Below are 72,089 nucleotides of genomic sequence, written 5' to 3'. Positions count from 1 at the left end.
GGAGAGCTTTACTTACTGAGTTTGCCAATGAACACACTGCCTCTAACTTGGCAGCAGGGCAGGGGGCACCCAGGCTGCCTGGGTTAGAGATATGCTGCTGGGTCAGGGATGCTTTGCCAATGCTCAGACAGGGTATCCAGGACAGGTTTACCAGCAGATTAATTAAGTGGCAACAACGGCATGGAAATCCTTACCTAATATGGGAGAAGTGAGTGGAAACCTCATGAAGATCCTTCAAGGACTTATGGAGCCATTCTCTGACTTTGTAGTCCGATTAGTGGAAGCAGTGGGGAGAGAATTTGGCAACCCTGATACAGCTATGCCCTTGATTAAACAGATGGCATATGAGCAGTGCACAAAGGAATGTCGAGCTGCTATCATTCCTTACAAGAATAAGGGACTTGAAGCTTGGATGAAGGTCTGTAGAGAAATAGGGGGACCTTTGTCTAATGCTGGAATTGTGGATGCTGTTATGTAGATAACGCAGAGAAAAGGAGGAAGTTCAGGATTGTGTGTTAAGTGTGATGAACATGGGCACCTAAAAAGGCAATGTTGAGAAAGAAGAAGTCTATTCAGTACAGGAAATGGCCAACGCCCAAGGCAACAAGGTCTGTGCTCCAAGTCCAAAAAGGGGAACCATTGGGCTCATGAGTGCCACTCGGTAAAAGACATCAATGGGCAGCCTCTTAGCTCGGGTTTTGGTGGAGCAGGTCCAAAAAATGGACAGCCGTGTCCACGACACCAGGGCCTACAAATATATGGGCCAGCCCAGAATCAGGATGTAGAACAGAGTCACGAGATATGGCTGTCCCTTCGCCATCCAAGAGGACAAGGTGAGCCAGTAAGGGATCCACAGGATTGGACCTCTGCTTCACCATCAGACTCATACTACCTCCTTGAATGGGGGTCTAGTTGATAGAAACTCATTTTAAAGGACCCCTTGAACCTCGGCCAGTAGGGTTACTTATAGGGAAATCATCTACAGATTTAAAAGGACCACATGTCCATCCAGGAGTTATTTACCCAGATTATGCCTGGGAGGTCAAGATCATGGTAGAATCACCGAAAGTGATTACTGCCATTTTCCCTGGGGAGAGAATAGCCCAAATATTACTTTTGCCTAGCCTTCATGAAAGATTTGTAGCCCACTCTAGAGAGAGAGGAGAGAATGGTTTCAGTTTCTCAGGCTCCGACCTTACATTTTTAGCCTTGGGTTTAAACCAACGACCAGTAATGGAGCTAAGGGTAGATGGTAAAAGGATCCTAGGACTGTTGGATGCAGGGGCCAATAGAAGTATAATAGCTAAGAATGATTGGCCCTCTGGATGACCAGTACAGGCCTCATCTCAAACATTACAAGGCCTCGGTTATGCAATAGCTCCTGATATGAGTGCAAGACAACTGAGTTGGAGAGATCAGGAAGGGCATTCAGGAGTTACGCAACCCTATGTGTTGGATTTGCCCATTTCCCTTTTAGGGAGAGATTTGCTGAAAGATATGGGTTTCAAATTGACCACTGAGTATTCTGAAAATTCACTAAAGATTATGAAACATATAGGCTATTTTCCCGGTAAAAGAATAGGGAAACACCTACACGGTAGGACTAGCCCTATAACTGCCCAACAGAGAGAAAGGAATCAGGACCTGGATTTTTCCTTGGTGCCACTGAGGAAGGGTTCCCATTACCTGGAAAACAGAGGAGTCGGAGAGGGTTCCTCAGTGGCTGTTTTCTTCTGAGAAGCTTGCCACAGATAAAGCTGGCTACCAAGCATATAAAACCATCAATATTACCTTGGAATACCCCAATATTTGTGATTAAAAACATGTCAGACAAATGGAGACTGTTGCATGTTATAGGAGTTATTAAAAAACAGATGCAAATCATGGGCCCAGTGCAACTCGGGCTTCCTCTTGTATCCTCTCTGCCAGACTGTAAGCCTGTTGTACTAATTGATATAAAAGATTGCTTTTTCTCCATACCTCTTTGTTCAAGGGATAGTGAAAGATTTGCTTTTCTCTTTCCATTATGCAATCATGAAGAACCTGAGCAACGATATGAATGGGTAGTATTACCACAGGGTATGGCCAATAGCCCTTCTATGTGTCAACTTTTTGTGGGCAATGCCATCGTCCCAATAAGACAGAAATTTCCTGCGCTGAGATGCATCCATTTTATGGATCATATACTTTTAACTGCAAAGAATGAAGAGATTTTAGATTTAGCATATGGAAATTTAGTTAAATTGCTAGAATGTAGGGGATTTGATTATTGCCCCAGAAAAGGTACAAAAGGGCAAATTTGTAAATTATTAAAGAGCTAAACCAAGTCTTTATACCATTATCCCCTACAAGGTTGAATTGAGGAAGGATAATCTTAAGACTCTTAATGATTTTGAAAAAATTACTAGGAGATTTTAATTGGCTAAGATGTCATTCAAAAATTACCAAATTATGAATTAAAACCGTAGTATAATATTTTGGTTGGGGATTCGGCCTTGGAATCTCCTAGACAATTGACTGATGAAGCAAGGGAGGCTTTAAAGAAGGTTGAAAAACAATTACAAGGCACAATTTTACATCGATGGAAGGAGGGTGCAGACATTGGACTATGCATTCTAGCCACCTTCATGCAGCCCATAGGATTGTTGTGGCATGATGGAACTCTTCTTTGGGTTTATCCCCAGGCTTTTCCAGCTAGACCAGTAGAGTATTATCCTACAGCAGTAGCATGATTAGCCCTGAATGAGATCCAAAAATGCGTACAATAATTTGGTGTTTCACCAACCTTGATCATTGTGCCCTATACAGGTCAGCAGATGAAGATCTTGTGTGGCACTGTGGATGATAAGGCTATATTATGCTGTGAATTCCATGGAGAGATAGATAATCATTATCCAAAACACTCTTTGTTATCCTTCTTTAAAGAACATCCCGTGATTTTAAGTTTTCCTATAAAGGCGGCGCCAAACATTTTTACAGATGGATCCAAAAATGGCTGTGGAGCTTATGTGATTAACCATCAAGAGGCAATTTGTGTCAATATCAACCTGGCACTGCACAAATAATTGAACTCAAGATTTTGCACGAAGTGTATAAAAATTGTTCCTTTGCCTTTAATTTGCTCTCTGATTCATCATATTTGTTAATTCAGTTAAGATATTAGAAGTGGTTGGCCCTATTAAAATTAGCAACACGGTATGCCAGCTGCTGAGGGAATTTTAGGAATTGATCTTAAAAAGAGGTCACAAGTTTTTGGTCCAACATATTAGAGCTCATAAAGGTTTGCCTGTTCCTCTCAGTGAGTGAAATGATCTTGTGGATAGATGTACCTGAATGGAGTTCATATTCTTAAGCTCATCATTGGATGAAGCCCAACAGTTTCATCAACAATTTAATGTGCCTACTAAGACCTTAGATCAGAAGTTTCATCTGTCTTGAGCAGATGCTCGACAGATAGTTTTAGAATGTCAACAGTGTATCACTTTTCACCATCCCCCTAGAGTAGGGGTTAATCCTAGAGGCCTTTTGCCCCTAAAGTTTTGGCAAATGGCTCTAACTCATATATCTGGATTTGGGACTATAAAATACATTCATGTTTCTGTGGATACTTGTTGAGGTCTCATTCATGTTACTCCTATGAGTGGAGAAAATGCACGCAATGTTGTTGGACACTGCCTGTAAGCCTGGGCTGCTTGGGGAAAGCCTCAACACTTAAAAACTGATAATGGCCCAGCATAAACTGCCAAATCTTTCAAATCCTTTTATAAACAGATGGATGTGCCGTTGAGCCATGACCTACCTTATAATCCCCAACATCAAGGTGTTGTTGAGCAAGCACATCTTACCTTGAAGGAATGCATAATTAAACAAAAAGGGGGAATAGGCCATGGTAGAACCCCCAAGGAACAGATATCCTTAGCCCCTTTTACTCTTCATTTTTTTTTAAATTTTGGTTGATGATGGCCTTTCTGCTGCTGATCGTCATCAGTGTCAGGTCGGCACATTGAAAATTATGTGAAATGGAAAGATGTGATCACTGGCTTATAGCATGGACCAGATCCCGTGTTGGCATGGGCAAGAGGGTCTGTTTGTGTTTCTCCTCAGGATTGGCAAGATCTGTTTTGGGTCTCTGAAAGATTGACCAGGAGGTGCTACAAGAATGATGATCCTGCTGTTGCTGAAACTTCTCGGTGTGACACAAATGCTGGTCCAAACGGAGCCCCGGTGGGGGATACTATAGGTGTTTCCGAGACTCATGCTGATACATCATGACTTTTAAGCCGACTCCTCTAATTGGGTTAAACAGTTGTCAAGTTATCTTTTAGGCAATTGGACAAGAGAATTCGATTCCTTAATGGATCAGCTACATGTTGCCATCCTGACAATGAACTCCACATGTGCAGATGCTAGACTGGCTACGGGATTGTCATCTTGAATTGCTGCTTCTATGAATCATCTGAGGGAGTGGGTGGGTATGGGAACCCTACCTGGGCTCTTACTGCTGGTCTCCCTAGTGTGCCTGTGGTGTCTTTGTAGAATGTGGTTTGTTCAGAGGTGGCACACAGTTATGGTGGTACAGGTATTTGCAGCCATTGAAGCAGGACAGTCCCCTAAAGCCTATCTTATGGTCATTAAGAAGACCTTGCTGTACCTCACAGCTGAGTATGTGTGAGTGACCCTGCCCAGTGATGGGCAACCTCCCTTCTATCTAAGGCATGGAACCTTGTGGGAGAAAAGGTGTTCTAAGACTGGTTTAATGAACAGATGATCCTAAGACAGGGGGTTGGAGGGTCACCATGCTCAGAGGTGCCTTTGCCTGCTTGATTAATTAAACAAAAAGGGGGAACTATAGGCAGCTGCGACGTGGTGTGCCTCAAAGATGGCACTGGTTTCTGCCTTCCACCCTCCCAATGGTGCATGCTTCTTACAGTAAGCAAGTCCTTATTTGTCTATGCCTGCCTGGCCTGCTAGCTTCTACATTGAGACAGCCTATCTGGATGACCCACGTTGCTTGCTGGGATTGGCCAGCACTAGCTATTTAAGTGTGCTCCGGGGGTTCCCTAGGGTCTGAAGATTGTATCAAGTTTCCTGAGTAAAACTGCTTGAAGAAGATCTTCGTTGGTCATGTCTTCCTTGTTAGTTGAGGTTGGGCATGACAAGGGACTTTGTAAATATTCCTCAATGTGCATTCAAAAATTTTGTTTTCCAATTTCATTCTCTGCAATGATTTTTGTCACAAAGGGAGCCCAGGTATAGAGTGAGTATAACAGTGTGAATATGGTTTACCTATTCAAATGGTAAACTCCCAAATCCTTATTTTATCGAAAAATTACCAGACATCAGGAGAGCAAAGGACAACATGAACTATTGAATTTGGTTTCTTGTCCCATTTGACTACACTACACTATTGAGCTTCCAGAATTCCTATGGCCAGACTTGAGGTTTTAGGATGTTTTGACATGATTCTATCTTAAGGGCAAACATAAGATACCAGATGAATGGCAGGGAGAAGAATGGCTTGAGGATCAGTTAAACATTTACTTAAATAGGTTTATAAAAACAGGAAGGAGTATTTTTGAAATGGTCATTTGTGAGTTCTATGTTCTTGACATAGTTGGGCAGAATCCATGATAACTTTCCACTTAAACACTTAGGTGTAGGAGCCATCAAAAGTATATATATACAGATCAGTCAAAAAACTAGATAAGATTGAAGAAGGTAAGAACTGCATTCTTCCAGGAACCAGATATAAATATTTCTTGAGAGACACAGACATAGCATGTCAAATACATAAGTGAATGCTAGTAGTAAACCAGTGAACTGAATACGGACCTCTTGTTGGTAAATTTTGAAAAAGGATAGAGGAGCTCATGGTGTTTTCAAACCCATAGGAACAACAATGCCAATGAACCAGAGCTTTCTCGTACTAGCCCAACATACAAAAAAATTACATGGACTGACCTATAGCTCAAAATACATATGTGGCTGAGGATGGCCTTTTTGGGCAATATTGGAAAGAGAGGCATTGCCCTCCACAGTTTGTCTCCCAGTTCAAGGGCATTTCATGTGGCATAAGAGCTGGTTAGAGAAGAAGGTAATGGAACGGGTAGGGATCTTATGGGCAGAAAATTGGGAAAGGAAATATTTTAAATGTATATTTAGAACATCAATTTAAGAAAGAAAAAAATTGCTAAAATAAAAAAAAAAACATGAATGATATAAAAGAAAAGAAAGCTGCCAAGAAATCCCACATGTTGATTCAGAAATCTGAAGTGGTATTCAAGATAATACTAGTATAAAGACTGAGATGATGAGGTCTCAACTAGAAGCATTCCTTACTCCCAGATATCAGTGTCAGACACAAAGTGCACAATACGATTCCAAAGCATTGAGGAGTTTAACTTGAGTTAGGGACACAAGGGAAGAAGTTTTTCCATTCTTCCTTAGGACCTTTTCTTCTTGACAAAAAGAGTATAGTTATGAACTCTCAGGATATCAACTGTGCCCTTCATAACACTTGGTTTTGGAATAAAGAAATGAATGATATAAACCCTCAGACATCCAGAAACCATAAGAACAGGGAAGTGCAAAGCTTCTGAGAGTCTCCCAGCTCCTGTTTCCCTTATGTGGAAGCATCAGATCAAGGCTATCTCTTCAGAGATCCCACTCAATCCCTACCTAGGACTCACTGAGATTTGCAAAGGACAACATATTTCTTCTTTGTTTTTTATACCAAGACTGAAGGCCAGCTTCTTCGCCCCCCCCCATTTCCAATCTCATCGTCTTCTTTGTTATCACTCCCCAATTTTCTCTGAATTAGAGGCCAATTAGTAAATCCTAGACGTACTGATGCACTCATGACAACAGTTGTGACATCACAGAAGAAGCCAGGGCTCTCCAGGTTACAAGAGAGTTTTCAAGGAGGGCCTAATGTCTATGTCACTGAAAAATGCCATGTTCTACATCCTGAACAGCTTTCCTTACGTTGACAAGATTCGAGGGTGCCCTTTCCAGGTGTGTCTCCTTTGACACAGAGAAAACCTTTATGTACTCCATCTCTCTAAAATAGAGACTTCTCTCTGCTTCACTAGTGTGTACGTGCTCTGAATGCAGAAAGTTAGTCAGGGGCATGACATGGGTAAAAAAGATTTAGGAACATGGAGTGTAGGAGATTCTTCTAGATAATATTTTTATTCTATATGTCACAGGTTCATTCTTGTGACATACAGTAAAATTTTCTAGGGTTTCTCCATTTCTCAAAGGTCTGTATTTTCCCTACAGACCTTGAATAGAATGAATATTGTATTTCAATTTCTTATTGTACATTCCTTGATAAGGGACTTTGTAAATATTCCTCAATGTGTACTCAAAAATTTTGTTGCCCAATAACATTTTCTTCATTGATTTTGGTCACAAGTGAGTCCAGCTATAGAGTGATTATAAAAGTGTAAATTCTGTGAACCTACTTCAAATGATGAACTCCCAAATCCTAATTCAATCGAAAAATTTCCAGACATCAGGAAAGCAAAGGACATTTTGCACTATTAAATTCAGTTCTCTTGTCCCATTTGATATCAGTACTACACTACATAGCTTCCAGTTTTCCCATGGCAAGAATTGAGGGTTTAGGATGTTTCACCATGATTATTTCTTCAGGCCAATCCTAAGATACTGGATGATGTGCAGGGAGAAACATGGCTTGAAGAGCAGTAAAACATCTACTTCAATAGGTTCACAAAAACAAGACTATTTGAAATTGTCATTTGTGTATTCTATATTCTTGACATAGTTAGGCAGAACCCATGTTTACTTTCCACTTAACCACATAGGTGTAGGAGCCAACAAAATCATATCTATATATACATCCTCCAACCTAACTAGATAAGATTGATGAAGGTAAGAAGTGCATTCTGCCAGGAACCGGAAAAAGATATTTCCTGAGAGACACAGATACAGCATGTCAAATACAGAAGTGATTGCTAGTAGCAAACCAGTGAACTGAAAAAGGACCTGTTCTTGGTAAACTTTGAAAAAGGATTAGAAGAGCTGTAGGTACTTTCAACCCCATACGAACAACAATTCCTATGAACCAGGGCCTTCTTGTACTATACCAATATACAAAGAAAGTACATGGACTGAGGTATGGCTCCAAATGCATATGTGACAAAGGATGGACTTTTTGGGCAACATTGGAAAGAGAAGCCCTTGTCCTCCCTTGTACATCTTTCAGTTAAAGGGAATGTCACGCGGGAGAAAGGCTGGTTAGAGAAGAAGGAAATGGGAATGTGTAGGGATCTTATGGGCAGAAAACTGGGAAAGGAAATAATATTTGAAATTTAAATAAGAAACATCCAGTTAAAAAACAATAAAATTTGCTAAAAAAATAAAAAAAGAAAGATATAAAAGAAAGTAAAAGCTGCCAATTAATCGCACATATTTACTCGTATATCTAAAGTGGTAGAGTAATACTAGTGGAAAGACTGAGATGATGAAGTCTCAACTAGAAGCATTTCTGTCTCGGTAATATTAGTGTTAGACAAAAACTTCAGTATAGGTGTCCAAAGCATGGTGTTTACTCCGAGATAGCAACACAACATTTGTACTTCCCTTCTTCGTTAGTACCTTTCTTTTTGACAAAAACAGTAAAAATGATGAGCTCAGGAAAACAATTGTGCTCTTTCCAATACTTGGCTTTTGTAATAAAGAAATGAATGATATAAACTCTCTGAATTATAGGAACCATAAGAACAGGGAAGTTCAGATGCTTCTGAGAGGCTTGCAGCTCATGATTCCCATATGTGGAAGGTTCAGATAAAGGCTATTTCTTTAGCGATCCCACACAACTCCTATCTTGGACTCAGTGAGCTTTCCAAGGACCACATATATCTTTCTTATATATATATATATACCAAGACAGAAAGCCAGCTTAATCCCCTTCTCATATCTCTTCATCTTCTTTTTTCTCACTCCCAAATGGCTGTTTACTCTGAATTAGAGGCCAATTAGTAAACCCTAGAGGTAATGAAGGAACATCTGCAGATCAGTTGCAGTCAAAGCAATACTTGTGACATCACAGAAGATGCTTTGGCTCTCCAGGATACCAGGGATTTTTCATGAATGAACTAATAATGATGTCTCTAAGACCTGCCATGGCCTATCTGCTAAATAACTTTCCTTAAATTTACCAGGTTGGAGGGTGCCCTTTCCAGATATGTCTTCTGTGACACAGTGGAAATGTTTACATACTCCATCTCTCTAAAGCTAGTGACTTCTCTTTGCTTCATTAGTGGTGACATGCTCTGAATTGACAAAGTTAGTCAGGGTCTTGGCATGGGTCGATAAGATTTAGGAACGGGAGTGTAAAAGATTCCTCTAGATAATATTTTTATTCTCAGGTTCATTCCTGTGACACACAGTTCAATTATCTTCGTTTTCTCTGTTTCCTAAAGGCTAGTATTTTCCCTACAGACCTTTAAATAAATGCATTTGTATTTCAATTTTTATTGTATATTCCTTGATAGGTGACTTTATACAAATTCCTGAATGTGTACTCAAAAATTCTCTTTTCCACTTCTATTTTCTGCAATGACTTTTGCAACAAAGGCGCCTAGCTCTAGAATGATTATAACAGTGTAAATAGGGTGTACCTACTTCAAGTGATAAACTCCAAATTCCTATTTCATCCAAAAATTTCCAAATATCAGTAAAGCATAAGACCACACGGAGTATAGAATTTGGTTCGCAGGTCCCTTTTGATCTCAGTTCTTAAATTTCTCTGTTCCAGTGTCTCAGGTTTAGATTTGAGGTTTTTGGATGTTTTACCATGATTCTTTCTTGAGTCCATATATATATATACATGTGTGTGTGTGTGTGTGTGTGTGTGTGTTTGTGTGTATATATATATATATATATATATATATATATATATATATATATATATATATATATATATATATATATCAGCCACCAAATCTAGATAAGATTTAAGAAGTGCATTCTACCAGGAACTGGATATAGATATTTCCTGAGAGACACTGTTAGAGCATGTCAAATACAGAAGTGAATGTTAGTGGCAAACCAGTGAACTGAAAACGGACATCTTGTTGGTAGATTTTGAGAAAGGATTATAATAGTTGAAGGTGCTGTTAACCCTAAAAGAACAACATTGTCAATACCCAGAGCTTTCTGCTACTAGACTGATATTCAAAGTTCAATGAACAAAGACAGAACTATGGCTCCAAATGCATATGTGGCAGAGGAAGGCTTTGTTGGCACCAATGGAAGGAGAAGCCTTTGGTCCTACCTTGGTTTGTCTCCCGGTTCAATGGAATGTGAAGGGGCAGAATTATGTTTAGAGAAGTAGGGATTGTGGACAGGTAGTAATCTTAGGGGCAGGAAACTGAGCAAGGAAATAATATTTTAAATGTAAATATAGAGTCATCCAGTTTAAAAACACTAAAATTTGATAAAAAATGAAAAAAGAAAGATATAAAAGTAAAGAAAACTGCCAACTAATCACAGTTATTTACTCAGAAATCTAAATTGGTATTCATAGTAATACTTGTGGAAAGACAAAGATGATGAAGTCTCAACTAGAAGCACTTCTCTCTCCCAGATATCCGTGTCAGACACAACATTCACTATAGGTATCCAAAGCTTGAAGGAGTTTACTCTGAGCTGAGGACACAATACTGGTCTTTACCACCTTCCTTAGATCCTTTTTCTTCTGGGAAAAGAATAAAGGACATAGCTCTCAGAAAAACAACTGTGCCCTCTCAAAATCTTGGCTTTGCAATAAAGAAATGAATGATATAAACCCTTTGACATCCAGGAACCATATGAACAGGGAAGTCCAGATGCTTCTGTGAAGCTTCCAGCTGTTGATTCCCATATGTGTAAGGCTCAGATCAAGTCTATCTCTTCAGCGATACCACTCCAACCCTTCCAAGGGCTCTCTGAACTTTCCAAAGTACCACTTATTTCTTCATTTTTTTTATACGAAGACAGAAGGCAAGCTTCCTTCTCCCCATCTCTGATCTTTTCATCCTGTTTGTTCTAACTCCCAAATGGCTGTTTACTCTGAATTATTGGCCAATTAGCCAACTGGAGAGGTACTGAAGGAATATGTGAGACGCAGATCCTGTCAGGTCAATACTTGTTACGTCACAGAAGAAACTAGGGCTCTCCTAGTTACAACAGACTTTTCATGGAGGTCCTATTTATGATGTCACTGAGAACTGCCATTTCCTACCTGATAAACAGCTTTCCTTATATTGACCAGATTCGAGGGTGTCCTTTCAAGGTATGTCTCCTGTGACACAGTGGAAACCTTCATGTACTCCATCTTTCTAAAGCTAGAGACTTCTCTCTGCTTCACTAGTGGTTACATGATCTGAATGGAGAAAATTAATCAGGGGCTTGGCATGGATCCCTAAAATCTCGGAATATGGAATGCAGGAGATTCTACTGGATAATAATTTTATTCCCAATTCCATTCCTCTGGCTTATACTTCAATTTCCTCAGATATCTCTCTTTTCTAAGGGGCAGTATTTTCCCTACAGACCTTTAATTGAGTGAATATTTTATTACCTTTTCTTATTGTGCATTCCTTGATAGTGGACTTTACATATATTGCTGAATGTGTACTCAAATGTTCTATTATCCTATTCTATTTTTTGCTATGATTTTGAAAAAAAGGGGGCACAGTTCTAAAGTGAATATAACAGTGTAAATACTCTGTATCTACTTAAATGATAAACCCCAAACTCCTTATTTTATCCAAAAATTACCAGACATTAGTAAAGCAAAGGACAACATAGACTATGTAATGTGGTTGTGCAGTCACATTAGATAGCAGTTTTCTAATATCTACCTTCCTGTATTTCCAGGACCAGACTTTAGGGTTTTGGATGTTTTACCCTGATTCTTTTTTCAGTCCAAACTTAATGTTAATGACATGGGCTGGGAGAGGAGTGGGTTGAGGTCCAGTGAATCTTCTACTTCAGTAGGTTTATAAGAAGAGGATGTAGTCTATATGGCTTCATCATTTGTGGATTCTAAATTCTTGACCTAGTTGCACAGAATCCATGTTAAAAATCAACAAACATCATAGCTGTACAAGGGACCAAATATATCCTAGTCATTCTGATTGGTGTGCTGTGGAAACTCAGGATTTTTTTTTTTATTTCCATTTACCTGATGGCTAAGGTTATTGATATTCCTCAGTTGAGAATTCATTGTTTAGCGCTACACACACAAACACACACACACACACACACACACACACACATACACACATACACACAAGACTCAGCAGCCAAATGATTGTTAAGGAGACTATGTTGCCAGTGAACTGATACTGGACATCTTGTTGGTAGGGTTTGAGAAAGGATTAGAAGAGCTAAAGGTGCTTTCAACCCCATAAGAACAACAATGCAAATGAAACAGAGATTTCTGGTGCTAAACCAGTATTCAAAGACTGTACGTGGACAGAACTATGGCTCAAAATGCATATGTGGCAAAGTATGGCCTTGGGGTCACCAATGGAAGGAGAAGTCACTGGGTTTGACTCCAAGTTCAAGGCAATGTCATGGTGCAGTAAGGTGGGTTATAGAAGAAGGAGAGTGGAATTGGATAGGGCAATTATGGAAAAGAAACTGGGAAAGGAAATAACATTTGAAATGCAAATGTAGAAATATCCAATTAAAAAAGCAATAAAATTTTATAAAAAATAAAAAAAAATGAAAGAAAGAAAAGAAACCTGCCAGCTAATCAAACCTATTGACTCAGAAATCTAAAGAGTCAGTATCAGGGAACGGTATCAGAGTAATACTGGTGGAAAGACTGAGATGATGAAGTTTCAACTAGAACCTCTTCTCCTCCAGATATCATTTTCAGAAACAAATTGCACAATAGGAATCCAAAACATGGAGGCGTTTACACTGAGCTCATGTCTTTCCTTTGTTTCTTTGGACATTTTTCTTCAGGGCAAAAAGAGTAAAAGCCACGAGCTCTGAGAACAACAACTGTGCCCTTCCCAACAACTGGCTTTTGTAATGGAGAAATTGTTTATATAAACTCTCTGACTTCCAGGAACCATATCAAGCAGGGAAGTCCAGATGATACTGAGAAGATCGCAGCTCCTGATTCCCATGTGTGGAAGTCTCAGATCAAGGCTCTTTCTTCAGCGAACGCATTCAATCCCTACCCAAGACTCACTGAACTTGCCCATGGACCAGATTTGAGGGTGCCCTTTCCAAGAGTGTCTCCTGTGACATACTGGAAAACTTTACATACTATATATCTGTAAAGCTAGAGACTTCTCTTTGCTTCATTAGTACTTACATTTTCGGAATAGAGAATGTTGGTCAGGGGCTTGAATGGGTAAGAAAGATCTAAGAACCTGGGGTGGAGGAGATTCTTCTGAGTAATTATTCCACTTCCACGTCCATTGCTGTGACATACAGTTCAAGTTCCTAGGTTTTCTCTATTTCCAAAAGTCCAATATTTTCCATCCAGATGTTTGATTGAATGAATATTGTATTATATTTTCTTATTGAACATTCTTTGAAAGAGGACTTTATATATATATTCCTGAATGTGTACTCAAAAATTCTGTTTTCCAGTTTTATTTTTTGCAATGATACTGGGAACAAAGTGGTCCCAGCTAAAGCATGAATATAGCAATATAAATATTGTATACCTACTTCTAATGATAATCTCCCAAATCCTTATTTTATACAAAAATTACCAGCTATCAATAAAGCAAAGGAGAACATGGACCCTAGAATGTGGTTCTGAATTTCTTTTAGGCTTGAAAAATTTTGCCTATAAACTTTTGTGTGTGTATTTGTGTCTTTATCCATCCACTGGTGTCCTTCTGAGCTACAGGAGTTGGCCTCTTAATGTTCCATATAACCAATGTAAGTCACAGCTTAGGTCACCCCCATTGATTTTTTGGTACCTCCATTATCCCGGACTCTTTCTATTCCAGGAGATTTCCCCTACCTCCTCATCTCTAAAAGTACAAGATTTCATTTCATTCTCCTGACTATTGGGTCATGTCTCCTGTTCCTTCCCACACAGGATCCATTCTACTCTTTCTTCCATCTCCCATCTAGTTCCTTCCCTCAATCTGCCTCCTAGACTATTTTATCCCCATTTTACATGAGAGTCAATCATATGCACTTGGGCCATTCTTCTTGTTTATCTTCATTGTATCCATGAGCTTTGTGGAGGATGTCCTGTAGTTTATGGTTAATATTACTTATAATTGAGCAATTTCAACAACCCAGCTTGATCATATTTTTATAGTAGTATTCAGCATTGAAAATGATAATGTAGTATGAGTGAATGTCAGGAGGAGAAATTTAAGTAAAAAGAAACTTAAAACATACATCAAATCACAGATTATAACAATTGACCTAATAATAAAAATTCTCTACTATCATAAAGATTTATTATATCACAGGCAATTTTTTAAGTGGTACCATAAATTTGGCAGACAAACGATGTTTTTACCAAATAATTATGGATAATGTGACTAAGATCAAATAAGATAAATATATTGTTTCCATTTTGATATCACTTCCTGGCATTTTTCCTCAAACATGATGTATATAGCATTAAACATTATGGTATTAGTTTTAAATTTTAATATTTATTTTAACCTAACCTATAAAGTAACAGGTTGCCTTATGTTATTTTTGTAGACATTCAACCTCATCCTCGCTTCCTCACTTCTTTGTTCCCACCTATCCTATGTCCCTCACCACTTATACTAGTCTGCCTTCATTATTCTTACTTCTACATTCATATCCCACATGTTCAATATCTTCCATACCAAACTGTTTAAAACCCAACTTTTTAATCTCTGCGACCTATACCAGTTAAATAAACTCAAACCACCCACAGCTTCACATAAATACAAGTATATTAAAAGGAGATTCTTTGATCTATATGAGAAAGAACACATTGTATTTGCCTTTCTGAGTCTTTGTTACTATACTCGGTATATTTTCTAGTTACATTTATTTTCCTGAAACCATGATAGTTTAGTTTTCCTAGGGCTTAATGAAATACCATTGTGTATATTGTCATATTCTTATGTATCTACATATCAATGAACATTCCTTACTATTCTAAATAAAACAGCAATAGATTTCTTTGTGAATAATGATGAGAAAGCTCAGATAGTGAAGTTTAGATTAATTACTGACAAACTAAGAAAAATTTTCAAAGATAAAAATTCGTGGTTATGTAAACTAGATCATTGTATGTTAAAGTTAATAAAGGATGTGGTATTTATAATGCTTTAATACTAATTAAAATTGTAGAATTTTCAATACTTTAGAGAATGCTTATAAAATTGTCCATCACTAAGTGATATTTCCACTAAAAAATTATTCTTTTTATAAAATATTTTGGTTATATATATATATATATATATATATTATTATTATTAATTTACCTTCTAAATAAAGAACATTAAGAACTTACTGTCATAAAATTCAATAACAACACCAAAGACTGGTTATATGAATTAAAAACGGACTAAAAGTTATTGAAAACTTCTCCAGTTAAATTAAGAGACTTAGAAAAGAGACAGCATTTTAATAGAAATGCACATGTCAAACAAGATACAATAAAACCTGTAAACTATACTAAGATGGTTACTATTCATTCCTATGTGCTAAGGTTTCATCAACAAGCATGGTACATGAAGAGAAGGTATATATCAGAAAAATAAATTCACGTTTAACATAGTAACTTCCTTCATAAAACCCAAGCAGACACTTCTCTTTTTTGTTGCTTAAAAAGTATGTACAAAGCACGGCTTTTGAATATAACACTAATATTTCAAAACTATCATTAAATATGCAAAGATCTTAACACAAAACCCAGAGTTTTCAGAGCAAACATACAAACTTAAGAAGGAAAAGAAAACATTTTTAAGTACACAGACATGCGTAATGAAGTCCCCACCTTACCAGTAACAGACGGGGCAAATTTATTATTCTATATATTCCATAGAATACTTTCTCCCAGTTCATTGTTCCTTAGCATATGCTTTTCATTATTTTTCTCTGTTTCTTATCTTCTGAAAGCAGGTGGTATTTCTCATAAAATTAGTTCAAATCATCCAATCTTCACTCCAACAAAAAGACCGTGCTTACATTAGAGGAAAACGAAATAAAGGTTCTCATTCTATATTGTGCAAAATTTTATATTTGATTTTGTATGCTTAATATGCATCTACACCTTAGTGATGACCATTCAAGATTGGCCTGAAATCCACCATTCTTATTTCACAATGTAAAAGCCCTCTGGCTAATCTCACACTGCTTTTTCTATGATTTATTAAAAGGTTTTATAGGCCTCATGTATTAAGGAATCTTTTCAAAGTATTTTTAGCTCCTGAGAAGAATTTTCTAAAGTTCTCAAACTTCTTGGACTAAGATCCCAAAGTGGAACTAGGCACAACCCTGAACTGTAAAACTATGACAAGGCAACAATAACAGATATTTCAATGGCCCAAGCACTATAGCTCTGTACTATTGAGTACAGTGATCCAAATTAATTCAAACAGCTCAAGAGAGAAGGAAGAAAAAAAGGTTAGAAAAGTAGTGAAGAATCAACACCTTCCTTGTGTATGCCAGCATTCATGGTTCTGCAGTGAGTCCTAAGAGGCAGTGTCCAAGTAGCAATGGGAAGAAAGAACTCAGGACAGAAAAGGAAGATAAACTAGCCTGGCGGGTGTTTGTAAGAGAAAAACTTAGACCTGAAAATGTCCTGTAAGTTTAAAAAGAGATTTTTTTCATTATTTTCTCATTCCAATCAAAACAGACATTCCTGTATGATTCTCCTCTAAGGCTTCCATGAAAGAGGTAAAACAAAAACCAACATAAACATTAAAAGTTTGAAAATGAAACAAAATAAAAACAACCTTGAGTCCATTTCAGAGCAGGATCAGAAGTAAATGAACTGAATCTGGTAAAGATGAAACCTAGAGTGGCAAGCAGGGCCTAGAATTAAGACCTGCATGAAGAAGGCTGTGGAGTAGTGACAGGAACATGGCCAGTCCTGAGAGATAAGGCTGGGCACTTTACAGGGCCAGAGAATGATGTACGAAAATATTTCAAATAAAGCAGTGCCGTGCCTGCAGCAGAGATAACCGAGCTCCGGGGCAGACATGACGCCTGAGTGGGAGCTGGTTCGAGGGTTCGCACCACACGTGGTTAAGCCCCCTGCTTGCATGCGGCGGACTCCAAGAAGATGTGCACCTGGACTTGCCCCCTGCTGCAAACTTGGCTCTGGGCTGATGGGCATCTGGGTCATGGGAAAGATCGTTGTTATCACTTATTTCTTTATTTTTTCTTTGTTTGAATCTGAATATGATCTTGGCAAGGCAAAGACTTCCTTTAATAATAGGACAGCAGGTCGTGATCTATTTTTGATCACTAATACCACAAGCTTTCCTGCTTCCTCTTTACAGCAGACAGAGCCTCTGATGACAGGGACTCCAAGGTTGCAGATTATGTCTTCTCTTATAGATAAGGAAAGATAAGATTTAGCAAAGAATTATACTTATAAGGATAGTGATGCTTCTTCTATTAGGGTGTTGGTAGAACTGTTGAGAAATGATTCCTTGAGCTTTGGGTCGGCTATGAATATTTTACAGAGTATAGAAACAGGTAGTGGCAACCAGGTACTTACAGGGGACCATATGTGCATCGACCAACGGATGCTCCATTACCATATACTGGAGAATATGATTTGAATTTTGATAGGTGGGTTACTAAGGATGGATATAGGGTCAGGTATTTGTCACTGCCTTGGTAAGAAAGATTGGCAAGAGCCCGTCCTCCTTGGTGTGTGCTCTCAGAAGAAGAGACATGGGAGGTAAGGTCACAGATCATCAGATACTTTAGACAGGGATCAGGCATGCAATATTATTGCCCCGAGCCTTGGATGTACAACTACAGGACTAACAAAGATGGGATCAAAGGGTCAACTAGAGCGATAGAACTAGGTGCAGAGACCAGATGACATAAGATATGCCAGACTTGCGGTCTCCTGAAACTTCCTCCTTGATGTGACAAACGGAAAACTAGACTAGGTTGGCTGACTGCAGCTCGTCTGAAAAAAAAAAAAAAAAGCAAGCTATACCTTTTTGCAGAAAAATCAAATGTTCTTGGCCATGGTCTAAGATTGTTAAGCAATGAAAATTGTGTATAAATGTCTGATGCTCTCTCAGTAAAGTTGCAACAGCTGACCACACTCTCTCTGTGTCTGTGTCTCTGTTCGCCATCCCGTCTCTGCTCCACGCGTGTCCTCAACAGGGGTCCCCCCGCGGATCCTTGGAACCTCCAAGATTGCCGACCGCGGCAGCTGGCGCCCGAACAGGGACCCCCGGACACGTGCATGCTGTTGTCTTGTGTTTTTCCTGTTTGTCTTTTATCTTCTTGCTTTAGAATTGCAATCACTACAGGAGCGGAACGGACTCACCAAAGGGAACTGCAGTCCCGCCTACGGAGAAGAGGTAGGTGAGGGTGAGTCACTCATTATGGGAGGAACGGGCTCAAAAGGACAAAAAAATGTTTGTCTCAGTATTACAGAGGCTCTTAGCAGAAAGAGGCCTCAAAGTCAAGGAAAGTACTGCTGTAGAATTTTATCAATTCCTCATGAAGGTTTCCCCCTGGTTCCCAGAAGAAAAAGGTTTAAATCTAGAAGATTGGAAGAAATTAGGTTGAGAAATGAGAAGATACACCGTTAAGCATGGAGAAAAAACCATTCCTAAACAGGCATATCCCATATGGTTACAGATGAGGGAAATCTTGACAGAACAGTCTGATTTGGTCTTGTTATCAGCTGAGGCACAATCAGAGAAGGATGTTGAGGAACCAGTGTATGATTTGCCTTATGATGATGTTACTGAAGTTAAGGTTAAGGAAGTCAAGGAAAAGACTTATGGAACTAATAAACCCCTTGTTAAGAAAGACCCCCCAAAGATGAACCTTTTGGGATTGGATGATGACGATGACCTCTCCCCAGGGGATTGGGATGATGTAGAAGAGGAGGCAGCTAGATATCACCATGATGATGATCTGGTCTTTACAGTAAAAAGGGATCCAAGGGATCTAAAGCACACCCAATACCAGCCCCTCACAGAAAACTACTACCTCCAGTGGGTTTCGCAGGGGCCATGGCTCAAGCTAGAGAGCAAGGTGACATCTCCTTCGTTTTCCCAGTGGTCTACACAGGAGACAGTGATGATGAAGATTCCCCCACATGGGAACCATTACCCCTAAAAACATTAAAGGAATTACAAGCTGCAGTACGAACCATGGGGCCTTCGGCGCCCTACACTATACAGATAGTGGACATGGTGGCCAGCCAATGGTTAACTCCGCATGACTGGCACTAGACTGCCAAAGCAACTCTCTCCCCGGGGGATTATATCCTCTGGAGGACAGAATATGAAGACAAGAGCAAAGAAAATGTACAAAAATCCTCAGGAAAAAAGGGTCCCAACGTAACTTTAGAGATGATGCTGGGGACAGGAGCAATTGTTGCCCCTGCTTCTCAGGTAAAAATACCCAAGTTTATCCTAAAAGAGGTTACTACCAACGCTGTTTTGGCCTGAAGAGCAATCCCGCCTCCTGGGTCAAAAAAGACTGTCTTGGCAGGAATAAAACAAGGAAATGAGAAATCCTATGAGACCTTTGTCTCTAGACTGGAGGAAGCTATCCACAGAATGATGCCCCCAGGAGAAGGCGCTGAAACGCTCTTAAAGCAATTGGCATGGGAAAATGCTAGTTCACTATGCCAGGATCTTATAAGATCAGTGAGAAAAATGGGAAGTATACAGGACTATGTCAAAGCCTGCATAGATGCCTCCCCTGCAGTGGTACAGGGGATGGCCTATGCTGCTGCCATGAGAGGACAGAAGTACTCAGCCTTTGTTAAGCAAACATATGGAGGAAAAAATGCTAGGGGCAACTCTGGCCCCACTTGTTACTCATGTGGAGAAGTGGGACATTTAAAGAAAGATTGCAAAAGAGGTCAAGGGGAGGGCAAACGCCCCCCTCCTGGCCTGTACCCGCGCTGCAAGAAGGGCAGGCATTGGAAAAGTGAGTGTAGATCAAAGTATGACAAGGATGGAAATTTGATTACAGATAAAAAGGAGGAAGAAACAAAAAACTAGATGAGGGGCAGCCTCTCAGCCCCGTACAAAGAGAGGAAAATAAAGGTCAAACCTCGGAGTTAAACCCCTAGGCCATTCCATTCACTATTCATGACCTTCCGAGAGCTACACCCGGAAGCGCGGGTTTAGATCTCTCGTCCAAGGTCGATGTCATCATTTCTATGGAAGAAGGGACGGTTTCAGTCCCTACAGCAGTAAGGGGAATTCTACCAGAGGGAGTTACAGGGCTCCTTATAGGAAGAAGTTCCAACTATAAGAAGGGCCTAGAGGTCCTTCCAGGAGTCATAGATGCAGATTATCAAGGGGAAATAAAAATTATGGTTAAAGCAACCAAACATACAGTCATCATACACCAAGGAGAGCGTATTGCCCAGATATTACTCTTGCCATATTTAAAGCTGCCCAATCAAGTGCTCCAGTCAGAAAGAGAACTGGGAGAGTTTGGATCTACTGACCACATACATTGGGTCAAAGAAATCAAGGAAAGCAGGCCAATGCTCACTATTTATCTTAATGGTAGAAAGTTTGTAGGCATTCTTGACCCAGGGGCAGATAAGACATGCATTTCAGGAAAAGACTGGCCTTCTCATTGGGCCGTCCATCAAACAGAGAATTCCCTGCAGGGCTTAGGCATGGCCTCAGGAGTAGCAAGAAGCAGTGAGCCTCTGATTTGGGAACATGAGAACAAGACAGGTAGCATACAGCCTTATGTCATACCTACATTACCATTTACTCTCTGGGGAAGAGACATTATGAAAGACATGGATGTAAAATTGGTCACAGCAGAACAGGATTTTTGATGGGGGCCATTGAGGGCAACCTGTTCGCAGATCAAATATCGTGGAGATCTGACCAGCCTGTATGGCTCAATCAATGGCCCCTGAAAGAAGAAAAATTACAGGCTTTACAGGAATTAGTCCAGGAACAATTGAGGCTAGGACACATAGAGGAAACCAATAGCCCATGGAACACTCCGGTGTTTGTTATAAAGAAGAAATCAGGTAAATGGAGATTACTACAAGACCTAAGGGCAATTAATAGCACCATGCATGACATGGGGGCCCTCCAGCCTGGACTGCCATCCCCGGTGGCAGTCCCCAAGAACTGGGAGGTAATAATTATAGATCTACAAGATTGTTTCTTTAATATAAAGTTGCATCCTAAAGATTGTAAGAGATTTGTCTTTAGTGTTCCTTCTTCAAATTACCAACGACCCTATCAACGATATCAGTGGAAAGTACTCCCCTAGGGGATGAAAAATAGTCCCACATTATGTCAAAAATTTGTGGATAAGGCCATTTCTTCCGTCTGGAAAAACTATAAAAATTCATATATGATTAATTATATGGATGATATATTGATAGCCCACCCTCAGAGGGCCATAGTGGACCACCAATTAATTGACCTTGTAAATGCTTTGGAGGAATTGGGCTTGATTGTCTCTGAGGAGAAAATTCAGAAATATGATAATTTGAAGTATTTAGTTACCAATATTAGAGGTAATAATATAACATATCAGAAATTACAGATAAGACATGATAGACTAAGAACGTTGAATGATTTTCAAAAGCTTTTGGGTAATATTAATTGGATCAGACCCTATTTGAAAATAACTACTGGAGAGTTGAAATCATTATTTGAGATACTTAATGGAGATCCTAACCCCATATCTACCAGACAATTGACTATTGAGGCCTGTGAGGCATTAAACAAAGTAAATGAAAAATTGACTCTAGCAAGTGTCCAACGCTTGGATCCTGCTGAAGAGTGGTCCTTGTGCATTCTAAAAACTAATTATACCCCCACAGCCTGCCTGTGGCAGAATGGGATATTGGAATGGATTCATTTACCTCATATTTCGCATAAAGTTTTGGTTTCTTATGATACCCTATGCACTCAATTGATTATCAAGGGAAGACACAGGTCTAAGGAATTATTTGGAAGAGATGTACATAATATTGTCATCCCATATAATAAAGGTGAACTGGAACAATTATTACAAGAAAATGATGAATGGATCATATCCTTAATTGGCTTTACAGGGAAAATATTTTTCCATTTACCTCAGGACCCAGTTTTAACTTTTGTATTAGAAAATGAGGAGATTTTCCCTAGAGGATATTCTAAAACTCCATTAGAAGATGGAATCAATATATTCACTGATGGGTCCTCAAATGGACGATCAGTGGTGTGTATACAAAATAGGGACCCCGTTATTAAGAAGAATGCAGGGTATTCAGCTCAACAGGCTGAAATTGAAGCAGTCTTAATAGCTTTTAGAGAAGTGAAAGAGGCTTTCAACCTTTACACAGACTCCAAATATATATTTAACTTGTTTCCGGAAATAGAAATGGCAGTCCTGTCGCCGAGAACCAAGATTTATCTCAAATTAAAACAGTTACAAGAATCTATTCAGCAGAGACAAAATAAATATTTTATAGGGCACGTGAGGGGCCACTCGGGGCTTCCAGGTCCTATAGCCCATGGAAATGCTTTAGCAGATTCACTAACAAAAATCATGCAGGCTGTAGAGACAGCTAAGAAGAGTCATGATCTACATCATCAGAATGCTGCTGCACTTAGATATCATTTTCAAGTTACACGTGAACAGGCACGAGAAATAATTAAATCTTGTCCTCATTGTCCAGATTGGGGGCATGCATTAAAGATGGGAGTTAATCCACGAGGATTAAAACCTCGCATTTTATGGCAAATGGATGTGACTCACATAACAGAGTTTGGAAAATTGAGTTATGTCCATGTCACAGTGGATACCTACTCACACATGGTGTTTGCCTCTGCCAGAACGGGAGAGGCAGTGAAAGATGTAATACAACACCTGGTGCAGAGTTTCTCTTACATGGGTATCCCGAAGAAAATAAAGACTGACAATGCACCTGCCTATGTGGCAAAAACCTTAGAGCATTTTTATCAACAGTGGAACATAGCCCATGTCACAGGAATTCCATACAATCCACAAGGGAAAGCCATTGTGGAATGTATGCATCAGAATATTAAAGCACAGATTCAAAAGTTAAGGTCAACAGGTAAGTATACAACTCCCCATCATTTGCTTAGCCATTCCCTATTCGTTTGAATAATGTAAATACAGATAACCAGGGGCTTACAGCCGCCGAAAGACATTGAACAGAGAAGGAGAGTGCTCCTAAACCCCTGGTCAGATGGAAAGACCAATTAACTGGCCTATGGAAGGGGCCAGATGTGTTAATTGCCTCTGGACGAGGCTATGCTTGTGTTTTCCCACAGAATGCCGAATCACCAATTTGGGTCCCAGACAGACTCATCAGGCCAGCCAAAGGAAACGGACATCCGTCCCCCACGCCGCAAGAGGCCGAACCGCCGGATAATGCGGAACCTGGCCAAAAAGATCAAGGCGACTCGCCTAGAGCCAAAAATAAAACCACGCCAGACGCCGACGTGGACGCAACTTAAAACCCTGACAGCTCAGGCAAAGGAAGTATTGAAGGCTGCACATGCCCCGGAAACGGCAACCTTGCTGTTTGTGGCTATGCTTGCAGTCATGAGTGCGCCCACCGCTTTAGGGGAAAGTTATTGGGCTTACTTACCAAAGCCACCCATATTACATCCTGTAGGGTGGGAGGTGTCGGATCACATCAAGGTTTTAACCAATCAAACATTAGTGATAGGGGGATCGCCTGACTTTCACCTTCTAAAGAACAGCTCGGGTTATGTAGATTTTGAGGGAAAGTCCGATTCTCTGCCCATTTGCTTCTCTTTCTCCCCTTCAGTGCCAGTGGGCTGTTTTCAAGTAGGAAAAAGTGTGTTTAACACAGATACCCCCACCTTGGACAATACCAAACCAGATGGAAAGGGCAATGGGCGGCGTATGTGGGAATTGTGGATGACCACCATGTGTGATAAAGAAGAAAAAAGTCAACATTATACCACAGCAAAGAATCTTCCGCCGCGCTACCCCCATTGCAGAGCAGCATTTAAAAAGGACGCCCTTTGGGAGGGAGATGAGAATGCTTTCCCGCGCTGGCTTCCATGTGCCTTCCCTGACAATGGGGTAAGATTCTCTACCTTAGGCGCTGCTGGACTTCTCTGGGACTTCTCCATGTCCTCATCTGATAAAGATCAGAATAATTATCTCTCCACCAACTCAAAACTTTATGGGAACTACGTGCCTCCAGTTGGAAAACCGATCAAAAGATGGTATGATGCGGGGTGGGTAGAACCGACATGGTTCTGGGAGCCACTCCACACGGACCTCCCTGATAGACAGAACAAACCACTGATAGAACATCCAGAACTGTTCCGACTGGTTGCTTCTAGTGAGAAACTTTTGCTGAAGAAACCAGGAGCTGCTGATTATGATGCTGTTTCAGTTTCTGCTTGTGTTACCTATCCCTATGCAATATTAGTAGGATTTCCACAATTGATTAGCATAGATAAGGTTGAATCTATTTTTAGTATTAAGTGTACACCATGCAAGCTGACTAATTGCATTGATTCCACTGTATCTGGATCTGTTATATTGATTGTCAGGAGACCTCCTTATGTTTTGTTACCAGTAGACTTGGGAGATGAGCCATGGTTTGATGATTCTGCCATCCAGACTATTAGGTATGCTACGGGTTTGATTAGGGCAAAAAGATTTGTAGCAGCCTTAATTCTAGGTATACCCGCTTTGATATCTATTGTTACTTCTTTTGCTGTTTCTACTACTGCTTTGGTTAAGGAAATGCAGACTGCCACTTTTGTTAATGATCTCCATAAGAATGTTACCCTTGCATTATCAGAACAGAAGATTATAGATTTGAAATTAGAAACTAGATTAAATGCCCTAGAAGAGGTAGTATTAGAATTAGGACAAGATGTTGTAAACATTAAGACTAGGATGGCCACACGCTGTCATGCTAATTATGATTTTATTTGTGTTACTCCTTTACCTTATAATGCTACAGAAAATGGGAAAGGACCAAATCACATTTGCTAGGCATATGGGATGATGATAACATTTCTTATAATATTCAGGAATTGACGTCCTTAATCACAGAAATGAATAAGCAACATGTAGATGCAGTGGACCTCTCTGGATTGGCAAGATCCTTTGCGGATGGAGTTAAATCATTAAATCCAATCGATTGGACACAATATTTTATTTTTATTGGAGTTGGGATTTTACTACTTGTTGTTGTACTAATGATCTTCCCAATTGTATTCCGATGCTTTGCAGATTCCATTGCCCAGGTTCAAGCAGATCTCAATTTGGTGCTTTTTGAAAAAAAAAAAAAGGAGGAACTGCCATGCCTGCAGCAGAGATAACCGAGCTCCGGGGCAGACATGACGACTGAGTGGGAGCCGGTTCGAGGGCTCGCACCACACGTGGTTAAGCCCCCTGCTTGCATGCGGCGGACTCCAAGAAGATGTGCACCTGGACTTGCCCCCTACTGCAAACTTGGCTCTGGGCTGATGGGCATCTGGGTCATGGGAAAGATCGTTGTCGGCACTTATTTCTTTATTTTTCTTTGTTTGATTCTGAATATGATCTTGGCAAGACAGAGATTCCTTTAATAATAGGACAGAAGGTCGTGATCTATTTTTGATCACTAATACCACAAGCTTTCCTGCTTCCTCTTTACAGCAGACAGAGCCTCTGATGACAGGGACTCCAAGGTTGCAGATTATGTCTTCTCTTATAGATAAGGAAAGATAAGATTTAGCAAAGAATTATACTTATAAGGATAGTGATGCTTCTTCTATTAGGGTGTTGGTAGAACTGTTGAGAAATGATTCCTTGAACTTTGGGTTGGCTATGAATATTTTACAGAGTATAGAAACAGGTAGTGGCAACCAGGTACTTACAGGGGACCATATGTGCATCGACCAACGGATGCTCCATTACCATATACTGGAGAATATGATTTGAATTTTGATAGGTGGGTTATTAAGGATGGATATAGGGTCAGGTATTTGTCACTGCCTTGGTAAGAAAGATTGGCAAGAGCCCGTCCTCCTTGGTGTGTGCTCTCAGAAGAAGAGACATGGGAGGTAAGGTCACAGATCATCAGATACTTTAGACAGGGATCAGGCATGCAATATTATTGCCCCGAGCCTTGGATGTACAACTACAGGACTAACAAAGATGGGATCAAAGGGTCAACTAGAGCGATAGAACTAGGTGCAGAGACCTGATGGCGTAAGATATGCCAGACTTGCGGTCCCCTGAAACTTCCTCCTTGATGTGACAAACGGAAAACTAGACTAGGTTGGCTGACTGCAGCTCGTCTGAAAAAAAAAAAAAAAAAAAAAAGCAAGCTATACCTTTTTGCAGAAAAATCAAATGTCCTTGGCCATGGTCCAAGATTGTTATGCAATGAAAATTGTGTATAAATGTCTGATGCTCTCTCAGTAAAGTTGCAACAGCTGACCACACTCTCTCTGTGTCTGTGTCTCTGTTCGCCATCCCGTCTCCGCTCCACGCGTGTCCTCAACAGGGGTCCCCCCGCGGATACTTGGAACCTCCAAGATTGCCGACCGCGGCAAAGCAGCACCTTTCCTTTCTGCTCACGTGAAGTATCCCTTCCTCGAAAAACTCCAATTTCGGAAATAACACAGAAGAGTTATGGTATGTATGTCACTCACTTCCCATTTGTTTTTAACGCTGTCTCCGAAGTCAGGAAATACAAACATTTCAAATTTCCAAGAAGAAAAATGCATCCCCAGGTATTAGGATGTCCTGAGGACCAAGTGACAAACTGAAATATGTGAGGGCAGAGAAGGTGGAGATAGTGTCACTCAACAGAGCAGAAATGTGACTGCCCGAGTTAAGAAGGGATAAGGCAACCATGACAGGAAATCCAGGTCTCATAACATTAAACTTATTTACATTATTCTATCAATACTTAGTTCAAATCACTTTCCAGCTCAATCTTCATTTTGAATGAAGCTGATTTATCCTGCAATATGTCTGTTCCACCTTCTCTTCCTAGGATTGGCTTTCATCATGGGAATAATAGATGATTATGGCTGCATAGGTGACATTACTATTTATATATATCACTCCCTTTATGTACTATATGTGTAGTAACATTTTATGAATTTCATTTGGATAAAGTATAAATGTTTGAGCATATATATATATATATATATAATGATTGAGCATATATATATATGGTTTAAACGTCTATTGACATTATTTAGAAAATATCAGGTATCCATTCTCTGTAAATAATTGCTTCTCTCATACGATAAAGAAAAAATAAAATTTTATTTCAGTCAAAATAATTCTCTATAATTTTAATATCTAAAGATATAGAAGAACATTAAGATAATGTGGAATATTAAATCAGTTGAACTGCATGTAAATTTATTTATGAATAATGAGAATCATTGATATGTTTCTGAAACATAATATAGGAACAAAAACCATAACATTGAATAAATAGTGGTAGAAGAACAGGGTCATTTTTTAAAATGTAGCTTACCTTCAGATCCACTGCTTTCTTTAATTTAGTAAAAATTCAATTTAAATACTCTTCTTCAGTATTTTTCTTCCTGTCATTGACTCTACCTTCAAAGCTCTATCCCACAACTAGCATAATTGTTAAATTTAAAACTAAGAATTTTGCAGGTGTCAATCACTTTCTGCATTTCCTTATTTGTGGTTTATTCTGTTCCCAATGGCCATGTTGTGTTGAAGTCATGAAGAACTTCTGGCTCATTTGATGAAAATTTTCTCAAAGCATATATTATTCATAGTTGTAAAATGCTGTGCATATGTTTAATGTACTGGATATTATAGTTAAAAATCATCTGGATAAGGAATTTTTGCATGAATATCATAACACATTAAAATACTAAAGAGAAAACGTACAAGCGTTAGATATTTATTATATATTTTTACACTTCAAGAGTTTGTAACTTTACAAAATATGAGCAAATCACTTCTTTCTGTGAAATTCACATTCATGAGCTATTATATTCTAATCAAAATTCTGTATCACCTCCCATAAAGTTGGATTAAATGCTAATTGTAATCCCAAATGTTTTGTGGTAAGTAAAGGAGCTAATTATTTGTCTGCATGTACTAAACAAGCATGTAATGTAAGCATAGATTTGCTTTTAATGAAATAAGAACTACCAGATATAACGTGAAAAAATACATCTATTAAAGTAATTTTTTTAATATAACAGCTATTAATTAATGGTCTGAGTAATGGCTTAAATCACCAAACCTTAAAGAGTAGATAGCAATTTCTAGTGAGTTACAGGTTCTCTCAAGCATCTTCAAGTAAATCGATCTAAAATATATTCCTTTAAAATTCTCCTAAATACACTTATCGTGAAATATTCCACATCACAGTAAATAACTCCAACATATTTTCATTTGCTCAAAACAAGACATTGTCTTTCTTTTCTTCCTGCCCTCCCCATAATCAGTCTACTAACAAACACATAAATTTCCAATGTAGCTCTCTGATATGAATGTTTTTCATTATCACTGACACTACTTCCAGATTGACTTCAAAAACATCCTTCAAATCATTCTCTGTATCATTTCATAATACGTAAGTAAACTGAGTCCCTTCCTATATATATAGTGAGGTAAACAAACTTATTTAAAACTCTTCAATGATTTCTAAGACATTTTCAATTAATAAAAATTTATATCTCTTTTATTGTTTCTGTAAGCCCATATTGACATTTGCCTAAGCTTCAGCTTTATTTGGTCCTCTCTTCCATCACTTAATCTATACAAAATACTTTCTCATTTATTTTATGTATATGTCAAGCTTTTTACTTTTATGGACCTTATATTTATTGCAATACTGCCCGAAATATAGTTCAATTATTTTTCATCTAATTTAACTTAACTGTCACTTCCTTAGGACAATCTCCATGACCTTATTTCTAAGATAGATTCTTCAATTATTTGCATACAATCAACTCCAATACACTGATTTATGCATTCACCTCCGTCTTTTTTCTTATATCTTAACGCAATTTTTATAAAAGAAAGCTCAAAATACTTTTTATTCATTCATAATCTATACCACTATTATCGAGCATGGTACACTATTGGAGACTTATTATTTATTTCATGATTCACTATGTTGTAAAAATAAACTTTATACTATTCTTTGTTTTAAAGAATATGCATTCCATGCATTGGTTAAAACATCATGAAGTAATTATGTGAGTTCATAAATATATTACAATTCAATGACCTAGATGAAATTGCCTAAACATTTTTATTTGTCAACGATAGTCTATTTCATATTCAACAGCAATTCTTTGTTGACTGAGCAATTATCTCAGCTAGGAATACATTTGACCTGAAAGAATAAGATACCTAATTTTAATTCATAGCACACATGTAAAAATTCCAGGTGCCATTCATTTGTGGTCCCATCTCTGAAGATATAAAGAGATGATGATTCCTAGGGGCTTACTGGTCACGGAGTCAAATTTCATTTCTGAGCTGTTTCAGTGAAAAATTAAATACCAAGAGGACCCAAAACTATGTTTCCAGAGCTGAACCTGTACCTCATCTCTATGTCCCCAGATCACACCAGGAAATGGCTGTACTTTCAGGAGTGCTGACACACTCAAGAGCACAGGAGAGACTACCACTTCTCAGAGGGAACTGCCCGGAGCCCTCAGAACTGAGGAACAGAGGGGCAGTCTGTTACAGGATACTTTTTGTTTCTATCTATTCCTTGTAGCTGAACCTGATCCACAGTTCTTGGCACACAAGATCCTTCAGGAGAGAGCTAGTCTCCCTGGAGTGCTGACATACAGGCTTACTGGAGGATCAATGCATTGTCAGTGACAGTAAAACCAGTTAAACCCAGAGATAATGAGATTGTGAGAGGCAAGTATAATAGCCTAAGCAACATAAACCAAGGCTACATGCCATCATCAGAACCCAGTTCTCACACCAACACAAGGCTAGAATACCCTCAACACAACAGAAAAGAAAAAGAAATGTTTGTGTTTCAAATCACTTAACATGATGATGTTAAAGGATTTTAAGAAGGACATAAATCAAGGAAATACAGGTCATGATGTAAAGAGATAGAAGCCCTTATACAGGAAACACAAAAATCCCTTAAATAATTACAGGAGACCATAACCAAACAGGTGGAGGAATTGAACAATCCATCAGGACATAAAGATTTAAACAGAAACAACAACAACAACAATAACAACAAAAACACACAAAGAGAGACACTCTAGATATGGAAAACCTGGGAAAGAGTTTAGGAGTCAAGAATGCAAGCATCAAACAACAGTATATAAAATATAGAAAAGACTCTCAGGGGCAGAAGGTATCATAGAAACATTGACACAACTGTCAAAACATGAAAAACTCAAAAAAACTCCTAAACCAAAACATCCCAGATAGCCCAGACAAAATGAGAAGATAAAATCTAAGGATTATAGGTATAGAAGAGAATGAAGACTCCCAATTTGACGGGCCAGTAAATATCTTCAACAAAATTATACTAAAAATGTTCCCTAACCTAAAGAAAGAGACAATCTTAAATATATGAAAAGAATAAAGTGCTACTAAAATTTGGACCGGAAAAGAAATATCTCCCATCACATAATAGTCAAAATATAAAGTGCACAAATAAAAGAAAAAAAATATTAAAAGCAGTAAGGGAAAAAGGTCGAGTAACATAAAAAGGCAGACCTATCAGAAATCCACCAGACTTCATAAGAGACACTTCTACAGTTAGCAAATCCAGAGCATATATCACACAGTTCGTAAAAGAACAAAAATGTCACCCCTGCTACTATAAAAACCCTCAACTACATAGATGGAGATATCAAGGTATGCCACGACAATAGCAAATTTACAAAATATATTTCCACAAATCCACTCCTTCAAAAGATAATAGATCTAAAATCCCAGCACAGGGAGGGAAACAACACCCCACACAAAGCAAGAAAATAATCTACTTTGAAAAAAATCATAAAAGAAGTTAAAGAAGATAGCTACAGAAACATAATTTGACATCTAACAAAAAATTAATAAAAAAAGGAAAAATTGGTCTCAAATATCACTAAACATCAAATTACTCAATTCTACATAAAAAGACACACACTAACTGACTGTGTGTGTGTGTATGTGTGTGTGTGTATATATATATATATATATATATATATATATATATATATATATATATATATGACCCATAATTTTGCTGCATAAAGTAAACACAATTCAATGACAAAGACAAGTACTTCCTCAGAGTGAAATAGGGGGAAAACAATTTCCCAGCAAATATTCCCAAGAAAGAAACTGGCGAAAACATTCTAATATCAAATGAAAGGGACTTTCAAGCAAAAGTAATGAAAAAGGGCAATGAAGGAAATTTCATACTCATCAAATGAAAAATATACCAAGAAAAACTCAATACTGTTTAACTATGCTGCAAATTGAAGGGCATATACATTCATCAAAGAAACTTTACTAAAGCTCAAAGCATACATTATACCATATACAATAATAGTTTGAGACTTCAATACCCCACTCTTATAAATGGACAGAACATGGAAAGAGAAACTAAGCAAAGACACAAAGAAACTAACAAGGTATGAACCAAATATATTTAACAAGTATCAATACAACATTTCATCCTAAAACAAATAATACACCTCCTTGTCATGGGACAGCCCTAAGCTTTATCTTCTTTCTCCTGTAGGTTCTTCCTGAGGCAGTTGAGGAGGAAGAGTGTTAGCGTAGGTTAAGACTTTGTCTTATGAGATATGTGGTAAGATTTTGTCTTACAAGATATTTCAGGTCGCTATATAATAATAAGATCACTTATCTAACTCTAAGTTACTATGTAACTGTATCTGATTTACTTATATATGTCTAAGTCACTATGCTTTCTACTGTAACTGGTCTGCCTTCTGAGACCAGAAACTGCAGTCTCTGGCACTTACCACCTCATTCTAAAACAGCAGGAGATAAAGTAGAGGATTACTTGCTGGAGTCTTTTCCCTTTTGTCCTTATGCTTCTTGCTTAACAGGCTAGGGAGAAGCTTGGTGCAATAAACGACATTAAACAATGAGAAGTGCATAGCAATTACAGAAGTAAAAACTTTTACATAGTCAAATATGCATAAACATATAATTTCACACCTGGATTCAATAAATGCGCATTCATACATTACCACTCATTTCAGTTGGGCCCAACTTACATGCAATCTCACAATTACATTCTTACACACACACACACACACACACACACACACACACACACACACATGCATACATTCTCATAATTACATACTTACGCAGATATCCATACTTACATATGCATAAGGAGCAAAAGACCAAGGACCAGTGCAGAATGATGAACTCCAATAACTATTACAGAGAGAAAGAAATCGCTTCTACACTTTTAATGCTAAGTGAATTAAACCCAAGTTTGTAAAAGAAAAGGCTTGTTCCTTTTAACAAGACTAAGCCTGCATTGCTATTAAGAAATGACCTTTTCTGTCCCATGGTAAGTAGAAACCTGCCTGCACCTTCTGTTCTTTCCAGCTTCTTTTTTCCTCTTTTCCTCTGCATTCTGCAGATTGTTCTCTTATGTTACATATGTTTTTCATCTCTACATTTCTTCTCAGCCCAGACCTTTTTGCCTCAGTTCTAGTAAGCTCAGTTCTCCTTAGCTCAAAGCTGACATTTCAGCTCGGCCCATCCTCAGCTCAGTCCATCTGTCTCTGTCCTTCCAGTTCAGTCCTTCTCTCTCAGTCCTTCAGTGTGTCTTTTATTTGTCCTCAGAACTTAAATATCTTTCAGAATACATGATCACGTGTTACAAAGTTCATCACTAGCTCATATGAAAGATCAAAGCATAAATTGAAATACAAGTTTGCAACAAAGAATGTTTACATGAATCTCCATCCGGAGTAATTATCTGGCTAAACATTAATCACCAGTGTCAGCTCCACAGGCTCCCTGAAGATCCAAAACCATAGTTGATAGAGAAGTTACATATAGATAAACCCAGTCATCATCTTATCGTCTGTCCTTGCACCTGTAACAAATCGTTTGTTCTCTTTTTATGACTCTTGATAACTGGTTTGCAACCTCTTGGAATGTGTTCTGAGTAGGAGAAAGTCTGTGTTCTATCTCAGGACAATTAACTGGTGACACCGAGGAGACTGGCAGAGTTGTCATTGCAATTTTGACTATTAGAAAGAGACCTCTAGCAGACCCACTATAAAAGAGCTTAATAACCATTGACATATTTTTACGACTTTTGGTAGGATCATTATTAAGACTAAAGAATTCATCTACTTTTCTGTATAGCATCACTACGGGACAGTACAACTTCATAGGCCAGCAGAGATCTGCTCCAAAGGGGTGTGCTGTTACTCAATGATTGTTATATATGTCTAATAATAACAACAGGAATAGCACTTTAATAGCAGGAAACTTTCCCAAAATGAATCCCTTGTAGCCTTTCTTAATAAGGGTGAACCAGTTGTGGATTATAAAATAATCCGAGGCTGTCCATTTCAGGATGATGGCCTGGTAATTATTAGCTTCTCTTGTAATGGGTCCTGACACTTTCTTCTCAGTCTCACATGGTACCTTCTCCAAAATTGACAATATGATCCATCACAAAACAGGCCTCAGCAGATAAAAGTGGATTGAATTAATCCCATGCATCCAATGAGATCACTACAGACTAAGAATGGTCTTCAATAACAACAAGAACATCCAAAGACCCACATATACATGGTAGCTGAAGAATGATTTACTCGATGAGAACTTGTTCAAGGAAGAAATAAAGAAAAAAATTAAAGACGTTTTAGAATTTAATGAAAAAGAAGGCATAACTTGGAAACACATAAAAGCAATACTAAGAAGAGAGCTCATAGCTCTGAGAGCCTCCACAAAGAAACACGAGCTATGACACACTAGCAATTTGACAGAACACCTGAAATCTCAGAAACAATAAAAATTCAAATACACCAAGAGGACTAGACAGAAGGAAATCATAGAACTCTGGACTGAAATCAACCAAGTAGAAACAAAAGGAATTATACAAAGAATCAACAAAACCAGGAGCTGGTTCTTTGAAAAATCCAGAAGATAGGTAAATCCTTACTATTCAAATTAAAAATAACAAATCAGAAGTGAAATAGAGATATAACCATAGAAAATGAGGAAGCTCAAATAATATCAGATCCTAGTATAAAAGCCTACACTTAACAAGACGGGAAAGTAAGGATTAAATGGAAAATTTTCTAGACAATACAAGATACCAAAGTTGAATCACGATCAGATAAACCATCTAAATACTCCCATAATTTATAAAGTAGTAGAAGCAGTCATTAAATGTCCCCCAACCAAAAGATCCCAGGACGAGTAAGGTTTAGTACATAGTACTCTCTGAACTTCATAGAATACCTAATACCAATATTCTCCAAACTATTCCAAAAACTAGAAATAGAAGGACCACTATTACTTCTCTGATGCCACAGTTATGCTTATAACTAAAGCAAACAAAGAGCCAACAAAGAAAAAGAATTTCAGACCAATATTTTCATAAATATCCTTGCCAAAATTCTCAGTAAATTTCTTGCAAGCCAAATACAAGAACATATCAAAACAACGATCCATCATGAACAATTAATCTTCATCCCAGAGACACAGGGATGGATTAATATACAGAACCTAATAACCAATCAGCCTAATCCACTACAAAAACAAACTCAATGAAAAAAACAAGCAATCATCTCATTAGATGCTGAGAAAGCATTTTATCGAACCTACCCCTTCATGGTAATCTCTTGGAAATATCAGAAATTCAAGTACCATACTGAAGAACAGTAAAAGCAATATACAACAAACCAGTAGCTAACCTCAAACTAAATGGAGAGAAACTTAATGCAATTCCATTAAAATCAGGAACTACAGAAGGACACCCACTCTCTCCCTACCTTTTCAATACAGTATTTGAAGGCCTCACCAGAATAATTAGACAAAAAATGGAGGTAAAGAGATACATATTGCAAAGTAAGTATTCAAAATGTCAGTATATGCAGATGATGTGGTCGTATATTTAAGTGATTCCACAAATTCCACAATTGAACTTCTAAGCCTGATAAACAACTTTAACAAAGTGGCAGAGTATAAAATTCATTCAAACAAATCATTAGCCTGTCTCTACTCAAAAGAGAAACAGGCTGAGAACGAAATTATGGAAATGACACACTTGCCAATAGTCAAAAAACATATAAAATACCTCAGTGTGACTCTAACCAAGCAAGTGAAAGATATATATGACAAGAACACATGTCTCTGAAGAAATAAATTGAAAACCTCAGAAATTAGAAATATCTCCCATATTCGTATATTGGCAGGATTAATATTGTATAAATGGACATTTTGCCAAAAGCCACCTACAGATTCAATGCAATCCCCATCAACAATGCAACTCAATTCTTCACAAACAGAATTGGCAGTTTGCAAATTTATTTGGAATAAATAAATCCCAGGATAGAGAAAACTATTCTGAAAAATAAAAGCATTTTGGGGAAATCACCATCCCTGAGCACAAGCTTTATTACACGGCAATGGTTATGAAAAACTGTATTGTATTGGTATTGAGACAGGCAGGTAGATCAATGGAATAGAATTGAAGATGCAGAAATGAACCCACACAGCTATGGCCACTTGATTATTGACAAAGGATCTATAACCATCCAGTGGAAAAAAAGATAGCATTTTTTAAAAATTGTGCTGTTTCAGCTGAAGGGCAGAATGTTGAAGAATTCAAATCAATACATACTTGTCTCCTTGTACAAAGCTCAAGTAAAAGTGGATTAAAGACTGCCACAAAAAACCAGATACACTGAAAGTAACTGATGAAAAAGCAGGGAAAAGCCTTGAACACATTGGTGCTGTGGAAAATTTCATGAATAGAACACCAAAGGCTTTTGTCCTAAGATCAAAAATTGAAAAATGGAACTTCATAAAATTTCAAACTCTGTAAGGCAAAGGACACTGTCATTAGTCCCATACAGCAACTAAGAGATTGGGAAAAGATCTTTACCAATCCTATATCAGATGGAGTGATAATATCCAATATATACAAAAAATTCAATAACCTATCCTCCAGAGAATCATATAACACTATTTAATAATGGACTACAGTTGTAAACAAAAAATTCTCAACTGATAAATATTGAATGGCTGAGAAGCACCTAAAGAAATATTCAACATCCTTACTCATTGGGGAAAAGCCTATCAAAATAATCCTGAGCTTCTACCTCATACCAGTCACAATGGCTAAGTTAAAAAAGTCAGGTGACAACAGACTCTGGCAAGGGTGTGGAGAGAAAGGAACACTCTGTCACTGTTGAAATTGCAAGCTCTTAAAACCACTCTGGAAACCAGGCTGGATGTTCCTCAGATTATTGAACATAGTATTTACTACTTGAGGACACAGCTGTACCATTGGTTGGCATATACCCAAAACTTGCTCAAACCTACAACAAGGATACATGCTCCACTATGGTCACACCAGCCTTATTTATAAAAGACAGAACCTGGAAAGAACCCAGATGTCCCTCAAAAGAGAAACAGATTGATATGATGTGGTCCATTTACACAATGGTGTGGTATTCAGCTATTAAATAGAATGACTTCATGAATTTCATAGGCAAATGGATGAAACTAGAAAATATCATCTTCAGTGACGTAACCCAAACACAAATAAAGCCACATAGCATGAACTCAGTGGTAAGGGTGTAATCTCTAGAATGTCCCAGATACTAAGGATGCGACAGGTTCCCTGGACCCAACAGGGATGACATTAGCCAACATACACAACAACAGTGAAATTGAACCTGAAGACACCACCTGCAGTAGATAGACATGGCCCCCAGTGCAAGGATGGGACCACTCACCCATCTCAAATATATTCTGAGTTGTCCCTGTCTAATGGAAATTCAGAGGCAAATATGGAGCAGAGGCTGAAGGAAAGGCCATCCAGAGATCTGCAGACACCAAACCGGACACTGTTGTTGATGTTGAGATGTGCTTGTAAACAGGAGTCTGATCTGCCTGTCTTCTGAGAGGCTTTGCCAGCACCTGACTGATACAGATGCAGACTGATACAGATTCACAGCCAACCATGGAACTGAGCCTGAAAATCCCAATGGAAGATTTAGCGGAAGGGCTGAAGGAGCTGAAGGAGATTGTAATTAGAGGTGGAACAATGATATCAATTAACAAGACCCCTTAGAGCTCCCATGGCCCTAACCAAAAACCATAGAATATACATGGTCTGGTACCCTACATATGTAGCAGAGAAATGCCCCATCTCACACCAGTGGAAGGCGAAGCACTTGGTCCTTTAGGTGCTTGACGTGCCAGAGAAGAGCAATTCAGAGAACAGTGATTCTAGAGGGGTGAGTCAAGAATGAGTGGGAGAGTTGGGGAGGCACCCCCTTAGAAAAAAAGAGGAGTATGTGGTGGGGAGGGTTTATTAATGGGGACTGGAAAGGGGTTAATATTTGCAATGAAAACAAATACAATGATTAATAATACTAATAATAAAGGAGTTGTATTTTCCATACATTCTTTTACTGCACAGGTTAGCTTGAAATATTCATTGTTGCCAATATGCATATTTCTTCCTACAGTACCTGATATCTTGTTTCTCTGAGGAGTGTAGCCTTAGATCTTCCTCTTCATTGAAAGAAGGCATAACACTTAACTCCTTTCTCCAAGCAAGGGTGATTTTAGATGTGTGTGTAAAAGACAGGAGGCATTTGTACAACCTAATTGGGGGTCACCAAAAGAATTGTTTACAAACAGAGCTTGTAACACAGTTTGTGTTCAATCAACTTAACACTATTGAAAGCAACCCAGGACCTCTGGCCAGGCAACTTCATACGATGTCAAGAGACATTTAGAATTTCAATATATGTGACAAGAGAAAATACTTTGCATTGTGTAGCATTCTCAATATTTCAAAAATGTCATGAGAGAAAGAATATTAAGAGCTTTAGGAAAAGAAAAAATAGTGAGTGCGACATCAAGGCAGAAGCATCACAGTAACACCTGAAACTCACATGGAATTCTAATATCAATCTCACGTATTCTATGCTCTATTCAAATCCTATCACTTATTCATTCCCTAACACAGTCCACCAGTGATATTCTAATCCCTGCAGTCTCTGAGGAGCAAGGGTCTGGGTCAACCTTTCCCATTCGGTTAGGAGGTTCCAAGACACATCAATGCACCAATGCAGGTGTAAGAGGTGCTTGAAAGCTCACTCTCCTAAGCACCCTTTGCCCTTTCCATTCATGTTGCTCCTTCAGGAATCCTTTGTCATAACCCCTGACACTGTGCACAAAACAGGTAGCACTATGGACTGAAAGGAAGAAAGTCGACAGGGTTCCTCCTCATTCAGAAAGCTTGAATGATCGCCCCGCTATTACAAGTACTGACAAGTGAGGCAGCTCCTGACTGACCCGTGCAGTCCTCGCGACTGCCCCAAGCAGACCTCGCGACTGCCCCATGCTGACCTCGTGACTCCCCCGTGGAGACCTCGCGACTGCCCCACAGAGACCTCGCAAATGCCCCGTGGAGACCTCGCCACTTCCTGGTGTAGACCTCGCGACTGCCCTGTACAGACCTCGTGACTGCCCTGTACAGACATCGCGTCTGACCCGTGGAGGCCTCGCAATTGCCTGGTGCAGACCTCGCGACTGCCCCATGCAGACCTTGCTGCTGCCCCGTGCAAACTCGAGGACAGACCCTCTCCAGCTTTGGTTGTTTCCTGAGATCAATGATCACTCGAGATTTCCCTTGTTTGACTTCCGGACTTGTCCACAGTCTGGGGGGAGAGAGCAATACTCAAAGGATACAGCTCAACTGATGCTCACCATGACTCACCACTGGCAAGTAAATTCACTGCCCCTTCAAGTGGTAGTAGCCCATTCGCCATTTCTTGTTCAATTTCCTTAACGACTAAACGGCCAGATGTGTGGAGGCCAGCGAGCCTCATCCCGGACTTTACCCTCTGATCATGCACCGCTGATTTCTCAGCCGCCTCGGCCTGGGAACCCTTTCAGTTTCCACCCAGATGATTATAACACCGGAGTGCAACAGGGAATCAGTTGAAGGATTCCCAGCCTCCACAACCTGGAGGCCCATTCAGTGTCCCCCAAGCAGATTATAACACCGGACTCCAATGGGGAAAGCACTTGAAAGGTTTCTAGCCTTGTACACCTGAGACAGCCTTCAGTGTCCCCCAACCAGATTGCAACATCCTACCCCAACCGGGGAAGCAATTGAACAGCAGAGACCCGAGCGACTTTCCACCTCCGGGACTACTTATATGGACTTGGCACAAGTTCAGATGCACAAAACCCTATGAAGACCAGAGATTCAAAAAACCTGATGCTCGTTTTACCGAAAAGCTACAGAAACTCAAAGATCGTATGAAGACTTCAGTCAATAAGAGGGTCCTAGACCCCAGAAGGGAACTGACAGAGAAGAAGAAGTGGACAGTTCCGCTTCCTCTGAGGGTTCCTGAGGGCATGAGTAATCCACTGACCGAGGATAGCAGATCACTGAGTAACCCACTGACCAGGGATACCAGAACATCTGCCTTACATCCTGCTACCAGAAAGAGTGGCCTCATCTTTAGTGCCCATTCTTGGAAAGAAGGAAAAAAAAAAAAAAGGCGGGTTATGTCTACTGGGTTTGAAAAACATATGGACTTTGACGAGTTGGTAGCCAGAGCGCCTGCAATATCTACAAAACACAGTACTGGAGAGAACAGTGAAAGATTCAAAGAAAATCACACTGTGCCTGGGCCACCTTCTGCTGACTCTTCTACTGACAAACTGGGACAGGTAATTTCCCCACACATTCCAGGTTCCCAACATCCTTCACCATTTAGACATGGAGAACTTGGATCTCCCATTTTTTCCCAAGATGTTCCTACCACCCAAGACTTTCCAGAAATAACCCAATGTATCCAATGTTCTATAGGGTTATTCCACATTTGCCCAGGTGTCCAAAATTCTTCCCACAGAGCCTGAACGGAAAATCATATATTCTCCTCCTCCAGAAGGAGTGTTTTTTTTTTTTCTTCAATCTTTATTAACTTGGGAATTTCTTATTTACATTTAAAATGTTACTCCCTTTCCAGGTTTCCAGGTTAACATTTAACTAACTCCTCCCACTCCCCATATATAGGGGTGTTCCTCTCCCGATTCATCCCCACATTATTGCCCTTCTCCCAACAATGCCATTCACTGTGGGTTCAGTCTTGGGAAGAACAAAGACTTCCCCTACCACTGGTGCCGCTACTAGGCATTCAGTGATACCTATGATTTTGGAGACCAGGGTTAGTTCATGTATAGTCTTTAGGTAGTAGCTTAGTCTCAGAAGCTGTGGTTGATGGGCATTTTTTATGGGGTCTCACGCCCCTTCAGCTCCTTCAGGTCTTTCTCTGATTCCTTTAGCCGTGATCAGTTTCTCAATTCAGTGGTTTGCTGCTGGCATTTGCCTAGGTATTTGCCATACTCTGGCTTTGTCTCTCAGTAGAGATCTACATCCGGTTCCTGTCTGCCTGCACTTCTTTGCTGCTTTATCCATCTTATCTAGTTTGGTGGCTGTATATGTAGGGGCCTCATGTGGGTCAGGCTCTCAATGACTGTTCCTTCAGTCTCTTTTCTAACTTTGCCACAATATGTCCTACTATGGGTATTCTTGTTCCCCTATTAAAGAAGGAGTGCACACATTTTGGTCATCCATCTTGAGATTCCTGTGGTTTGTGCATCTTGTGTAATTCGAGCATTTCGGTTAATATCCACTTATCATTGGCTGCATAACATGTGTGTTTTTCTGTGATTGGAATGCATCACTCAGGGTGATATTTTCTAGTTCTATCTACTTGCCTATGAATTATATTATGTCATTTTTTGATAGATGAGTAGTAATCCATTGTGTTGATGTATCACATTTTCTGTATCCATTCCTCTCTTGAAGGGCATTCCAGCTTCTTCTGTGAATATAGCGGAGCATGTGTCTTTGTTGTATGTTGGAGAATATTTTGGGTATATGCTCAGGGGAGATATACTTGGGAATATAGATAGTGCAATGTCCAATTTTCTAAAGAAGCTCTCAGACAGAATCCTAGGATGGTTTTTACCAGTCTGCAATCCCACCAACAATGGAGGAGTGCTCTTTTTTTTTCTCCACATCCTTGGCAGAATGTGCAGTCACAAGCGATTTTTTTTTTGCAGCCATTCAGACTGGTATGAGGTGGAATGTCAGGGTTGGTTGATTTGCATTTTAATTAAGAATAAACATGTTGAAAATTTCTTTTTTTACATATTTATTAACTTGGATATTTTGTTTTTTAACATTTCTTTTTTTAAATTTATTTAATACTTAATAATAATTCTTTAGTTTCTGGGCAAACATCGCCCTCCCCCCTCCGTTTCCTTATGGGTGTTCCCCTCCCAACCCTCCCCCCATTGCCGCCCTACCCCCAACAGTCTAGTTCACTGGGGGTTCAGTCTTAGCAGGACCCAGGGCTTCCCCTTCCACTGGTGCCCTTACTAGGATATTCATTGCTACCTATGAGGTCAGAGTCCAGGGTCAGTCCACGTATAGTCTTTAGGTAGTGGCTTAGTCCCTGGAGGCTCTAGTTGCTTGGCATTGTTGTACATATGGGGTCACGAGCCCCTTCAAGCTCTTCCAGTTCTTTCTCTGATTCCTTCAACGGGGGTACTATTCTCAGTTCAGTGGTTTGCTGCTGTCGTTCGCCTCTGTATTTGCTGTATTCTGGCTGTGTCTCTCAGGAGCGATCTACATCCGGCTCCTGTCGGTCTGAACTTCTTTGCGTCATCCATCTTGTCTAATTGGGTGGCTGTATATGTATGGGCCACATGTGGGGCAGGCTCTGAATGGTTCTTCCTTCAGTCTCTGGTTTAATCTTTGCCTCTCTCTTCCCTGCTAAGGGTATTCTTGTTCCCATTTAGAGAAGGAGTGAAGCATCCACATTTTGATCATCTGTCTTGAGTTTCATTTGTTCTAGGCATCTAGGGTAATTCAAGCATTTGGGCTAAAAGCCACTTATCAGTGAGTGCATACCATGTATGTTTTTCTGTGATTGGGTTGGCTCACTCAGGATATTTTCCAGTTCCAACCATTTGCCTACGAATTTCATAAAGCCGTTGTTTTTGATAGCTGGGTAATATTCCATTGTGTAGATGTACCAAATTTTCTGTATCCATTCCTCTGTTGAAGGGCATCTGGGTTCTTTCAACCTTCTGGCTATTATAAATAAGGGTGCGATGAACATAGTGATGCACGTTTCTTTATTATATGTTGGGGCCTTTTTTGGGTATATGCCCAAGAGAGGTATATCTGGATCCTCAGGCAGTTCAATGTCCAATTTTCTGAGGAACCTCCAGACTGATTTCCAGAATGGTTGTACCAGTTTGCAATCCCACCAACAATGGAGGAGTGTTCCTCTTTCTCCGCATCCTCGCCAGCATCTGCTGTCACCTGAGTTTTTGATCTTAGCCATTCTCACTGGTGTGAGGTGAAATCTCAGGGTTGTTTTGATTTGCATTTCCCTTATGACTAAAGATGTTGAACATTTCTTTAGGTGTTTCTCAGCCATTCGGCATTCCTCAGCTGTGAATTCTTTGTTTAGCTCTGAACCCCATTTTTTAATAGGGTTATTTGTCTCTCTGCGGTCAAACTTCTTGAATTCTTTGTATATTTTGGATATAAGGCCTCTATCTGTTGTAGGATTGGTAAAGATCTTTTCCCAATCTTTGGTAGCCGATTTGTCCTAACCACAGTGTCCATTGCCTTACAGAAGCTTTGCAGTTTCATGAGATCCCATTTGTCGATTCTTGATCTTAGAGCATAAGCCATTGGTGTTTTGTTCAGGAAATTTTTTCCAGAGCCCATGTGTTCCTGATGCTTCCCTAGTTTTTCTTCTATTAGTTTGAGTGTGTCTGGTTTGATGTGGAGGTCCTTCATCCACTTGGACTTAAGCTTTGTACAGGGTGATAAGCGTGGATCGATCTGCATTCTTCTACATGTTGACCTCCAGTTAAACCAGCACCATTTGCTGAAAATGCTATCTTTTTTCCATGGGATGGTTTTGGCTCCTTTGTCAAAAATCAAGTGACCATAGGTGTGTGGGTTCATTTCAGGGTCTACAATTCTATTCCATTGGCCTATCTGTCTGTCTCTGTGCCAATACCATACAGTTTTATCACTATTGCTCTGTAATACTGCTTGAGTTCAGGGATAGTGATTCCCCCTGAAGTGCTTTTATTGTGGAGGATAGTTTTAACTATCCTGGGTTCTTTGTTATTCCAGATGAATTTGCAAATTGTTCTGTCTAACTCTCTGAAGAATTGGATTGCTATTTTGATGGGGATTGCATTGAATCTGTAGATTGCTTTTGGTAAAATGGCCATTTTTACTATATTAATCCTGCCAATCCATGAGCATGGGAGATCTTTCCATATTCTTATGTCTTCTTCAATTTCTTTCTTCAGTGTCTTGAAGTTCTTATTGTACAGATCTTTTACTTGCTTGGTTAAAGTCACACCGAGGTACTTTATATAATTTGGGTCTATTATGAAGGGTGTCGTTTCCCTTATTTCTTTCTCGGTTTGTTTCTCTTTTGTGTAGAGGAAGGCTACTCATTTATTTGAGTTAATTTTATACCCAGCCAGTTTGCTGAAGTTGTTTATCAGCTTTAGTAGTTCTCTGGTGGAACTTTTGGGATCACCTAAATAAACTATCATATCATCTGCAAATAGTGATATTTTGACTTCTTCTTTTCCGATCTGTATCCACTTTTGTTGTCTCATTGCTCTGGCTAGAACTTCAAGAAGTATATTGAATAAGTAGGGAGAGAGTGGGCAGCCTTGTCTAGTCCCTGATTTTAGTGGGATTGCTTCAAGTTTCCCTCATTTTGTTTAATGTTAGCAACTGGTTTGCTGTATATGGCTTTTACTATGTTTAGGTATGGGCCTTGAATTCCTATTCTTTCCAGGACTTTTATCATGAAGGGGTGTTGAATTTTGTCAAATGCTTTCTCAGCATCTAATGAAATGATCATGTGGTTTTGTTCTTTAATTTTGTTTATATAATGGATCACCTTGATGGTTTTCCGTATATTAAACCATCCCTACATGCCTGGGATGAAGCCTACTTGATCATGGTGGATGATTGTTTTGATGTGCTCTTGGATTCGGTTTGCCAGAATTTTATCGTGTATTTTTGCGTCGATATTCATAAGGTAAATTGGTCTGAAGTTCTCTTTCTTTGTTGGTTCTTTGTGTGGTTTAGGTATAAGTCAAATTGTGGCTTCATAGAAGGAATTCGGGAGTGATCCAGGTGTTTCAATTTTTTGGAATAGTTTGGATAGTATTGGTATGAGGTCTTCTATGAAGGTTTGATAGAATTCTGCACTAAACCCTTCTGGACCTGGGCTCTTTTTGGTTGGGAGACATTTAATGACTGCTTCGATTTCCTTAGGAGTTATGGGGTTGTTTAAGTGGTTTATCTGTTCCTAATTTAACTTCGGTACCTGGTATTTGTCTAGGAAATTGACCATTTCCTGTAGATTTTCAAGATTTGTTGAATATAGGCTTTTATAGCAAGATATGATGATTTTTTTGAATTTCTCTGAATCTGTAGTTATGTCCCCCTTTTCATTTCTGATTTTCTTAATTTGGACACACTCTCTGGGTCCTCTCGTTAGTCTGGCTAAGGGTGTATCTATCTTGTTGATTTTTTCAAAGAACCAACTTTTGGTTCTGTTGGTTCTTTCTATGGTACTTTTTGTTTCTACTTGGTTGATTTCAGCTCTGAGTTTGATTATTTCCTGACTTCTACTCCTCCTGGGTGTATTTGCCTCTTTTTGCTCTATAGCTTTTAGGTGTGCTCTCAAGCTGCTGACATATGCTCTTTCCTGTTTCTTTCTGTAGGCACTCAGCGCTATGAGATTTCCTCTTAGCACAGCTTTCATTGTGTCCCATAAGTTTGGGTATGTTGTACCTTCATTTTCATCAAATTCTAAAAAGTTTTTAATTTCTTTCTTTATTTCTTCCTTAACTAGGTTATCATTGAGTAGGGCATTGTTCAAATTCCATGTATATGTGTGCATTCTTCCCTTATTGTTATTGTAGACCAGTTTTAGGCAGTGGTGGTCTGATAGCACGCATGGGATTATTTCTATCTTTCTGAACCTGTTGAGGCCCGTTTTTTGACCAACTATATGGTTAATTTTGGAGAAAGTACCATGAGGAGCTGAGAAGAAGGGATATCCTTTTGCTTTAGGATAGAATGTTCTATAAATATCCGTCAAGTCCATTTGGCTCATCACTTCTCTTAGTCTGTCTACATCACTGTTTAATTTCTGTTTCCATGATCTGTCCATTGATGAGAGTGGGGTGCTGAAATCTCCCCATATTATTGTGTGAGGTGCAATGTGTGTTTTGAGCTTTAGTAAGGTTTCTTATATGTATGTCGGTGCCCTTGTATTTGGGGCATAGATATTTAGGATTGAGAGTTCATCTTGGTGGATTTTTCCTTTGATGAATATGAAGTGTCCTTCCTTATTTTTTTTGATGACTTTTAATTGAAATTGATTTTATTTGATATTAGAATGGCTATTCCAGCTTGCTTCTTCTGACCATTTGCTTGGAAAGTTGTTTTCCAGTCTTTCACACTGAGGTAGTGTCTGTCTTTGTCTCTGAGGTGTGTTTCCTGTAGGCAGCAGAACGCAGGGTCCTCGTTGCGTATACAGTTTGTTAATCTATGTCTTTTTACTGGGGAGTTGAGGCCATTGATGTTGAGAGATATTAAGGAATAGTGATTATTGCTTCCTGTTATATTCATATTTGGATGTGTGGTTATGTTTCTGTGCTTTTCTCCCCTTTGTTTTGTTGCCAAGATGATTAATTTCTTGCTTCTTCTAGGGTATAGCTTGCCTCCTTATGTTGGGCTTTACCCTTTACTATCCTTTGTAGTGCTGGATTTGTAGAAAGATATTGTGTAAATTTGGTTTTGTCATGGAATATCTTGGTTTCTCCATCTATGTTAATTGAGACTTTTGCAGAATACAGTAACCTAGGCTGGCATTTGTGTTCTCTTAGGGTCTGTATGACATCTGTCCAGCCTCTTCTGCCCTTCATAGTTTCTGGCGAAATGTCTGGTGTGATTCTGATAGGTATGCCTTTCTATGTTACTTGACCTTTTTCCCTTACTGCTTTTAATATTCTTTCTTTTTTTGTTTGTTTGGTTTTTGACTATTATGTGATGGGAGGTGTTTCTTTTCTGGTCCAATCTATTTGGAGTTCTGTAGGCTTCTTGTATGAATGTGGGTATCTCTTTTTTTAGGTTAGGGAAGTTTTCTTCTATGATTTTGATGAAGATATTTACTGGTCCTTTGAGCTGGGATTCTTCATTCTCTTCTATACCTACTTTCCTTAGGTTTGATCTTCTCATTGAGTCCTGGATTTCCTGTATGTTTTGGACCAGTAGCTTTTTCTGCTTTACATTATCTTTGACAGTTGAGTCAATGATTTCTATGGAATCTTCTGCTGCCGAGATTCTCTCTTCCATCTCTTGTATTCTGTTGGTGAAGCTTGTATCTACAGCTCCTTGTCTCTTCTTTTGATTTTCTATATCCAGGGTCGTTTCCATGTGTTCTTTCTTGATTGCTTCTATTTCCATTTTTAATTCCTTCAACTGTTTGATTTTGTTTTCCTGGAATTCTTTCAGGGATTTTTGTGTCTCCTCTCTATGGGTTTCTACTTGTTTATTCATGTTTTCCTCGAATTCTTTCAGGCATTTTTGCGATTCCTCTCTACATGTAGGCTTCTACTTGTACTCTAAGGGAGTTCTTCACATCTTTCTTGAAGTCCTCCAGCATCATGATCAAATATGATTTTGAAACTAGATCTTGCTTTTCTGGTGTGTTTGGATATTCCATGTTTATTTTGTTGGGAGAATTGGGCTCCGATGATGCCATGTAGTCTTGGTTTCTGTTGCTTGGGTACCTGCACTTGCCTCTCGCCATCAGATTATCTCTAGTGTTACTTTGTTCTGCTATTTCTGACAGTGGCTAGACTGTCCTATAAGCCTGTGTGTCAGGAGTGCTGTAGACCTATTTTCCTGTTTTCTTTCAGCCAGTTATGGGGACAGAGTGTTCTGCTTTCGGCGTGTAGTTTTTCCTCTCTACAGGTCTTCAGCTGTTCCTGTGGGCCTGTGTCTTGAGTTCACCAGGCGGGTCACTTGCAGCAGAAAAGTTGGTATTACCTGTGGTCCCGAGGCTCAAGTTTGCTCGTGGGGTGCTGCCCACGAGCTCTCTGCGGTGGCAGCAACCAGGAAGATATGTGCCGCCCTTTCCGAGAACTTCCGTGCACTAGGGTTCCAGATGGTGTTTGGTGTTTTCCTCTGGGGTCTGAGATGTGTGTGCAGAGTGCAGTCTCTTCTGGTTTCCCAGGCGTGTCTGCCTCTCTGAAGGTTTAGCTCTCCCTCCAATGGGATTTGGGTGCAGAGAACTGTTTATCCTCTCTGTTTCCTTTAGGTTCCAGGGGTTTCTCAGGCGCAGGGGTCCTGCCGCTCCTGGGCCCTCCCCTACGGGAACCCAGAGGCCTTATACAGTTTCTGCTTGGGCAGGGATGTGGGCAGGGGTGGGCAGTGTTGGTGGTCTCTTCCGCTCTGCAGCCTCAGGATTGCCCACTTGACCAGGCGGTGAGTTCTCTCTCCCATGGGGTTTGGGCATTTTTTAACATTTCAATTGTTACTCCTTTTCCCAATTTCTGGGCAGACATCCCCGTTTCCCCTACACATCCTCTTCTATATGGGTATTAGCTCCCTTCCTTCCCCCATTAGTGCCTCCCCACAACAATCACATTTAATGGGGACTTAAGTCTTGGCAGGACCAAGGTCTTCCCTTTCCACTGGTGATCTTACTAGGATATTCATTGATCTATGAAGTTCGAGCCCAGAGTCAGTCCATGTAGAGTTTTTGGGTAGTGGCTTAGTCTATGGAAGCTGTGGTTGGTTGGCATTGTTGTTCAGATGGAGTCTCCAGCCCCTTCAAGCTCTATCTGAATTTCCCTGACTCTTTCAACAAGGGTTCCGTTGTCAGTTCAGAGGTTTGTTGGTGACATTCGCCTATGTATTTACTGTATTCTGGCTGTGTCTTTCAGGAGAGATCTATATCTGGTGCCTGTCAGCTTGCACTTCTTTGCTTCATCCATCTTATCTAGTTAGGAGGCTGTATATGTATGGGCCACATGTGGGGCAGGCTCTGAATGGATTTTCTTTCTAACTCTGTTGTAAACTTTACCTCCTCAATACCTCCAAAGTGTATTCTTGTTCCCCTTTTAAAGAAGGAGTGAAGCATTCACATTTTGGCCAACCTTTTTAAGTTTCATGTGTTCTGTCCATCTAGGGTAATATGAGCATTTTGTCTAATAGCCACTTATCAATTAGTGCATACCATGTGTGTTTTTCTGTGATTGGGTTTCCTCACTCAGGATTATATTTTCCCATTCCATCCATTTGCCTATGAATTTCATAAAGTCATTGCTTTTGATAGCTGAGTAATTTTCCATTGTGTAGATGTACTACATTTTCTGTTTCCATTCCTCTGTTGAAGGGCATCTTGGTTCTTTCCTGCTTCTGCCTATTATAAATAAGGCTGCTATGAACATAGTGGATCATTGTCTTTTTTATGTATCGGGGCATCTTTTGGGAATATGCCCAAGAGAGGTATAACAGGATCCTCAGGTAGTTCAATGTCCAATTTTCTGAGGAACCTCCAGACTGATATTAAAATTGGTTGTACTAGTCTGCCATCCCACCAACAATGGAGGAGTGTTCCTCTTTCTCCACATCCTGACCAGCATCATTTATCACCTGAGTTTTCATCTTAGTCATTCTGACTGGTGTGAGGTGGAATCTCTGGGTTATTTTGATTTGAATTTACCTTATGACTAAAGATGTTTAACATTTCTTTAGGTGTTTCTAGGCCATTCGATATTCTTCAGCTCTGAATTCTTTGTTTTGCTCTGAACCCCATTTTTCATTAGGGTTATTTGTCCCCCTCTAGTGTAACTTTGTGATATCTTTGTATATTTTAAAAAATAGTCCTCTATGTGTTGTAGGATTGGTAAAGATATTTTTCCAATCTGTTGGTTGCCATTTTGTCCTAACAACAGTGTCCTCTGCCGTACAGAAGCTTTGTAGTTTTATGAGATCGCATTTGTTGATTCTTGATCTTAGAGCATGAGCCATTGTTGTTTACTTCAGGAAATTTTCTCCAGTGCCCATGTGTTTGAAATGATTCCCCAATTTTCTTCTGTTGGTTTGAGTGTATCTGATTTGATGTGGACGTACTTGATCCATTAGGACTTTCTATACAGCAGTTAGAATGGATCAATTTTCATTTTTATACATACTGACCACCAGTTGAACCAGCACCATTTGCTGAAAATGCTATATGTTTTTCCATTGGAAGGTTTTGTCTCCTTTCTCAAAAATTAAGTGACCATGGGTGTGTGCGTTCATTTCTGGGTCTTCAGTTCTATTCCACTGGTTTATTTGCCTGCCTCTGTCTCAATGCCATACAGTTTTTATCACTGTTTCTCTGTAATACTGCCTGAGTTCAGTGATAGTGATTCCCAAGGAAGTCCTTTTATTGTTGAGGACAGTTTTAGCTATTATGTGTTTTTTGTTATTACAGATGAATTTATGAATTTTTCTGTCTAACTCTATGAAAAATTGGATTGGATTTTGATGGGGATTGGAATGAAACTGTAGGTTGCTTTTGGTATAATGGACATTTTTACTGTATTAATCCTGCCAGTCCATGGACATGGGAGATCTTTCTATCTTCTGAAATCTCCTTCAGTTTCTTCAGAGACTTGAGTTTCTGCTCATATCTTCATATATTTTACTTGCTTGGATAAAGTCACCCTGAGATATTTTATATTATTTGGGGCTATTGTGAAGGGTGTCATATCCCTAGTTTCTTTGTCCACTTGTTTAGCTTTTGTTCAGAGTTATTTTTATACCCAGTCACGTTGTTGAAATTTTTTATCATGCTTGTAATCTTCTTGTGGAACTTTTGAGGTCACTAAGTATACTATCATATCATCTACAAACAGTGCTATTTTGACTTCTTCCTTTCCAATCTATATCCGTTTAACCTCCTTCACTGTCTGCTTGCTCTGGCTAAGATGTCTAAAACCATATTGAATAAGTTGTGAGAGACTGGGCAGCCTTGTCTAGACACTGATTTCAGTGTGATTGCTTTAAGTTTCTCTTCCCTTAGTTTAATGTTGTCAAATGATTTGCTGTATACGTTTAGGTATGGGCTTAAAATTCCTGTACTTTCCAGGACTTTTATCATGAAGAAATGTTGAATTTTGTCAAAACCTTTCTCACCATCTAATAAAAGGATCATGTGTATTTTATCTTTGAGTTTGTTTATATAGTGGATTAGGTTGTGGGTTTTTTGTATATTAAAGCATCCCTGCAAAGCCTGGGATGAATTCTACTTAATCATAGTGGATGATTGTTAAATGTGTTGTAGGATTAGGTTTGCAAGAATTTCGTTGAGTATTTTTGTGTCGATATTGATAAGAGAAATTGGTCTGAAGTTCTCTTTCTTTGTTGGGTCTCTTGTGTTTTATTGATAAGAGTAATTGTTTAGGTTTCATGAAAGCAATTTGGTAGTACTCCATCTGTTTCAATTTTATGGAATAGTTTGGACAGTATTGTTATGAAATTTTTAATGAATTTTGAATGGATATCTGCACTAAACCCATCTGATCCTAGATTCTTTTTGGTTGGGGGGGGGTTGATGATTACTTTTATTCCTTTGGGAGTCATGTGTTGTTTAAATGGTTTATCATTTCCTACTTTAGCTTTGTCACCTTTTATGTGTCTAGAAAATTGTCCTTTTCTCCAGTTTTTCAAGTTTTGTAGAATGTAGGCTTTGGTAGTACAATGACTTTTTTTTTTAATTTCCTCTGATTCTGCTGTAATGTCTCCCTTTTTAATATTTGATTTTGTTATTTTGTACACACTCTCTGTATCCTCTGCTTAGTCTGGCTATGCGTTAATATATCCTGTTGATTTTCTCAGAGAACCCGGTATTGGTTCTGTTGATTCTTTGTATAGTCCCTTTTTTCCTACTTGGTTGATTTCAGCCTTGAGTTTGATTACTTCCTGCCTTCTACTACTCCTGCATGTATTTGCTTCCTTTTGTTCTAGAGCTTTTAGGTTTGCTGTCAAGCTGCTGATGTATGCTCTCTCCTGTTTCTTTCTGCAAGCACTCAGAGGTATGAGTTTTCCTTTTAGCAGAAGCTTTCATTGTATCCCAAAAGTTTGGGAATATTGTACCTTCATTTTCATTAAATTCTAAGAACTCTTTAATTTCTTTTGTCCTTTCTTCCTTGACCAAGTTATTATTGAGTAGAGCATTGCTCAACTTCCATGTATATGTGCGTGTTCTTTCCTAATTTTTATTGAAGAACAGTCTTAGCCCATAGTGGTCTGATAGGATGCATTGGATTATTTCTAACTTTCTGTATCCTTTGAGGCCTGATTTCTGACTGATTATATGATCAATTTTGGAGAAAGTGCCTTGAAGTGGTGAGAAGAAGTTATATCCTTTTGTTTTATGATAGAATGTTCTAAAATATCTGTTACGTACATTTGATTTAAAACTTCTGTTAGTCTGTCTATGTTTCTGTTTAATTTGTTTCTGTGATCTGTCTAGTGATGGGAGTAGGGAGTTTAAATCTCCTGCTACTATTATTTGCGGTGCAATATGTTCGTTGAGCTTTATTAAGATTTCTTTTATGTATGTAGGTGCCCTTGTATTTGGAGCATAGATATTTATATTTTCGTTTCACCTTTTTGGTTTTTTCCTTTGATTAATATGAAGTGTCCTTCCTTATGCTTTTTGATGACTTTTTGTTGAAAGTAAATTTTATATGATAAAAATGGCTACTCCAGCTTGCTTCTTCAGACCATTTGCTTCAAAATTTGTTTTCCAGCCTTTACTCTGAGATAGTGTCTGTCTGTTTTTTTTGTGTGTGTGTGTGTTTCCTGTAGTGCACTCTTCCTAATATGCACAAATGGTTGTTCACTTAGTGTCTGTATGACATCTGTGCAGGACCTTCTGGCTTTCTTAGTCTCTGATGAGAATTCAGGTGTATTTCTGACAGGTTTGCCTTTATATATTATTTAACCTTTTCCCTTACAGCTTTTAATAATTTTATTTGTTTTGTGCATTTGGTGATTTGACTATTATGTGATGGGAGGATATCCTTTTCTGGTCCAATCTTTTGGAGTTCTGTAGGGTTTGTGTATGTTTATGGGCATCACTTTCTTTAGATTAGGGAAGTTTTATTCTCTAATTTTGTTTAAATTATTACTGTCCCTTGATGTTGGCAGTCTTTACTCTCTCGTATACCTGTTATCCTTAGGTTTGATCTTCTCATTGTGTCCTGGATTTCCTTTATATTTTGGGCTACGTGCTTTAGCGTTTTACATTATCTTTGACAGTTGTGTCAATGTTTTCTATGGAATCTTATGCTTATTAGATTATGTCTTTTATCTCTGTATCCTGTTGTTGATTCTCACATCTATGACTCCTGGTCTCTTTCCTAAGTTTTCCATCTCCAGGGTTCACTTCCTTTGTGCTTTCTTTATTGTTTCTATTTCCATTTTAACTCCTGGATGGTTTTGTTCATTTCCTTCTCCTGTTTTGTTGTTTGTCCAATAGTTCTTTAAGGTAGTTTTGTGTTCCCTCTTTCTGGAATTCTACTTGTTTGCTCCTGTATTTTCTGTTGTCCTGTATTTTCTCCAGAGACTTATTTATAACCTTCATAACATCCTCCATCATCATGATAAAATGTGAACTTAAATCTAGACCTTGTTTTTTGGTGTGTTTGGATATCCAGTTTTTGCCTTGGTGGTACATTTGGGCTCTGATGAGTCCAAGTTTTCTTGATTTCTGTGAATTGTGTTCCTGTGATTGCCTCTGGCCATCAGGTTGTCCCTGGAGTTAGCTGGTCTTGCTCTTTCTGACTGTGGCTTGACCATCCTGTAGGCTCATGTGTCAGGACTTCTGTAGACCTGTTTTCCTGTTTTTTTTTCCAGGTTGTGGGAACAGAGTATTCTGCTCTCATGTGTGCAGTTTCTCCTGTCCACTGGCTTTCAGGTGTCCCTGTGGGCAGGAACCAAAAGGAAATTCCCATACTTCTCCTAGGTCCTTCTCGGGTGGGGGGAGGATGCACAGAAGGCACAAAGTTGTTTCCTCTTGTGTCAGGAATCTGGGCAGAGAGTAATCTCCTCTGGTTTCCCAGGGGTGTCTGCTCCTCTGAACGTGTAGTTCCCCCACCCTCAGATTTTTGTACAGTGAGCTGTTTGACCATTTCTGTTCAAATCCTGGCACAGTCTGGAACATGATGCTCCTGCAGTTTTACTCCTCCTATATTCCTGGGTCCAGTTTCCTCTTGGGCCAGAGATGTGGGCAATGGTGGGCAGAAGTAGAAGTCTCTGTGCCTTATATGCTCAGTACTTCCCACAATCCTGGGTGATCAGCTCTCTCTCCCACAGCGTCTAGGATCAGGGAGTTCTGGGCAGGGATCAGAAAGGTTCAGGAGCCAGCTAGGAACTGGAAGTGCCTTGTCCCATAGAAGTTGTGACTTTGCTTGTCCTGAGTCCACCAATCAGGTCACTGAGAGCAAAAAAGTTGGATTGACCTCTGGTCTGAGGCCTGAAGTTGCTTCTCGGGCTGACCTTCAGCTCTCTATGAGAGCCACAGTGAGAAATGTCCTGCCCCTACTGCTCCTAAGTCCCTATGCACAGGAGGCCCAGATGGAGGTAGGTGGGTTTTTTTTTTTTTTTTGAGTCAGGAATGTGAGCAGAGTTCTCAGAGGTTTCTGCCTCTCAGACAGTCGAAATCTTCCCCACCCCACATGAGAATTAGTTGTAGGATGATGTTTGGACCAGTTCAGATCCAGGTCCACTTTGGACTGTGGGCACCTGCAGCTTGACTGTTCCTATATTCATGTGTCCAGCGGCAGTATGCAGTTTCCTCTTTGTCTAGGGATGTGGGGACAGTTGGGCAGAGGTGGCAGTCTCTCTTCCCTGAGGGCTCAGTATTGCCCAATCTACGGGGTGATCAGCTCTCTGTCCCACTGAGATTCCAAAGGAGTTTCAAATGTCCATTCCCTATCCTAGAGGTCTCCAGTCTTTCCAATTCTCCTGCAAATGTGTTGGAGAAGACCCCTCTGGTTAAGGGGATGTACAACAGGCCCCATCAGACAACAGGGCTGCAAAACTTCTTGTCTTAAAGGTAATCTCAGTGATTTCTCATATTCCACACATTCCTGCCCAATCTCCACATGAGACAATAATAACTTTGCCAGCTGCCAAAGCAGAGCATAGAGATATGTACACTCACAAAGACAGTGAAAGAAGTCACCCATCTCTACCACAGCATCTTGTGCAATCTGCTTTTGGTAAAGTGAGTTTGAAACAAGATTCTGCTGAAAAACAGGATTTCAGAACTTCCCTATTAAACCAAGAGGACCTTCAATGTCCTCCACCATGAAAAGTGGGCTTACATCAACACTTATGGTCCTAGGGTGACAAAGTACAGTCACAAATACCCACGTGAACCTCATAACACACATACCAGCCCAAGCAGAGACAAAACTTTCTGAATGTACACCATTAGATCAAGGACCATTGCCAGATTCATAAGGGGTTCTTGAGAGTTCCACATCCCTGCAAGATGTGGAAGAAAATTCTGAGTTTACCCAAGGGACTCTTGTGCCTTCTGCACATAAAAAAAATGTGATCTAGCACCCTCACCATATCCCCGAGTACTTCCAATGTTCCTATATGACATAAAATTATTCAAATATCCTCTACCACTGAAAAGGACCCTCCTGCCTTTTCATCAGAACCAAAAGAGCCAAGTTTATCTCAACAGTCAATGAGCAATGCACAGTCCATATTTATACAATATACAGAGAAAATAAAACATCCCCTGCCTCCTCAGGAGACTCTAGGTAATTCTGCCCTGAAAGGAGAGGCTCCAAAATTTTCCACATATACATCAGAGATGCTAGAATTTCCCAAAACTGAGCAGGACTCTCTGAGTAGTACTCTATCTCATAAAGAAACTGTGGGACAAGAAACATCTACAAAAGGATATCAACCCACAGACAGATCTTTAGAAATGGCTTGTGGATGTGACACAAGTAAAACAGATGTTATAGGACATATTCCAACTTAGAGAAGGTTATGGATCCAACCATACATTAACGAGGAGTGAGGGAACATGATATGCAAACACCAGTGTTTGTAGCATCCTTGATATCTTAGGAAAGGGATTCCTTGTTTTCCATTTGTGAAAAAGAATGCATATGACCTCTGCAAACTTCACAGGAGGCTATAGGAACTTCCTTAACTCCTCAAGATCATGCCATCTTCCCCAACTACAGAAGATGCTACACACACTTCGAAATATGCACCAAGTGTTTCCAGTCTTTTTTTATACCCACAAGCGGGCCCAGAACATCTGCAAAATACATCAAAGGCTCTGCATTTTACCTTATGTTCTGAAGGGGCCTTGGATCTTGTTTTGCCTATGAAGCAGGCTATGGAACCTGACACTTCTACATGAAAGTCTGTTTCCACTTCTCCAGCAGGAGAAATTTTTCTTGGAAATTCCACAATTACAAAACAATATCTAGAATCATCCTCATCTGCTCATGATGCTCTCAGACCTCTCACTTATGTCCATGATGCTCTAGCAGAAGTCACATCTTCAGAGGTAGCTCTAATACCTTCCCCCCATTCTGACATCACAGTCAGGATTTTTACATATATACACGGTACATTAAGACCTTCCTCACATGAGAAGGTTGTCTTAGTATCTACTGCATCTGAGCAACATGCTTTCCAACTATCCCCATCTACCCAAGTAGATTTATTTCACATGACCACTCTGGGGAGAAATAGTCGACATTCTCCCTCTACAAAAGTGGACCACAGTAATCCAATTTCTAGAAACAAAGGGTTAAGATTTGACCCTTCTGATGGAGTCTTGAGAAATTTCTCCTCCAAGGAAGACAGTTTCAACCTTCCCCCTTCTGCCAAAAGGGATCGTTTGCCATCTTCTGCTGCCAAAGAGACACCAAAAGCTACATCTATTCCTCAGGTGAGTCCCACACCTCCTCCATCTGTTCAAAAGGCCTTGAAATTTTCCAAAAATGATGAAGGAAATGTGGAAAGTTGCCAATCCTTACAAGGGCACGCTGAACAGTCCATACTATCCCAAGATGCTCAAGTACCTCCTCCTTCTACCAAAAAGGCATGTTCACCATCTGCCCTAGGATTTCAGGGAATTTCTTAACCCCTCTCTAGGGCTCCGGAAAGTGTTCTCCATCCTCAAAGTAATTTGTCATTGTGAAAATTAGACTTCAAAAATACAAAAACTTTTTTTATATTTCCAAAGTTCTGAGGGAAAGTCCACATCAAAATAATCATTTTGACCTTCTGCCATTTGCCCAAGTATATCAGAAAAATTCTATGTCTTCTAAAGAATCAAAAAATCAATCTGCCTCTAGCACTCTTCCTCAGAAACATTTACCATAATCCATACAATCCCCAGGACCATCGAAAACTATTAAGGGGTATCTAGAAAGTTTCCCATCTGCACAAAGGTCTGTAGGATGTTCAGCAACTTCTCAAAGAGCTCGGTGCACTTAGAGAACAAAAGAATTAATGCCATCTTCCCAGGGTATTTTCCCAAGATCCACATATTTCTTCTTTTATTTTATACCAAGAAAGAAGGTCAGCTTCCTTCTCCGAATCTCTGATCTCTTCATCCTATATGTTCTCCCTCCAAAATGGCTCTTTACTGTGAATTAGAGGCCAATTAGTAAACCATAGATATATGGAAGGAATAACTGAAAGGCAGTTTCTGTCAAGATGATACTTGTCAAGATGTCATAGAAGAAGCTAGGTCTTTCCAGGATACAAGAGATTTTTCAGGCAGGGCCTATTGATGATGTCACTGAGACCTGCCCGAGCCTACCTGCTGAACACCTTTCCTTACATTGACCAGATTCAAGGGTACACTTTCCAGGAGTGTCTCCTGTGACACAGTGAAAACCTTTATGTACTACATCTCTCTACAGCTAGATACTTCATTTGCTTTATCAGTGGTTACATGCTCTGAATGGAGAAAGTTAGTCAGGTGCTTGGAATGGGTAGAAAAGATCTAGGAACATGGAGTGGAGGAGATTCTTCTGGATAATAATTCTATTCCCAGGTACATTCCTGTGACATACAGTTCAATCTGCTAGGTTTTCTCTATTTCCCAAAGAACATGATTTCCTATGTAGTCCTTTAATTGAATGAAAATTGCATTACTTTTTCTTATTGTACATTACTTGGTATAGGACTTTATATATATTCCTGAATGTGAACTCAAAAATTCTGCTTTGCAATTCAATTTTTCCATAGATTTTGGCAACAAAGGGGGCAAGGCTTTAGAGTGAATATAACAATGTAAATATTGTGTACTCTCTTCAAATGATAAACTCCCAAATCCTTATTTTTTTCCTAAAATTACCAGACATCGGGAAGGAAATGACAACATAGACTATAGAATGCAGTTCTGTAGTCCCATTAGATATCAGTTTCTAATATCTACCTTCCTGTGTTCCCACGGCCAAACTTGAGAGTTTTGGATGTTTTACCATGATTCTTTCTTCAGGCCAAACATAAGATTCAGAAAGATGGGCAGGGAGAGGAATGAGTGAGATCCAAGTGTACCTCAAATTTAATAGGTTCATAAGAACAGGAAGGAGTCTATTTGGCATTGGCATTTGTTGATTCTACATTCTTGAGCTAATTTCGCCGAATTTATGTTAAAATTCCAACTAACCTCATAATTGTAGAACCCACCAAAGTGTGTGAGTATAAATATATAATATATTGTTATATATATTTATACAGAGTAACAAATCTAGATAATATAGATGAACCTAATAATTGCATTCTTCCAGGAACTGGATATAGATCTTTCCTGAGAGACACAGCTAGAGCATTTCAAATACAAAATGAATGCCAGTGGCAAACCAGTGAACTGAAAACGGAACTGTTTTGGTAGATTTTGAGAAAGGATTACAAGGGCTGAAGCGGCTTTCAACCCAATAAGAACAAAGATTCCAACAAACCAGAGCTGTCTGGTGCTAAACCAATGTTCAAAGACTGTAGTATATGGACAGATTATGGCTCCAACTGCATAGGTAGCAGAGCATGGACTTGTAGGGCACCAAAGGAAGGAGAAGCCCTTGGTCTTCCATAGGTTTGACTCCCAGTGAATGGGAATGTCAAGGGGCAATAAATGTGGTTATAGAGGCATTGGATGGGGACTGCTTAGGGATCTTATGGAAATGAAACTGAATAAAGACATAACATTTGAAATGAAAATATATAAATATTCAATTAGGTCTTGGGGATTTGCTCAGTGGTAGAGTACTTGCCTAGCAAGTGCAAAGCCCTGGTTTTGGTACCCTGCTCTGAAAAAAAGAAAAGAAAAAAAAATAGGGGCTGGTGAGATTGCTCAGCGGTTAAGAGAACTGACTACTCTTCCAGAGGGCCTAAGTTCAATCCCCAGCAACCGCATGGTGGTGCACAAATATCTGTAATGGAATCTGATGCCCTCTTCTGCTGTGTCTGAAGACAGTGCCAGTGTATGCACATACATTAGATAAGTAAGTAAGTAAGTAAATAAATAAATAAATAAATAAATAAATAGAAAAATAGATATATCCAATTTGATAAGGCAAAAATATTGTTAAAAAATCAAAGAAATAATACAAAAGAGAACTGCCTGCTAATCTCACCTATTGACTCTGAAATCTAATGGGTCACTGTCAGGGATTGGTAGTCAGAATAATACTACTGGAAAGAGTAAGATGTTGAAATATTGACTAGAAGCATTTCTTTCTCCTAGATATCAGTGTCAGACACAAACTGCACTCTAGGAATCCAAAGCATGGAGGAGTTTACACTGAGCTGAGGATACAAAACTTGTCTTTCCCTTCTTTCTTATGATGTTTTACTTCAGGGCAACCAAATTGAAAATGATGAGTTCTCAGAAAAACAATGGACCACTTCCCAACACCTGGCTTTTGAAATACAGAAATGAATGATATAAACTCTCTGACTTACAGCAACCATAACAAGCAGGGAAGTTCAGATGCTTCTGAGATGCACCTGACTCCTGATTCCCATATGTGGAATGATCAGATCAAGTCTATCTCTTTAGTGAAACCACTCAATGTGTACGCAGTACCCACTGACTTTCCCATGAACCATGTTTTTCTTCCTTTTTTTAATACCAAGACAGAATTCAAGCTTCCTTCTCCCCATCTCTGACATAGTCATCCTCTGTGTTCTCCCAAATGGCTGTTTACTCTGAATTAGTGGCCACATAGTAAACACTCTTGGTACTGAAGAAATATGCAAGAGGCATTTGTAGACACAACAACACCTTTGACATCACAGAAGAAGCTAGTGCTCTCCAGGTTACAAGATATTTTTCAGAGAGTCCAATGGTGATGTCACTGAGAATTGCCATGGCCTGCCTGCTGAACGTCTTTCTTTAATGGCCAGATTTGAGGGTGCCCCTTCAAAGAATGTCTCCTGTGAAACAGTGGAAACCTTCATGTATTCATCTCTCTAAAACAAGAGACTTCTTTTAGCTTCATTAGTGTTTACATGCTTTGAATGGAGAAACTTAGTCAGGGTCTTGTCATGGGTAGAAAAGATCTAGGGTCATGGAAGGAAGGAGATTCTTCTGGATAATAATTCTAATCCAAATTCCATTCCTGACATTCAGTTCAATTTCCTAGGTTTTCTCTGTTTCCCAAAGGCCAGGATTTTCCCTACATCCCTAATATTGAGTGAATATTGTATTTCATTTTCTTACTGTACATTCCTTGATAGGGTAATATATATATATATATATATATTCCGGAATGTGTACTCAAAATTTTGTTTTCCAATTCAATATTTTTGTAATGATTTTGAAAACAATGGAGGCCAATGTAAAGAGTGAATAGAACAGTGTAAATACTCTGTACCTACTTCAAATGATAAACTACCAAATCCTTTTTTTTAATCCAAAAATTACCAGAGATCAGTAAAGCAAAGTAAAACATGAACTATGCTGTGGTTCTGTAGTCCCATTAGATAACGATTCTATAATAGCTACCGTCCTGTGTTTCCAGGCACAGACTTGAGGGATTTGGATGTTTACCATGATTCTTTCTTCAGGACAAACATAAGGTTCAGGAGGATGGGCAGTGAGAGGAATAGCTTGATGTCCCGGGAAACCTCAACTTCAATAGTTTCATAAGAACAATGGAGAGTCTATTTGGCATTATCATAACTGGATTCCTCATTTTTGACCTACTGGCAAAGAATCCAAGTTAAAATTACATCTATCCTCATAGTTGTACGGGATATATATATATATGTGTGTGTGTGTGTGTGTGTGTGTGTGTGTGTGTGTGTAGAGAAAAAGATAAGATGAATAGATAGATATAGATACAGATATAGATAGATATAGATATAGATGATATAGATATATAGATATAGATAGATATAAATATAGATATAAATGTAGATCTGGATATAGATGGATAGATATAGATAAATACATAAATAAATAGATAAATAAATATGTAGATATATCAGCCACCAATTAGATAATAGTGATGAGCCTAATAAGGGCATGCTGCTAGGAACCTATAAAGGTCTTTCTGAGATACACAGTTATACCATGCCAAATACAGAAGTGAATGCCTGTGGCATAGCAGTGATTTTGGCAACAAAGGATGCCCAGCTATAGCTTGAATATAACAGTGAAAATACTCTGTACTTACTTCAAATGGTAAACACCCAAATTTTTACTTTATCCAAAGATTACCATTCATCAGTAAATCAAAGGACAACATGGATAAGAGAGTGTGGTTCTGTAGTACCATTAGATGTCATTTCTCTAACATCTACCTTCCTGTGTTCCCAGGGTCAGGCTTGAGAGTTTTGGATGTTTTACCATGGTTCTTTCTTCAGATAAAACATAAGATTCAGGAGGTTGGGCAGGGAGAGCAATGGCTTGAGGTAGTTTCATAAGAACAGGAGGAAGTCTATATGGCATTGTCATTTGTGGAATCTAAATAATTGAGGTAGTTCCAAAGAATCCATGTTAAAATTCCACCTAATCTCATGGCTGTATGAGCCACCTATATATATATATATATATATATATATATATATATATATATATATATTATATTTCAGTATAAATATTATATATATATATATTATATTGTATTATACACATATGCACACATATACATATCAGCCACCAAAAGCAGATAAGACTGTTGAAGCTAAGAAGTGCATGCCTCCAGGAACAGGATATAGATCTTTCCTGAGAGACACAGCTAGAGCAGGTCCAATACAGAAATGAAAGCCAGTGCAAACCAATGAACTGATAACGGACCTCTTGCTGGTAGATTTTGAGCAAGGATAACAAGAGCTGAAGAGGCGTTCAACACCATAAGAACACCAATGCGGAGGAACCTGAGATTTCAGGTACTAAATCAATATTCAAAGAATGTATATGGAGAGACCTAAGTCTCCAACTGCATATGTAGCAGAGGATGGCCTTGTTGGAGACCAAAGGAAGGAGCAGACCTTTGGTTTCATCATTAGGTTACCTCCCAGTTTATGGGAATGTCAAGGGGCAGTAAGGTTGGTTTCAGAGGAATTGGATGGGGACTGCTTAGGGATCTTATCGACAGGAAACTGGAAAAGGACATAACATTTCTAAAGAAAATATAGAATTATCCAATTAAAAAATATGTTAAAAATGAAAGAAATAATAGAAAAGAGAACTGCCAGCTAATCACCCCTATTGATTCAGAAATATAAAGAGTCACTGTCAATGGATGGTAGTCAGAGTAATACTAATTAAAAGACTATGATGATGAAGTCTCAACTAGAAAGTCTTCCCTCCCAGACATCAGTGTCAGACACAACATGCACACTGTAGGAATCCAAAGCATGGAGGAGTTTACACTGAGCTGAGGATACAATAATTGCCTTTCCCTTTTACTTAGGATGTTTTTCTACTGGGCAAAAAAAATAAAATTGATGAGCTCTCAGGAAAACAGTGCCCTTCCCAACATTTGGCTTTTGGGATACAGAGATTAGTGATATAAACTCTCTGATTCTAGGAACTATAACAAGCAGGGACGTCCAGATAATTCTGAGAGAATCCCAGCTCCAGATTTGCATCAGCTAACCTACATAGTCCTTACTCAGGACTCATGTAGATTTTCCATGGACCAAGTATTTCTTCCTTTTTTTTATATCATGACAGAAGGCCAGCTTCCTTATCCCAATCTCTGATCCCTTCTTCCTCTTTGTTCTCCTTCCCAAAGGCTGTTTACTCTGAATAGTAGGCCAATTAGTAAATCCTAGAGGTACTGAAGGAATATCAGAGAGGCAGATGCAGACAGGACAACACTTTTGACATCACAGAAGAAACTTTGGCTCTCCAGGATACAAGAGATTTTTTCCGGGAGGGACAAATGATGATGTCACTCAGAACTGCCATGACTCACCTGCTGAAGAGCTGTCTTTACATTGAACAGATTTGGCAGTGCTCTTTCTAGGATAGTCTTCTGTGACACTGTGGAAACCTTTACTTACTACATCACTCTAAAATTAGAGACTTCTCTGTGCTTCATTAGTGTTTGCCTGCTCTAAATGGAGAAATTTAGTCAGGGGCTTGGAATTGGTTTTTCTCTGTTTCCCGATGGCCAGTATTTTCCCTACAGACATATTTTAAGGCATAACAAAAAAACAGACCTCTTATTGGTAGATTTTGAGAAAGGATTACAAGAGCTGAAGGGGCTTTCAACCCCATAAGAACAACAATGCCAATGAACCATCGGTTTCTGGTATTAAACTAATATTAAAAGACTGTTCATGGACAGTCCTATGGCTCCAACTGCCTATGTGGCAGAGGATGGACTTCTTGGTCTCCAATGGAAGGAAAAACCCTTGGTCATCACGAGGTTTGACTTCCACTTCAAGTAAATGTCAAGGGGCAGTAAGGGGTGTTATAGAGGAAGGGTAGTGGGATCAGTAAGGGATCTTACAGAAAACTGGGAAAGGACAAAAAAATTGAAATGAAAAAAATTAGAAATTTCCAATTGAATAAGCAGTAAAATTTGCTAAAAATTAAAGAGAAAGTGAAAGAAATGAAAGAAAGGAGAAGTGCCAGCTAATCACACCTATTGACTCAGAAATCTAAAGAGTCACTGTTGGGAATGGTAGAGTAATACTAGTGTAAAGTCGGAGATGATGAAATCTCAACAAGAAGCACTTCTCTCTCCCAAATATCAGTGTCAGACACAAACTGCACTATAGGAATCCAAAGCATGGAGGAGTTTACACTGAGTTGATGACACAATATTTGTCTTACACTTCTTCCTTATGACTTTTACTCCTGGGCAAAAAGAATGCAAGCCATGAACTCTCAGAAAAACAACGGTGACATTCCCAACACTTGGCTATGGGATAAAGCAATTAATCATATCAACTTTCTGATTTCTAGGAACCATAACAAGCAGGGACGTCCAGATGCGTCTGAGAGGCTCACCACAACTGATTCCCGTATGAGGAAGGAACAGGTAAAGGCTATCATTTCAGTGAACCCACTCAACCCCTACGCAGAACTCACTGAGCTTTCCCATGGACCACAAATTTTTTTCTTCTTTTTTTTAATTAAATTTAGTATTTCTTATTTACATTTCGAATGTTATACCCTTTCCTGGTTTCCGGGCAAACATCCCCCTGATCCCTCCCCCCTCGCCCAATTGCCGCCCTCCCCACAACAATCACATTCACTTGGGGTTCAGTCTTAGCAGGCCCAAGGGCTTCCCCTTCCACTGGTGATCTTACTAGGATATTCATTGCTACCTATGAGATCAGAGTCCATGGTCAGTCCATGTATAGTCTTTAGGTAGTGGCTTACTCCCTGGAAGGTTTGGTTGCTTGGCATTGTTGTTCGTAAGGGGTCTGGAGCGACTTCAAGCTTTTCCAGTTCTTTCTCTGATTCCTTAAACGGGGGTCCTATTCTCCGTTCAGTGGTTTGGTGCTGGCATTCACATATGTATTTGCTGTATTCTGGCTGTGTCTCTCAGGAGAGATCTACATCCGGCTCCTGTCAGCCTGTACTACTTTGCTTCATCCATCTTGTCTATTGGGTGGCTGTATATGTATGGGCCACATGTGGGGCAGGCTCTGAATGGGTGTTCCTTCTGTCTCTGTTTTAATCTTTGACTCTCTATTCCTGCCAAGGGTATTCTTTCCCCCGCTTTTAAAGAAGGAGTGAAGCATTCACATTTTGATCATCTGTCTTGAGTTTCATGTGTTCTATGCATCTAGGTTCATTCAAACCTTTGGGCTAATAGCCACTTATTAATGAGTGCATACCATGTTTGTTTTCTGTGATTTGGTTACCTCACTCAGGATGATATTTTCCAGTTCAACCATTTGTCCATGAATTTCATAAAGGCATTGTTTTTGATAGGTGAGTAATATTCCACTATGTAGATGTACCACATTTTCTGTATCCATTCCTCTGTTGAAGGGCATCTAGGTTCTTTCCACCTTCTGGCTATTATAAATAAAGCTGCTATGAACGTAGTGGAGCACATATCTCTGTTATATGTAGTGACATCTTTTGGGTATATGCCCAAAAGTGGAATAGCTGGATCCTAAGGTAGTTCATTGTCCAATTTTCTGAGGAACATCCAGACTGATTTCCAGAATGGTTGCACCAGTCTGCAATCCCACTAACAATGGAGGAGTATTGCTCTTTCTCTACATCCTCGCTAGCATTTGTTGTCACCTGAGATTTTGATCTTAGCCATTCTCACTGGTGTAAGGTGAAATCTCAGGGTTGTTTTGATTTGCATTTCCCTTATGACTATAGATATTGAATATTTCTTTAGGTATTTTTCTGCCATTCGATATTCTTCAACTGTGAATTAACTGTTTTGCTCTGAACCTTTTTTTTTCAATAGGGATATTTGTCTCCCTGTAGTCTAACTTCATGTGTTCTTTGCATATTTTGGATATTAGCCCTCGATCAGTTGTAGGATTGGTAAAGATCTTTTTCCAATTGTTGGTTGCCATTTATTCCTAACAACAGAGTCCTCTGCCTTACAGAAGATTTGCAGTTTTATGAGATTGCATTTGTCTATTCTTGATCTTGGAACATGAGGCATTGGTGTTTTCTTCAGGTAATTTTCTCCAGTGCCCATGTGTTCCAGATGCTTCCCCACTTTTCTTTTATTGGTTTGAGTGTATCTGGTTTGATGGGTAGGTACTTGATCAAGTTGGACTAAAGGTTTCTACAGGGCAGTAAGAATGGATCAATTTGCCTTCTTTTACATACTGACCTACAGTTGAACCAGCACCATATACAGAAAATGCGATCTTATTTTTCCATTGGATGGTTTTGGCTCCTTTCTCAAAAATTAAGTGACCATGTGTGTATGGGTTCATTTCTGGGTCTTAAGTTCTATTCCACTGGTTTATTTGCCTGCCTCTGTCTCAATGCCACATAGTTTTTATGACTGTTTCTCTGTAATATTGCTTGAGTTAAGGGATAGTGATTCTCAAGGAAGTCCTTTTATTTTTGAGGACAGTTTTAGCTATTATGTGTTTTTTGTTATTCCAGATGAATTTATGAATTTTTCTGACTAACTCTATGAAGAACTGGATTGGAATTTTTATGGGGATTGGAATGAATCTGTAGGTTGCTTTTAGTATAATGGACATTTTTACTGTATTAATCCTGCCAGTCCATGAGCATGGGAGATCTTTCCATCTTCTGAAATCTCCTTCAGTTTCTTCAGAGACTTGAAGTTCTACTCATATGCTCATATTTTTAATTGTTTGGATAAAGTCACCCAGAGATATTTTGTATTATGTGGGGCTGTTGTGAAGGGTGTCATATCCCTAGTTTCTTTCTCCACTTGTTTAGCTTTTGTGCAGAGTTACTTTTATACCCAGCCACTTTGCTGAAATTGTTAATCAGGCTTAGTAATTCACTGCTGGTACTTTTGAGATCTCTAAGTATACTTTCATATCATCTACAAACTGTGCTTTTTTGAATTCTTCCTTTCCAATCTAATCCCTTTTACCTCCTTCAGTGTCTGCTTGCTCTGGCTAAGATGTCTAAAAGCTTATTGAAGAAGTTGCGAGAGAGTGGGCAGCCTGTCTACTCCCTGATTTCCATGTGATTGCTTTAAGTTTCTCTCCACTTAATTTAATGTTAGCTACGGATTTGCTGTATATGTTTAAGAATGGGTCTTAAATTCCTGTACTTTCCAGGATTTTTATCATGAAGGGGTGTTGAATTTTGTCAAATGCCTTCTCAGCATCTAATGAAATGATCATTGTGGTTTTATCTTTGAGTGTGACTATATAATGGATTACGGAGATGATTTCCATATACAAAACCATCCCTGCATGCCTGGGATAAAACCTACTTGATCATGATGGATGGTTGTTTTGATGTGTTCTTGGACTCGGTTTGCAAGACTTTTATCGAGTACTTTTGCACCGATATTCATAAGGGAAATTGGTCTGAAGTTCTCTCTCTTTGCTGGGTCTGTGTGGTTTAGGTATAAGAGTAATTGTGGCTTCATAAAAGGAATTAGATAGTGCTCTATCTGCTTCATTTTTGTGGAATAGTTTGCAGAGTATTGGTTTGGTATGAAATTTTCTACGAATTTTGGATAGATTTCTGCACTAAACCCATCTGATCCTGGACTCTTTTTGGTTGGGAGGCTTTTATTGATTGCTTCTATTTCTTTAGAAGTTACTGGTTGTTTAAAAGTTCTTTCTGTTCCTTGTTTAGCTTTGGGACCTGGCATACATCAAGTAAATTGTCCTTTTTCTCCAGATTTCCCACTTTTGTTGAATATAGGCTTTTGTAGGATGATCTGATAACTTTTTTAATTTGTTCTAATTCTGATGTTTTGTCTCCCTTTTCATTTCTGATTTTGTTAATTTGGACACACTCTGTGTGCCCTCTGGTTAGTCTGGCTATGGGTTAATGTAATTTGTTGATTTTCTCAAAGAACCAGCTTTTGGTTCTGTTCATTCTTTGTATGGTCCCTTTTTTTCTACTTCATTGATTTCAGCTCTGAGTTTGATTATTTCCCGCCTTCTACTACTGCAGCACATATTTGCTTCTTTTTGGTCTAGAGCTTTTAGGTTTGCTGTCAAGCTACTTATGTATGATCTCTCCTGTTTCTTTCCACAGGCACTCAGAGGTATGAGTTTTCCTTTTAGCACAGCTTTCATTGTATCCCAGAAGTTTGGGTATATTGTACCTTCCTTTTAATTAATTTCAAAGAAGTCTTTAATTTCTTTCTTCATTTCTTCCTTGACAAAGTTATCATTGACTAGAGCATTGTTCAACTTCCATGTATATGTGGGTGTGTTCCCTTATTGTTTTTGAAGAACAGCCTTAGCCCATGGTGGTCTATTATAATGCATTGGATTATTTCTATCTTTTTGTATGCTTTGAGGCCTGATTTCTGACTGATTATATGATCAATTTGGAGCAAGTGCCTTGAAGTGTTGAGAAGAAGTTATATCCTTTTGTTTTATGATAGAATATTCTAAAACATCTGTTATGTACATTTGGTTAAAACTTCTATTAGTCTGTCTATGTTTCTGTTTAATTTGTTTCTGTGATCTGTCTAGTGATGGGAGTAGGGAGTTTAAATCTCCTGCTATTATTATTTGCGGTGCAATATGTTCGTTGAGCTTTAATAAGATTTCTTTTATGTATGTAGCTGCCCTTGTATTTGGAGCATAGATATTTATATTTTCATTTCATCTTTGTGGATTTTTCCTTTGATTAATATGAAGTGTCCTCCCTTATGCTTTTTTATGACTTTTTGTTGAAAGTAAATTTTATATGATAATAGAATGGCTACTCCAGCTTGCTTCTTCAGACCATTGGCTTCAAAATTTGTTTTCCAGCCTTTTACTCTGAGGTAGTGTCTGTCTTTTTTTTTTGTGTGTGTGTGTGTGTGTGTGTCTCCTGTAGTGCACTCTTCCTAATATGCACAAATGGTTGCCATTCCTTCTTTATACCCACTAGAGGATGCAGAGCATCTGCCAAATACCTCAAAGGCTCTGGATTTTACCTTATCTTCTGAAGGTGCCTTGGAACCTGTTTTGCCTATCAAGCAGGCTATGGAACCAGAAACTTCTATTACGAAGTGTGTTTTCACTCCTCCAGCAGAAGAAATTTTTCTTGGAACTTCCACAATTACACAACGATATCTAGAAACAATCTTATCTGCTCATGATACTCTCAGAACTGTCACAAATGTCCATGATGCTCTAGAAGTTATATCTTCAGAGGTAGCTCTAACACCTTCCCCCATTCTGACATCACAGTCATGATTTCTACACATATACACGGTACATTGAAACCTTACTCATCTGAGAACGATGTCTTAGAATGTACTGTGTCTGAACAGCATGCTTTACAACTATACCCATTTACCCAAGTAGATATGTTTCACATGACTATTCTGGGGAGAAATAGTCGACATTCTCCCTATACCAAAATGGACCACAAGCTGAGGAAAGTATTAACAAGATGGTCATTACTTCTGGCCAAGTTATTTAAAGAAAGTGTAGAATTAATAAAATTAAAGAGAAGAGAGGAGACGTGGAGAAAACACTTTTTATATTTACAGTCCCAAATCAGGAATATTTTTATGCCATTAATGATTTAGTGGAAATATTGGATATACCAATATTAAATCACCTCAATAGCATAATTTAAACAGCACCATACTGAACAATGACACAGAGTCGGGTATTTAATATCTCCCCTTAAAATATCATAGGACCACATGTATACAGTTTAAAAATTTGATTAGACATTTAAAGAGCTTTGAAATTTTCTTAGACGATTCCATAAAATAGAAAAAAGGATTGAATATATTAAAATTCTATTTTGAATCTGGTATTATTCAGCAACGGACAGAGAACAAAAAAGAGAGAGTGAGGCAGGGGGAAAATGACAAACAGAAAGGTACAGAGAAGGGGGAAAGAATTACAGACGTCTGACATAAAGAGAGGAAGACTGAGTATTACAGACTAATTTACACCGGTACACACATATTCTCAATAAAATCCTTGTGAACAGATTCAACACGGCATTAAAAATAATCTTCTACCAGGTAAGCTTTCTTAAAATATAAGACATACATGTCTGATTTTTTTTAAATATCTTTTTTTTCATTGTAGCTGCAGACTGAACCCAGGACCTTGCGCTCTACCACTAGCTAAATCCCCAACCCTATACAAGTCTGATTTAACACACACACACATACACACACACACACACACACACACACACACACACAAACTATATATATATATATATATATATATATATATATATATATATATATATATACACACACATATATGTCAAATCTACATCTAATCTGATCTTTGTGGTAGGATATTGGATCTTTAATCCAGAAATTTAATCAAGATCAATTCATTATTTTTATTTTTGTAGTCATCTGCAGATACATCTTTTTTAGGAATGAATCCTTCTCATTGTAGACCAGAGAAGAGACCTGCAGTTCCATGATTAATAAACGTCATTGCAAGACATCAAAGCTAAATGTAAATGTATGAATGGAATAAATATTGTAGGTCAGTGCTTTGCAAACAACTTCTTTCATAGACAGTCTTTGAAGGAGAACGCTGAAATTTTGCATTTCATATTTGAGTTTTCTGGGACAATGACTAGAATCAACTCACAACTCTTTGGAATTTTCTTGGCAATTAACCATTTTGTGAACAGAGCTGAATTCATCATATGGTCTGCCATCTACATTAATATTGCTACAGTGAGGAACAACTATGCTAAAACTCTTCGTCTGATTTTTCAAACAGCATCCTCATACCACTGTCAACTTCTGTGCTTGTAGGAAGGAATTTTGAGAACACCATTTGAGAGCTGTAAATGCACAAGTGGAAAAGGCCTGTGTGTAGATCATAAACAATTTTACAATATTCATTGTTTTAATAATCAATAGGAAGTTGACTTCTGCAAAATGACTTCAGCAGAACAGCATGGTAGAGAAACAGTAATTGATCCACTGGAGATTTAGATGCACTGGATTGTTAAACATGGGCTTAGTGGTAGAGACATGTCAGCACATGAAGTATGGATAATCAATCCTGTGTGATCTGTTAAGGTTCCTACCCCATGGTTTCATGCAAACAACATCATATTTAAGCACTGAGGAATACAATAAAAGCCAGTTTTTTGAAAATCAAAGTCACAAGAAAATACTGTCCTCCTCCATGATGCACATCAACTCTCAGGTGCACTGGCCTTCAGCATGCCTGTATGACAGCTGTCAGCATGGGATTTACTCCCACCCTTTTCATAACAGCAGAGCTCCAATCTGCTTCAGTCACGTCTTCAGCTCCCCATTATGTTACAGGGAGATTAGATCACTGTGTCTGCCTCTGAAGTCTTTGATTACCTATAAAGAGCCAAGGAACTATTCTCACTCCAATAAGCTGTTGTAAGTAATCTTGAATTGAATTGGTGTTGTTAGTGGTTGTGATGTCTACAAATCTCAGAAGATCATGTTTTAAGGGGAGTTGATTGAGGATTTCTTGGGTATTTTTGCAATACTGGACGGTGGGCCATATGAACAGGAACATCTTCCCAGACTGGGTCTTGCAGATCCGATACTCCTGAGCCATGCTGTTAGGCTGCAGCATCCCTGAAAAGTACGTTCAGTTTATGGTACTGATCTATTGAAAAATGGCAATCTCGATGTATTCTTAACAATGCATTCCTCCTGAAGCCCATAGAAAACATGGAAAAAGAAGCTTTTACTTTTTCAAGGTTGCACTAACATTGCTACCAAACCCTCACAGACAATAGAACTTACTTACTGATGATTTAACCATATAATAAGGACCAGATGAGACATCTAGGCTTTTGGACTGATCAAATACGTGATTCTTGAACTTTCCAAATATCCATCCATTGTTAAATATATGGTCCACAGCCTGTGATCATTGTGATAAAGCCCTTTTCTCTGTACAGAGAGATTCATCCTCTACTCTCTGTTAGGTAACACCGGCTTCTACACCAGGAATCTAGAGAAGACTTTTTACTGCATTATATGTCTAGTAAGTGTTTCAGCTTAGTTACAAATTACCAATGGCCCCATTCCCTTAGCATGATTTTCATATGATGCTTTGATACAGTGCTTTTTATTTCCTATAGTTATTGACAACAGAATTCAAATAGCAAAAGTAATCTATCAATGAAATACACAATAATATATTTGCATGAGTGCATCAGGAAGAAGTATTATAGGATAAACAAGAATTGGAAAACTTGATTTCCTTCATTCTGTGGACCAAGACCAGGAAACCCCACATAAAAATGTGAGACAAGGTGTCTGAAGTTTCTTTTCTTCAAGCATGGGGCCCATAGGGAAGGAGCTCAGGTCTCAAGAGTTGGCACAAGTTTCCTTAATTCCTGAGCCAGGTCAACTGATGAATACCTCATTCATGGAGCTGAAGAAACTCTGTATCCATCCAGTTATAATGTATATATGTA

General features: G+C 38.9%; 1 protein-coding gene across 2 annotated transcripts; it reads left to right on the top strand.

Moving 5' to 3' along the window:
• Window positions 1-23,458: 23,458 nt before the first annotated feature.
• Window positions 23,459-64,397, top strand: LOC120099591 (endogenous retrovirus group K member 21 Env polyprotein-like). Of its 2 annotated transcripts, XR_010061954.1 has the most exons (3): window positions 23,459-24,258; window positions 25,429-26,820; window positions 63,993-64,397. XR_010061954.1 is itself a non-coding variant. In XM_039100664.2 (2 exons), the coding sequence occupies exons 1-2, from the start codon at window positions 23,476-23,478 to the stop codon at window positions 25,537-25,539; spliced, it is 894 nt and encodes a 297-aa protein (XP_038956592.2). In that variant the 5' UTR covers window positions 23,459-23,475; the 3' UTR covers window positions 25,540-27,244. The 2 variants fall into 2 exon arrangements, 1 of the variants encoding a protein (XP_038956592.2); XM_039100664.2 differs by lacking the exon at window positions 63,993-64,397 and having other exon boundaries at window positions 25,429-27,244.
• Window positions 64,398-72,089: the final 7,692 nt, after the last annotated feature.

Source organism: Rattus norvegicus, chromosome Y (assembly GCF_036323735.1).
Source record: "Rattus norvegicus strain BN/NHsdMcwi chromosome Y, GRCr8, whole genome shotgun sequence".
NCBI lineage: Eukaryota > Metazoa > Chordata > Mammalia > Rodentia > Muridae > Rattus > Rattus norvegicus.
Note: the sequence above shows the minus strand (reverse complement) of the source record. Positions and strands in the feature narration are given on the sequence as shown.

Excerpts from the sequence above, each read along its gene's own strand:
- LOC120099591 (XM_039100664.2), top strand. The coding sequence starts at position 23,476 with ATGCCGAATCACCAATTTGGGTCCCAGACAGACTCATCAGGCCAGCCA. Across the intron at positions 24,259-25,428 it reads GTGCCTTCCCTGACAATGGG|ATTCCATTGCCCAGGTTCAA; the intron begins GTAAGATTCTCT and ends GATGCTTTGCAG.